Raw genomic sequence first — 60,948 nt, 5'->3', positions numbered from 1 at the left:
CACCCAATTGTATGAAAGTGACCCCATTAGGTGCAGCTTCTATCTCACGTTGGTCTTCTTTTCCTTTGATTTTTATGATCAGGCTTTCCAAAGCTTGTTTCATCCTCTTAGTCTTGGCCCTAGTCATAGGACCTTCAATTCCATGCAAAGGATCTTTAGATGGGCTGGTTGCGTCTCTATCATTGGTTGCGTCTCTATCAGCTCTTCTCTAGCATATACATATAAATACTAATGGACTTTCATAGGATCGAGCAATACAACTTGTTTAAATAAAGATGACAAAATTCTATTTCTAATTGCTCTCTCGAAATGAATCCTCGGATCAAGCTAATTTTATGAACCTGTAAAAACAGTAGAATATAGAATAATGAGCAAAACAGTCTAGTAAGCAATGAACAACTTCAGATAAATATATCAAGCAATAAAATAAATAATAATAATATATTAAAAATAAGAATGTAAAGTACATCAATTCAAAATCAAATTTAAACACTACTCAGTCATTTCAAAATTTAATTTCATTCATAAATCAATTTCTTTCGAAATATCAAGTTCATCTGCATAACCATAAACTGTGACTACATTTATCTCTTATAGTTAAGCCAGAATATAAGCACAATAATAATCAAAGTGCCAACATATAACTCCTACGGGCAGGGTATCAATATGCCAACGTATAACCATCACTAGTAGGGTATTGATGTACTAACGCATAACCTCTACTGGTAGGGTATCGATATACCTGTATATAATCCCACTGGTATGGTATCGATATGCTAGTATATAACCCCTACTAATAGGGTATCGATATATAGTCAGGCTGCAAAAATATCTCGAATCAAAATTTTATTTCCATCGAATCAGTTTCATATTTTAAATCAAAAAATACATAAAACCATCCGGTATCAAAATCAATCAATCATAATCCACAATAAAATCAATACCTTTGATCATGTATTAATTAATATTCTATAATAAGATATATTCAACAAATAAGTATTATGTTTTAAGTTCATAAATCAAAAATAATATGACTCAAAATTCAATGACATAAATATTATAAAATTTGCTGATAAATTTAGAAAAAAGGATTATATTACTTATCTTGCAAATGAAACCAACATATAGATTCAATTACTTTTGAAAATCCCTCTTATAGCCTAATATTCAAAATTTGTATTTTTATCAAAAGTTTGCCATGATTATTTTAAGATTAAAACTCCTAAATTCTAACACACTTTTAGGGCTGGCCAATCAGGAGTTCGCGACATCTCGGTCGGTTTGATCAAGATGAATTCCTCTTATCATGGTTAAATTAGGATATAGATGGTTCAGTAGAAAATAAGGTACGAAATCTAACAATGTGTGGCAAGGGTCAAGGTAGAGACCGGCGTATCGCCCCACGGCAAAAGGTCAATTCGATCAATTAACTTCATTTAATCAGAATCACATGAGGACTCCATAAAGATCGCTAAGCACTTAGATCCTAAGGACAAGACCTATTCGGATTGGGTTACAGAACATCAACTCGTTAAGTGGCGGAAAGAACACTCCCTCTCTCTCTCTACCTCCCTCCCTCTCTATAAATAGCCCACAGTCGAGTCGATTGGAAACCTTTCCGTTTGCTCCTGTCTCTCCCTCCCTCTCTCCCGCTTTCTTTCGCTCTGCCAAGAAACCCGAGTCTCTGCATCAATTCGAAGAAAGAAAAGAGAAAGAAGCTCTAATCTCCCCTTCCTCCTCTAATCTCTAGCTTCTTCTCCGTCGTTCAACAATCGGTGACCGCCGATATGGATCAGAGGATTCCAAGAAACGGGATGGGATCACCCCTGATGCGGCTTCGAGAGCACCAGTGGTCTTCCTCGTCCTCGAGCAGATTCGTTTATCCGGTAACCAAGATTAGCTCTTCTTTCCCCCTTCTTTCTTTTGCTCGTTCTTGAATTCTTGAACCCTTTTCCCCTAATATCTTCTTTCCGCTTCTCAAGGGAGATCGATTCATACCCACGAGGAGCCTGATGAATCTTGAGCTCGCACAAAGCTTGCTGTGGGAAAGGCTGCAGAAGAAAGACGATCGCCCGGCAATCTTGACCGCTAGGGTAATCCTTCATCTCCTCCTGTTCTTTCTTGATCTTTTTCTTTCTTTTTATATATTTTTTTTTGAATTGCTTTGTCCGAATTTTGTTGGCAGGATGAGTATAGGAGGAAGGTGAGAGAGCAGCTGACGCTGGATTCGGAAGGGAAGCCGTTCAGGATGCTGCCTTTTAGGGGAATCCCAAGAAGATGCAAGAACGTGCTTACTGTCGAAGAGATGTTGCAGGAGGAGCGGGAACGATCCAGAACCTTTAAGCCCTTCCGTCGCATTCCCACGGTAATGCCTGAATTTTCTTGCCGCGATCCCTTAACTCAGTAAAAGAAAGGGGAAAATTTTCATCTTTATGTTTGAGTAATTGGTTCTTTCTGTGTAGATAAAGGCTATATATCGATTTGGGCTATGCCCAGACAACCAACTTGTTATGGTAATATAATAACGAAATCATGAAATCAACTTCTTAATGATCGAGTTGGTGGTATTTTAAGAATCAGTAGTTTTCGTTAAGTTTCTCTAAGGAATTTAAGATTTATGAATGATTTATCTCATACCTTGCATCTCTGGAATAGTCAAAAAATATATTTCTTATTTTTGAGTTCTTGGACACAATGTGAATAGCTTTCCGACCTTTGGTGTCAATAACTCAGTTCTGTAATATCAAAAACTGTCGCTTAATTGATTCAAGTGTTTTTCTTTTTCAAGTGCCAACTGTAACCAAAAGAGTTCAATCCAGATAAACTAGATGTTTGAGAGAACTATCTAATTGTTTTGAGTGTAAGGTATCATTTCTTTTCTGTGAAGTGTAACGTATCGTTTCTAATTTACAAAGCTGAAATAATGAACCTGTGAAGCGTGGAACTTCACTTGTTTAGCCAAATTTGAGGACTATATGGGAAAGTATTATTATTAAAAAATGTGTAACAGAGTTGCCTAGACTATGTACTAAAAGTGCACATAAATCATCGTTTGCCATGTTTACTTCTTGGCTCCCACAATACGGGCACAAGCCACATTGTGTTGCACAAAATTTTGATACGACTCAGAAATGTGCCATCATTCACTCTATAGTTTAGTTCTTGGCCATGAGGGATATAAATATAGCCTTCCTTCGGTCAAAGAGTATAGATTGACAATCCATCCTAACATGTGAGAGTATGTCTTACTCTGTTGCAAACACATTATCAAGTAATTTCTCACAGTTACACATGTAATATGCTCCTGATGTCTCATACACTAGTCTTTACTACGGTCATTTTCTGATATTAGTATATTTTATATGTCAATAACTCAGTTCTGTAATATCAAAAACTTTGTCGCTAAATTGATTCAGGTGTTTTTCTTTTTCAAGTGCCGACTGTAACCAAAAGAGTTCAATCCAGATAAGCTAGATGTTTGAGAGAACCATCTAATTGTTTTGAGTGTAAGGTATCATTTCTTTTCTGCAAAGTGTAAGGTATCGTTCCTAATTTACAAAGCTGAAATAATGAACCTGTGAATGGATGTAGCGTGGAACTTCACTTGTTTAGCCAAATTTGAGGACTATATGGGGAAGTATTATTATTAAAAAAATAGTGTGCAACAGAGTTGCCTAGGCTATGTATTAAACGTGCACATAAATCATCATTTGCCATGTTTACTTCTTGGCTCTCACAATACAGGCACAAGCCACAATGTGTTGCACAAAATTTTGATACGACTTAGAAATATGCCATCATTCATTCTGTAGTTTAGTTCTTGGCCATGAGGCATATAAATATAGCCTTCCTTCGGTCAACGAGCATAGATTGACAATCCATCCTACCATGTGAGAGTATATCCTACTCTATTGCAAACAAATTATCAAGTAATTTCTCACAGTTACACATGTAATATGCCCCTGATGTCTCATACACTAGTCTTTACTATGGTCATTTTCTGATATTAGTATATTTTATATGTTTAAGCCCATACAGTGATATTTAAGTGTCTCTCTCCCTTGTTTGCTGTTCTAAGGGTAATATCATAGTTCATGATCAGTAGTTTTTGTTAAGTTTCTCTAAGGAATTTAAGATTTATTCATCTCTTACTTCTTTTTGAAAGCTTTTGGGCCATTTGAACATTATGAAAAACATGAAGGATTAGACTAATGGTATCGGAGTATCTTCTATATGAGTCGATTGTATTTATCTTTCTTTCTTAATGAGCTGGGGGTATTTTGATAATCTTTAGGTTTTATAAAGTTTGTCTAAGCAAATTTATGGAAATAAACTATACTAGTTGATGGCATTAATTCATCAATTTCTTCTTTGAAAGCTTTGGGGATCAATGTTATAGGAGTATCTACTATACGAGTAGATTGTGTTCATTTAAGAAAGAATGATTTTTTAGTGATTCTTACTGCATTCTTTTCCTTTCTGATGGTGGAGCAGACTGCTGACAGAATATTGGAGGCGCAAAACCTAATGGATGACTACTATTTAAACCTCTTGGACTGGGGGAAGAGCAACATCCTAGCTGTTGCATTGGGGCCCTCAATATACTTGTGGAATGCTGAGAATGGTGAGGTGAAGTTGCTTTTGGAAGCGAATGAAGAGGAGGATCACCCCACAAGCGTTGCATGGTCTGGAGATGGGAAAATATTGGCTGCTGGATTTGCAAGCTCCAGAATTGAGCTCTGGGATGTTGCAGCCTCGCGTCAGGTATGGAACAATGTTAATGTAAACTTGTGTCAGTTTTGCATGTCGGCACATAATACTTGATTTGTTCTAACAATAGATCAGATAGTTTTTAATATCACAATAACAAACAAGTGGATATTCTTGGTTCTTGGATTAGGAATTGCTGCAGGTAAACTCGAAGCAAATCCAAATCTTGTTTATTATGAGAATGTTTTGACTAGAAAAATAAAACACCATTGAGGGGACTTCTCTTAGCAATATATATTATATGTTTTAAACTCTAATGGGGGTTTTAGTTGCAAATATCTACAGTCCTGTTACCTTAATTTCCAAAATAGATGAAAATAGATCTAATCTTATGGTTTACCTTAGGTGAGAATCTTAGAAGGACACACGTCTAGAGTTGGAAGCCTTGCTTGGAATCGGAACATTTTGACATCAGGGAGCCTTGATGCCTCTATCATCAACCATGATGGTACATCACTCTTGCCCTTCATTACATTATACCTTATGCTTCCATAAAGCTGCACAAAGAGATGAAAAAAGAAGATATAACAGCTTTAGAATAACCTCCTTTTTTTCCAAATGCGACTTCTTTTGTAGTGAGATCAATTGGCAGATCAGCAACTCATTTTCAAGGGCACACCGATGAAGTGTGTGGTCTAAGATGGTCAGGAGCTGGAGATTTGCTGGCTAGTGGTGGCAATGACAATCTTGTTCATGTGTGGGACTCTTCAAGCATGGGATCCTCCAAATACCTACGCAAGTTTACTGATCACTGTGCGGCTGTAAGGGCCCTTGCTTGGTGCCCATTTCAGTCAAATATACTGGCATCTGGTGGTGGCACTGCTGATCGATGCATTAAGATTTGGAATGCTCGGACAGGGAAGTGTACAAAAAGCATCGACACAGGTGCACAGGTAAAGTCCATCTCTCTCTCTCTCTCTCTCTCTCTCTCCATGAATCATGGAATGAGCCTAATTTATGATGTTTTCCTTATGTTCCATTATTCAGTTCCATCTTCGAAGAATAACATGTAAGTAGGAACTTGTTACCATTTAATAGCATTCTCATGTCTCAAAGTATTTGATATTATCAAACAGGTTTGTGCATTAGAGTGGAACAGGCATCATAAGGAGATTTTGAGTGCCCATGGTTACAGTCAGTTTCAGCTTAGTTTGTGGTCATACCCTTCTATGTCCAAGATTGTGGATTTAAGAGGTCATGAAGCCAGAGTCCTGCATCTTACTCAGGTTTGGAAGCCACAAAAGCAGAGAATTGTCTATAATTGATTTTTTATTTTTAATATTACTGCATTGTCGTGCTAATGTTCTCGATCGTCTCCTTCCATTGTCGAAGCAGAGCCCTGATGGATCAACGGTGGTGTCAGCTGCAGCAGATGAATCAATTTGTTTCTGGAAGGTGTTTGGACCTCCTCCATCGGCCTCCTCAAGGATGTGCGATGAGGATTATACCGGCCACCTATCACTGAAAAGATTCGATATAAGATGAGAAAAATCTGTCTGTAAGCAAGGTGGTCATGCCTTGTCAGAGTTTCCAATCAATCTGAGTTGTCGTTACATGTCGGAAATTGGTGGTTTAATTAGATTATTTATGTAACGAGGATTTGATTCTTTTCCATGCATGTACATTGTCCTTTGTATATTGGGACTAGGGAGGTTGGTATCTTTTATTTCCTTCCCCCAGCATTGTATCATTTTGTGAAATATACATTCATTATTCTTTAAATTAAAGGCAATAATATTCTTGTATTAGCAAGAGGACGAATTGTCTTTTTTGTCTGCTCATTTCTGCTAGTTTCCCCTTTTATCCCCTCCTGTATTGCTAATATGTTGGAAATGGTCCTGGATATCCTCTATTGTTTTCTTATATGTGTGTGCGTGTGTGTGTGTTCTTTGCAGTAGAGGATCCAGTAGTTTGCTGCCAAATGGTGTGACATTTTTCTTGCATATGAGTAGACAAGAAGATGTATAGTCTATGTTCTTGATGCTTATAACTTTTGATACTTTAACATCTTGGACATTATAATGGTTATTGTTGTTCATATTGTTTTTATACATGGAATTTCTGGGACAGGGTAGTCTAAACCACAATACATATCCCATTATTGGTATGTCCTGGCCTTAGTTTAAGATATATATCATGCAGAAGTTCTCACACGCATTATTTAATGTTAGGAGTGGTTATTCTGTTTCCTTTTTGTTTTTAAGGCAACTCAGCTTGGAGGACCCAAGAAAGCATATTGCAATACTATAGGTTTTTGCAGTTTGTAAGTTTTGAAAGGTTTCCTAGATATATTGGTTTTATTAAATGTTGGGATGATTCTGTTTGAACCTATAAGATGTTGAAATAATGTTGCTACTTGTAAGATGATTGAGCAACTTTTGAAATGAGGGAGGATACGAGTTGAACCCTTAGAAATTTTGGTTCATAACAAGTGTGCAGGAGGAAGAGGTGAAGTTGGCTGTAAATTGGGAGTTCTTATTGGCAACTGGCAGCTTGTAAGCAGCCTTCCAATTTCATTTGTTTCCCTTGGCAGTTTACATTTGGGTCTGAGTTTGTCCTGGGGTTAACATTAGCATATGGTACTGAGGACTGATTTCTGGGCCTCAGGACAGGGGCGTTGAGCTAGATAGGCTTGCACTTAAGGAGCAAGTAGAATTGCTCTATAAACTCCTATCTTGAGAGTTAACTCTTAGAAGTCCAAGATAACTTGTAAAATCTGCTCCCTTTTGTTGTCTCTGGATATGTATTTCTCTTGAAATAAAATAATTAAATTTACTTTTGCCTTTTAGGTAGGTTAAAGGAAAATCCGTGATCACAATTTATGCATTTGTTTATGAGGCAAAACATAGACTATTAGATGAATGCATTTATCTAATCTGTTTTTGGTTTCCTTTTTTATTTGGCTGCTTGTTGCTTCCTCAGCTGTTTCAATGTCATATGGAGTTGCATAACTATAGTAATTTGTTATGGAGATGATAAGCAGAAACAAATATAAGACTTGTGTTACAAGGATGACCCTTTCCTGTTTGGTACCCTGCTTTTCTGTACTTTCTCTTTAAAGATCATTTTGAGTTTTTCAGCATCATGACAATGCATTACACTATTTGTTCATGAGGTGATGCGTTTGTCCAGTGCGGCAGAGACCCATACTGTAATTGATGGACAAGAAGTCGTAAACTTTGCATCAGCAAATTATCTTGATTTGATAGGGCATGAAAAGATAATTGTGAGTATTTTCATTTTCCCATCTTATTTTCTACGTTACAATTTATGCATTTTGTTAAAATGGACATGATGTTAAAGACAAGCTGTCCTCAGGATTCCTGTGTTAGTTCATTGGAGAAATATGGTGTTGGTTCTTGTGGTCCTTGTGGTTTCTATGGGACAATTGGTAAAACTTCTTTTCTGTCAGCAGTTATATTATGTTAGACCTTGTTTTGGAAAGAATTTGCATACTAACAATTTCCTAACTTCTGTATACTAATTTACTAATATGTAGATGTCCACCCTGATTGCGAGACCAGAATTGCAAAGTTCTTGGGAACCCCAGATTCAATCCTCTACTCTTATGGGATTTCAACGATTTTCAGTGTTATTCCAGCCTTTTGTAAGAAGGGAGATATCATTGTTGCGTGAGTGTGCCTGTTCTTGCTCTCTTAAATACAAACTCATCTTTTTTTTCCTCCTACTTCCTGAAGTATCTGATGAGGAATGCTGTAGAACTGAATTATATAGGTGATTAGACACTGTATGATTCTCTTGTAAATCTCATTATATGCCTTTTAGTTGCCATGTGCTATAACTTATTCATTGTTCTTCAAGCTAGCTATTCATCTTGAGCTTGCTTTTTCATGATTGTTGAATATTTAAATGTATCACTTATCAATAAAACCACTTTCATTACTAGTGAGGCATTTGCTTTTTGGAATATTATCAGCAGGAGAGAGTTATAGATGCGCAAATCCATGAGAATCTCTGCTAATTCATGCATAAATTAGCTTTTATGCATATTGCGACTAGAAGATTAAATATTTGTGGTACTTAGTCTCTTGCCTATACCATTATGGTAGCGTAACTTATTTGGCTTGGCTTTCTTGGAGTAGTTGAATGTTCCCTTGTAGTTAGCTGACATGTCTTGCCATCTTCTATACAATAGGATCCATAAAGTTTCAGAAGGCGCCAGTGATGTCGAAGAGTTAGGGGGGGCAGGGGAGGGGGAGAGTGGGAGTGAGAGAGGAATCGAACTCTCTCGAGTCTTGAATGTCGAACAGTTCGAAATTTCGACTGGTGGGGAGGGCTTTATAACTGAATTGACCTGATCAGCTGAACTATCCTAGGCCGGCGTCAAGAAAGTTCGATATGAGCCGAACCACCCGATGTGGTTCAGTTTGGCATTCCCTGGACTGATGTGTAGAACTGGTGCCAAGTTCCACTAGCGAGGTTTGGAATGAGTCCTAGTAGGCCAACTGATTGGTAGGAATACCTACCTTATTAGTTTTAAAATTTAAATTTTTGAGGCCTGAGAAAATCATAGGTCATGGATCCCATATAGGGTAGCGCCTCCTGTAAAGGTATATACAGTTCATTGATATTAGTTTATCTAATTTTAGTTGCTTTTGTGATTGAAGTGTTGGACTTTTCTCTTTGCATATATTAGATATTCTTAATCACAGATTAACATACATTAAATGCTGGTATTTTCTTTCCAGCGATGAAGGTGTCAATTGGGCAGTTCAAAATGGCCTCTACCTATCAAGTATTGTTGTTTATTTCAAACAAAACGATATGACATCACTGGAAAGCACTTTGGAGAAAATCCCTAGACAGAATTACAAGCGGGCAGAAAAGATGCGAGGCTACATTGTGGTGAAAGCTGTATATTAGGTTATTGATGACTACATGAATTGTTTTCGTAGATTTATGTATCTTTTAGCTTTTTCCTAAATAAACTAATAATACCGTCTTAGTTCCATGGAACTTGTCAAACTTCAGAATTCAAATAGTTCAGTTGATGTTAATTTCTTTCTCAAAAAATATCATTTTTAGCTTGAATACATTGGAAGTTACAACAAGTTTGAGCATGGATGATATAAGATTGTGAAATATGCTAGCCATATTTATACCAATAAAGAGTAACCAGAAAAGATATCTGTAGAAACGTTCTAGTTTGGCTTAGCACCTGCTCTTTATAATGTAACCCCCCTGCATGCCTAGACACTTGCTGGGCTTTCTAATGCTCGAGTTTATATTTAGTAATACAATGATATTTGCATGAACTTGAAATCATGTTCAACTATTATAATGCTTCTTTGCATTTATGGCCCATTTGAAAATCGATTAATCAACTTTATATTAATGTACGACAGTACTTTCTCAAAATGTTTTTCAGGTTTATCCCTTTCTGTCATTTTCAACTATTCATGCTTTGCAGCTTCATATTAAAATTCATTTTTTCCATGATTGCTTCCTTCAGTTTTCTTTTTGAAAAATTGTTCAGCTTTTTCTTGATTTGAAGGCTTGTTATAATTCTGGACTGGCAAATAGTTTCTCCGTATTACTGACTGAGTTCAAGTATGTTATACAAAAGGAATAATTTAAGATGAATCCTACTGGCATATACTTTCCTGTATTAAAAAATATATATAATTCAATAGTTTATCTGCTTAAATATGTGTATGAAGTTTCAATACTTATTCTGAAATTACTGAATTATAATCCTAAAATGTATAAGCACTAGTAATCTGTTTTTGCAGATTTGCCATTTATATTGAATGATGTGTCCTTATATCAAGTTTCATATCATGTGGATGATGAGCTGCTATATGTTCAATATAGTTCTATCTAGTGTCATAAGGCCATCATTGGACCATGATCATTGTTTTGGATTGCTAGGTCTAGCCAAAATCTTGATTTGGCCACCCTTTTTGTTATCCTTTATTAACTTGTGCTATTTTATTTCTTTGATATTATTAGGTCTAGAGATAGGAAAAGATAGAGGTAGGTAGCCATCATTTAGTTGTCACATTCATATCAAAGCTTTGTCATTGCAATTTGTTTACTTTGCTGATTTAAATTAATTGATCTATTTTATCAACAAGTTCTTGTGATCATTTGAGAACAATGAGAGAACATGTATCTGCTTTTGCTCGGTGTTTCTCATTCCAGTTGATGCATTATTGTATTCTATCCATTCCTGTACAAAAATTAAAATGTAGACTCTTCTTTGTCTTCATCTGTCTCTGTGTTAACATGACGTAATTACATATTTAGTTCTCTCTAAATTGTTTGTGAAGCTTGATGTACCTATTTACTTGGCAACTTAGCCATTTATTTCAGATTTCAACTCCATTTTTGCCTGAACATTATTTGTACTTCATAAGGTTTTCAAATTACCTGCGGAATTGCAGGAGTTGATTTGCCTTGAAGTAGGGTGTCACCGAATGTTCTGGAAGAGTTAGGTCTTCAAGGTTTACCTTTTATTTGTAGGTGATCATATTTGCTTTCCTATTCTTCAAAACTAAGTGATTATGTCATTACGATGAGCTCAGAGAGCAAAGCTACAAGTTTCAGGACTCCGCTACAAGGTGAAAGTGCGGAGTGAAGAAACCATAATGTTGTATCTCAATATATTAAGCATCATTAAATCAAAGTTGAAATTCTATGCTCTGCTGATGCTATGCTTGCCTCTACTGTTTCACTAAAAATCCTCAAAGATATCACTATTATCTTTTGCTCTCAGAATAACTGTATATTTAAACATAAAATATATGTTTGTGCAACTATGTGTATTTATAAATTTTTGTTAACAGTTTTGCTTAAAGCAATATTAAGGTGCTAAATCATTCTTAATATTGGCAGCAACATTATGGACATATTTTTAACAAAACTATCAGTGCTATAAAGCTAAAATACCAATAAAAGCAGCATACTCACATTATAAATCTTAATACTGGTGCTGGAATTGTTTTGACAAATACAATAATTTTGCCTTGACTATTTTCAATCAGTTATATGATTCTTTCTTAACAAATCATTTCAGATATGGGTAAATTTTTTTTCTGAGGAAGCTCTTCCAAATACCGCCAAGACTTCCATTCATATTATCATAGCTTCTTGCCTTCCCCTTTTGACCATTTGTTACAGATCTAATCCCCATTTCGTCATTGGGGCCTTCTTACATTTTTATTGAACAATCGAATGCCAACTCAATTAGCTTAAGATCTCTGTTATTACTGCATTGTGTCCATTTATCACCTTATTCTTCCTAGTTTTACCTCATAATCTTTCTTACTTCGACCCCAATAAACTTGTATGCTTGGACCTTCTTAATTTTCCTTATTGTGAATCATATAGAACTGTAGTCCTTACTGCATTTTGTAAACTCTTTCCTTATCTCACAGGTCACAAGCATATTATTTTTTATACTTGTCTCGAACTCTATTAGGTATATCTGTACCTATCTTTTTCTTTTCAAGATTACACATGATCACAATATAAGCTTTAGTCGTTGGTTTTGATTAGGGTTCTATAGTTATTTTCTAACTGAAGACACATCCATATAGTCTGTTTTAATTCAACTTATTCTAATATTTAAATTGATATATGGAGATTACTTGAGATACTTGTTTGAATATTAGCGAAAATAGTTACATAGGCGCATGTATCAATATTATATCATTAATATTAATGATAAAGTGCTAATATTTATGATGTCAAAATTATCAATGATAATGTTATATGGTTTCAATATATTAAATTAACAAGGACTATCATCTATACCATCCATAACTGTGGAGATCTATGGACTGATAGCACATAGAGATAATAAAAATGAATTCAAAATGGGAAACACCATTAATTAATAATAAACTCTTTAGGCCATGGATTGCTCAAACCCCTGGTCTGCTTGGACTCTGGTCACCTAGGCATTCAGTCATGTATTTGGCTATAACTAAATACCTGCCTGCTTTCCAGGTGTCTTTGGCATAGCCAAGGATGCAGAGCCTTCCTAAGATGTCTGTACATGACTAAATTAATACTGAAAAAGAAGCTTTTGCGATTGTTAGCTATTCCATTTGCTCTTTGGATCCAATTTTTGTATAACTTGAAGGAAAGGGTGTGAATCAGTTTTAGAATGGTCATTGTACTCGCTCTAGCCTGCATGTTAGACCAACTTGTACTATTACTAAAGCTTGAGATGTTTATACATCAAAAAGTTGATTGTGCTTCTGATTGAATGCAGAATTCTGGTCAAGTAGCTCCACTGGATGAGATTATCAGATTGAAAGAGAAACACCGCTTTCGAGTTATATTGAACGAGAGCAATTCATTTGGTGTGCTGGGAAACTCTGGCCGAGGACTTTCCGAGCACTGTGGGGTTCCGGTAGCTCTTGAAATCCTTCATTGGACTGGTCTCTCTCTCTCTCTCTAACAATTTCTTTAGCATTGCTTGATCTGTTGCATTACTGCAGATTGAAAAGATTGATATAATAACTGCTGGTTTGGGGAATGCCTTGGCAACTGATGGAGGTTTTTGCACCGGAAGTGTTAGAGTTGTTGATCACCAAGTAAGTATATAATTAGCTTATGTTTTTGAATTTTTACTGAAATAATATATCTTAGTATATAGGTTTTGTGCTCATTGTGTTTTAAATAATGACTGAACTACTATTGATTGGTAATTTTTATCCTTTCAGTGTCTGAGTTGCTCTGGCTATGTCTTTTCTGCATCGTTGCCTCCCTATCTTGCTACTGCTGCAATTGGTGCAGTCAATTACTTAGAAGAGAATCCAACCATCCTTGCATCACTGAGGAACAATATTGCTTCATTACGAAAAGGTGTGTATTGAAAAAGTTAGCAAACACATAAGATAGACTTTACTGTATCTTGCAAGATCTAGTAAAATGTAGTAGCTAGTCTAGAATTGTTCAGTAGATGTCTTATGAATGATTTATCTCATACCATGCATCTATGGAATAGTCAAAAAATATATTTCTTATTTTTGAGTTCTTGGACACAATGTAAATACCTTTCCGATCTTTGGTGTCAATAACTCAATTCTGTAATATCAAAAACTTTGTCGCTTAATTGATTCTGGTGTTTTTCTTTTTCAAGTGCCAACTGTAACCAAAAGAGTTCAATCCAGATAAGCTAGATGTTTGAGAGAACTATCTAATTGTCTTGAGTGTAAGGTATCATTTCTTTTCTGCGAAGTGTAAGCTATCGTTTCTAATTTACAAAGCTGAAATAATGAACCTGTGAATGGATGTAGCGTGGAACTTCACTTGTTTAGCCAAATTTGAGGACTATATGAGGAAGTATTATTATTAAAAAAACAGTGTGTAACAGAGTTGCCTAGACTATGTATTAAGCGTGCACAAAAATCATCATTTTCCATGTTTACTTCTTGGCTCCCACAATACGAGCACAAGCCACAATGTGTTGCACAAAATTTTGATACGACTCAGAAATATGCCATCATTCACTTTGTAGTTTAGTTCTTGGCCATGAGGCATATAAATATAGCCTTCTGTCAATGAGTATAGATTGACCATCTATCCTAACATGTGAGAGTATGTCTTACTCTGTTGCAAACACATTATCAAGTAATTTCTCACAGTTATACATGTAATATGCTCCTGATGTCTCATACACTAGTCTTTACTATGGTCATTTTCTGATATTAGTATATTTTATATGTTTAAGCCCATACAGTGATATTTAAGTCTCTCTCTCCCTTGTTTGCTGTTCTAAGGGTGATATCATAGTTCATGATCTTTTGCATATGTATCATCCATGCCTTTTTGCTGAATATGTTGGAAGCGGTCCTGGATATCCAACTCTGGTCCTCTTATTGTAGTGCAATAGAAATTGGATTACGCATATGTTATGATTTTATTCTTAAACATCTATATGATTAATGTAGTTGGAACCTGCTTTCGTGACTTGCTTGATCCAAGACTAAATTTTAACATATTGATGGATTTTATTTTATTTCTATTGGGCAAATGCAGGTTTGTCAGATGTGCCAGGGCTGACTATGGCAAGCAGTCCCCTTTCTCCTTTTGTCTTTTTAAAACTAAAGAAATCTACAGGTTCCCCAAAGAATGACTTGCAGCAGCTTCTTGATAAAATTGTTGATAGGGTAAGTAGATGGTGAGCTGACTCTACTCATAAGATAAAACTGGGATCATCATTGTGTGATCAGGCTGTTCATTTCAAAAATAATGTAATTGATGTTCCTTGTTGTTTAGGTCCTGAAGAAGGATTCAGTTTTCATTGTGACCACAAAGAGGTCCGCCCTGGACAAGTGCCCCTTGCTTGTAGGCATCAGATTGTTTGTTTCTGCAGGCCATTCTGAGTCTTATCTGTTGAAAGCATCCGAGTCACTGAAGAGGGTTGCGGCGTCAGTACCATCTGAGCTCATTTGAGGAAGTTTTTCGGCTAGTGAAGAAATGGAAGTAACACAAAATATCAAGGGCTAGAATAGCTTTTGTTAAATCAATAATCAAGTTTTTATTGGCCTCGACATTATACAAGTCTAATTTCGGCATGTATACAAGTCTAATCTTCAATGGCTTGATGGAAAGAGTTGCTGTAGAAGATAGTGCTGTATGCTTTTCCAATACATTCATGGATCAACTCTAAGTCTCACTCTTGGTCAATATTTTTGACCAGCTGTATTGGTGTGAGAACGTGTTTACTCTTGGATATTGATCGGCATCACTTTTATATTTTCTATTTTTCAAAAAAAAATTTATTTTTCTTTCTAATTTATAAAAGTATAAATACTTTTGGTATGATCGGTTATATTTTAAAAATAAACATATCAAGGGTTATTGGCACAGCGGTAGTTGTAGTGAAGATGGTGATAATATTGGTAGTAGATAGGATTGTGGTATTGCAAAAATGATAAAGATGGCAGTGGTAGTGTGCTAGAGGTGACAATTCGATGGAGGTGATAGCTAAGGCGGCGGTGTGGTAGAGGCAATGATGATAATGATAGTAACCATGATGGTAATAGTGATGGAAGTACTAATGATGTGGCGGAGATTGCGGTGATGATAGCAATGACAGTGATGGTGGTAGAGAGGATGATGGGGGTGGAAGCAGTAGTGATAATGATAGCGGTGGTAACAATGGTAGCTAAGGTGGCAGTGGTGGCGGTGGCGGCGGTAGTAAAAATCATCAGTTTTTTGTTTTTGAAAATATTAAATGATAAGCTACTTTTATTTTTTTCTATAAATAATGAAAGGGATTTTAAAAAATAGAAAAAATATTTGCACTAAACATATTTTTTATCTTGATTTGTATAATTTTACTTTAAAAATAAAAAATATGAAATAAGAGCAATGCTAAACAAGCTCTAGATGTTTGCTTTTGAAATCAAAGAGATTACAATCCTTGCTTGTGCTGGTGGTAAGCATTAGGAACTTACTATAAGCAACTCTCAAAGGTTGTAGGTCGTGAAGATAATATTTTGAGATTGCTAAGCTTATGGTGCCTACGCAAGATGGATAGTCATGATGAGTGGTGAAAGGATGATAATTTGCACATCACTATGCACATAAGGTGGGAAAGTGGAAAATAAAAAAGATACATTATAGCTTTAGCTCAAATGATTTTCATAAGATGTGTGCATTCCTAATGATGATTTTTCAAGAGGTCCTAGATTAATGTGTCCTTTAATATTTTGCTAGAGTATTAAGGAGCATATTGAGAATCGACCAATAAGCTAAAAAATTCGACTGGTAGGTTGAAGTTATACTCAACCAGTAGGCCAAATACTTAGCCAACAGGTCCAAGTTGTACTCAGCCAGTAGATTGAAGCTGTATTGATTTAACAAGACAAGATACATGGCTAGCAAGTTGAGCACTACTAGAAGGATGCCACCCCGAAACCACGTATTAGAGAGGCAAATTGATACACCATGAGTGCAAGTTAATACATCAACTATAGGCTGATATACCATGAGATGCAAGCTGATACACCAAGTAGGTAGGCCGAAGCTAGGGATAGCAATGGATCAGCTATGGGTCGATAGGCCATTATCTATATCCAACGTACTTGCCTCGGGGTGGGACAGTGCAGGGCAAATAGAAATGGGGAGGATGAGACGAATTGGATCGAGCAAAGCTGGTGCAAACTAAATATAAAAAAGAATATAAAAATAAATTTTAGTACTTCACATAATATTAAACAAACTAAGGGTCGAAGACATAGAACATAACAAACTAAATTTTTAATAATAATAGATACATAATAAACAAAAATATTGTTTTTTAAAAAGTCAAATGTTCTTTAAACTGAGAAAAGTAATCAAGTGAAAAATAAATAATTAAGTATTTTGACATGTAACCTTTCACATATTCCATATTCCTCATAAGTGGAGCGACTAGGGCAAAGAGTAGGAAGGAGATTCGTGAAAGGTTATATATATCTGGGTGGGGTTCAAAATAGGTTCTACCATTACCCGCACTCACCCTATATCTGCTACGAGTCGGGGAAAATCCACCTCATTAGGGTTAGATCAGGTTGGATACCCAATAGAGTGGAGTAAATTGCTACCCCTAGCTGAAACATTAGAGTGCAGACCAAGTGACTAGTGTATAGATCAAGAGGCCAAGAGCTATTGGCCTAAGACGAGACCTTGAATAGAGTAGAATTCAAGGAGGTAGCTAGCTAATAATAACCCCTACCTAGAACATGGAGGAAAAATAGCACTAGTCAGAAACTCAGAATACACAAGTAGTGAAAGTGAGATAATTATCATGCATAATAATAATAATCTACATGGCGCAAACTAGCAAAAACAAATATCAAAACTGAGTAGTGACATCTATCTTACCACTATCCAAAATATAAGAGGAGTGGTATCATTATCCAAAATATAAGAGCAGTGGATGGAAGATAACTATCATACATGAAAATAATCACTCACGTGACACAAATTAGCAAGGACAAGTATCAAAATTAAGTAGTAATACCTAGCACAACAATTAATGGGAGCTACTTATAAGTATCAAACTACAATCCTCCAAAGAGGCCCTTTAGCCATCAACGAATTAATTTCCAATTTCTTTATAAATATATCTTTAAGTTATCTCTAGTACTTTTAATTTGCAGTTCATAATTCGTAGCTCTTTTCCTAGAAAAGGCGGTAACCCAATAACAAAAGTTTTTGATGGTCAAGGCAGGAACCTAATTTGTATGGTTTGATGCAAATAATACCATTGAATGAAAATCTTTTGTTTTAGTGTATTCACAGATGATTGTAACTAGATGACTTGGGTTTATTTCGAAAGGAAATCTAAGTATCTTATGCGCTTTGGAAGCTAAAAATTTGGGGAGAATGGAAATGGCCATTTGTTCAAAACTCTTCAAAGCAATAGTGGAGTAAAATTTATTTTTAATGATTTTGAATTCTTTTTGAAACTAATAGCATTTGCAAGGAACTGACAACTAGCTATTCACCTCAAGAAAATGATATAGTAGAGAGAAAAATAGAAGTTTGGTGGAGATGGCAAAAACCATATTGAAAACTAAAAGGCTTTACCAAATTTGCGACCAACACAAAACAATAACCTATAACTTGAACAAGCATCCTACTTCATCATTGGAAGATATCACCCTGCATAAAGCGTGGACAGGATGGAATCCAAAGGTAAATCATTTCACAATTTTGGTTGTCTTGCATATCATGAACCTCCATCTGTTGAGACATTTTTCTATTGTTTTTGGTTCATAAGGCACGAGGTGCGAGTCGTCACTCTCTTCTTTATTCTTTCATGTGAGAGTTTGTACATACTAATCGACATACAGATATATAGATCTTTGATCTTGGGCTACCACCATATTGCTTTCATCACTGCAAAATCCACATTTCTTTTAACAATCAGAGTAAGCAGTACAAAACTGTATGAATAGCTAGCCAGAAGTGAAAACAGACACATAATGATTCAACAATTTACTTCTTCATTATTAAATACCTTTCAGAGAAGACTCCATTTGCTGATGCCCCTGATGTTTTACTTGGCTCATTGTTTTTTAGTTTTCAGTAGTCATAGAAACTTTATATTGCATGATTTAGTTTCATGATCTTATCCGAAACCGAGGTCATTATTCACTATGAAGCCATATCAGTCTTAAAAATGGCTACATGATTTGCGTAAATCTAACATTATCATGCCATAACAGGGAACAAAATTGTTTCCAACAGTGATAATACAAGGAACTTTTAAACATGAAGTTGGAAAGTTTATGAGACAAAAGGAATAAAAAGTGTTTTGGCATTTTAGGAAATGTTTCTTTGATTAAGCTTGACCACTAAACAAAATCCAATAGTGTTATATAACCTACCACAAAATTTTGACTTCTCGACATACAAAGGATGCACACTGTTGGAAAACTATTGTTATACTCCTATAATTTATGAGAACAGATGCGTAATACCTAAAATTTGATCGATGGTATCTGAAAAAAAAGATGCATTCGATAAACTTAGTGCATTGCAGACATAAGTGGTCAAATAGGTTTGATAATTAGGATTCCTCTATTTACTGGAAGAGAGATTACAAAATTACACAATATCATGACCTAAGGATAAGAAGAGAAGATGCAGATGCTAAACACAATGGCTTGAGTAATCTTTGCTTCATGACCAAGATGCTGAGTTGATGAAAACTTTTGTTACTGAATAAAATACGAACATCAGCAGACCTTTTGATTAATTTGTTGCTGCAATGAGAACATCCTCCAAGCTCCCAATTCTAGCGGGAAATAAATTAGATATTTCACTTTTATCTGCTGCAAAAGTTACATCTGATTAATCAGCAGGCTATCGGATTAACAGGCTTTTGAAAAGGCAAAGAAATCTTCCCAATTGCTGAAGCATGAATCTCAGCATTAAATGTAAGTATTTAGAAACAATCAGGATGGGAGTGAACTTTAAGTGGCAAATGTGTTGTTCCTTGCCTGTTATAGATGCATTCCCTTCAAGCAGATCACACAGTGCTTCAACAAACTTCTTGCACCAGCAATACCTGCAATAAATTTCACATACTAAAATTCTCATGCTAGATCATTCCGTGGCCTTGATAAGGGGGAAATTAGATTATTCCTGCAATATTTACCAAATAAAACTAATGATTTTGTGAAAAAATTAAGAAAAAATTGTAGGGGAAAAAGAATCTCACTTTTATCTAGCAGGAAATAAATTAGATATTTCACTTTTATCTGCTGCAAAAGTTGCACCTGATTAATCAGCAGGCTATGGGAGTAACAGGCCTAAATATTAGTACTATTTTTTATACCTTTCTAGAATGGCAAAGAAATCTTCCCAATTGCTGAATCATGAATGTCAGCATTAAATGTAAGCAATTAGAAACAATCAGGATGGGAGTGAACTTTAAGCAGCAAATGTGTTGTTCCTTGCCTGTTATAGATGCATTACCTTTAAGCAGATCACCCGTCCCGACTAGTTTGAGCCGTATCAGACCGGTCCGGCTTGTAACCAGTACGGCGGAGCCGTAAAAACCGGTACGGGTCGAACCCAGCCAGAGCCGGAGAAGACGAAGAGAAGGAGAAAAAGAGAGCGGGGAAGAAAGGGACAGAGGAGAAGCCTCCGCCGCCCGCAGAGGGCCGCGGGAGGCCGGCAGAGCCCAGGGGGCGGGGGGGCGACGGGGGACCCGGTCGCGGCCTCGGCCTCTGTCGCGCCCCCGCGGGCTCCCCCGCCCCTCCGCGACCATTCGCGGGCGGCCTCTCCTCTTCTCCCTTCCCCGCTCGCTCTGTCGTTCTCTTCTTCTTGCCCGGCTCCGGCGAAAAAGGTGTTCCAGTTCGGTACCGGTTTAAACCGGTCCGAATTGGAACCGTACCCATTCAGTAGGCGATCGGTATGTCTACCGGTACCGGTATGGCAAATCTTGATTACAACCATATCATCACATGCAAAGCTGGTCTCATGAAGTTCTCATCAAATTAACCTTTAAATATTAACGCAGATCTTGATTATCTTGAAATGCATTTATGTCACTGTGCAAGAATTACTAGCATATACGAGAGTGACGAAAGTATTCATATTCTTCATGAGCTCACTAACCAAAATTAAAGATTAAACAAGTGGAACATAGAAATAATTTAAATCAATTTTAGATAAAAGAAAACAGCTTGTAGACCCTAACCACTCATATTCAAACTTTTGCATAAGGTATGGAAGTTTAGAGAAGACATAATTAGATACAATGATTTGAAGATATTGTAAGTTTGAGATATAAGAAATTGTTCTTTTTGGTGACATAAGAAAAATAAATTCTCAAAGATCCATTTTGCTGGCAAAATAAGTTCTCAAAGATCCATTTTGTTTGCCATTAGCCTGGACAAATGGCTGGGGATGTGAGTGGGATAGCCTAGCTAGAAATGTGATATTGTGCCAACCTTTGACTGGTGCAAGCATGCAATAGCACTAAAATTCTTGCCTCTCATTTTTCAAAAGCTTTTGAACACGATCTAGCAACGGGATGTATAAAAAAATCAATCGATTGCAGTTTAATATATGAATTATATAATGTAACTATTTTTCATGATTTGATGGATTAGATGGAATGATTTGCTAGACCATCCCCAAACACTTTTTATAATCACCGAGAAGTTGATCTCAAAACTGTATTTGAGTTTGCCTTCTGAGCACAGCTCCCATTGAACATCTATTTGACATGAAGTGAAGACATTCAACCTTAAGAAGGAAAACAAGAAGAGGTTTGTTTGTTTGAGAGAAAATATAAATTTCTAATTTTTTAAAGATTTAGAATATTGCCATTAGCAAACTATTAGGGTTGCAGTTGGTTCAAGAATTGCCTAGCCTTCAACTTATATATTTACTATTTTTGCATTTTGACTCTTTTGTAATAATCAATATAAAACTATAATCTAACTTATAATCATCTCTCTTATATTTAGCAAGTTGTTTGCAAGTAGAGAGATGATGGGATCAATGTAGGGGGACAACATTAATGATCCTTTTTTGGCTTTTTTTGCTTTGAACTTTTTTTTTTGGGTGTGTGTGTAGGTTCAAACTACAAATACAAACTGTACATGGGAATATGATATAAGATATGACTGTTTGATTTGAACTCTATGGTTTGTTTGTTCATCCTCCAATGGTTTGCATGCAATGTAAAGAATCGATGATCCATTTACTTTTGCAAATGAAATTTATTTCAATGAAGCATTTTGATTATGAAATGATGTTCCTAGTATCACAATTTTGTAAATACATCCACTATTATGACAGCTTCTCAAATATTATGAAAATATAGTATTTATACCACAGAATTGCAATTACTATTACAAGAATTTAACAGAAGCATATCTTCAATTTCAAATATAACCTTTTATTAGCTATCAAAGTCCGCATTACTATATATCACGTAAATTTTTGAAAGCATTTAAAAAGTACCAGTAAATAATGAATTTTTGGTAATTGCATAATATCGGAAAAAATGGGAGGTATTTGTTGCAATTTAACTAAAATAGTGTCATTTTGTAGAAAAGACGGCAAGTTAGAAATTACCAATATATGAAAATGATGATAATACCTATTGAAATACATATTTAATGGTGTATATAAATGCTGCTAATACACGAACTTCTGCTGACATATCCTAATACACCGCACGTGGTTTATTATTGGTATATGTAATATCCTAAAAAATTAGAAAAAAAATATCATGGTGAGGGGTCAATGAGGAGTTCACTCAAAGTGTAGAATCATGGTTCAACTGGTCATAGTCAAATGGCTTATTGAGTCGCCATGTAGAGCATCAGAAGCTTCACAATATCATGGTGGAAAAAAAAATTGGATTTTAAATTACAATATGGAAGGGTGGCCTTCAGTAGAGTGGCCCACAAAAACTTGAGAAGTCTGCTACCAAGTTCAAAGAGAGTGGTCTTCAGTAGAGAGGACTTGTTTTTTTCTACTATCGTACCCAAAGAAATAAGGGGGAAAAAAAAGCTTTCTCAAAACCACCAGTAATTTCGTCACAGTGATTGTGCATGATTACCCTTTCACTGCTAATGTTCCTTATCACTAAATATTAGGTAGCAAAAAGGTAGTGATGGCTAAGAAAATTTTAGGGCCTTGGTAGCAGTTGAGAAGAAGCACTGGCTTTTCTCCTTTCTTTATTTTCCTTAGAAAGAGGAGGTGGGGTTTAAAAATTAGTAGCAGTGAAGTATGTTACATTGTATTTAAGATTAAACATCTCTCTACCAAATGCTTTGGCTGCAGATATTATATAGACTAGACTCCTTTCGAAAGGATTTGGAGCCAGATCCAATCAACTTCCTCACCGTCCAATTTGCATAATCCCACAGCGATCGAGTGCTTCCCCTTTAATGTTAACATTAGCTGTTTGGGAAGCAAAATAAAAATAAAAAAAAACGACATTTAATGAAACAAGATGGGAGGCCACACGCACTCTCATACCTCAACCTCTTCCTTTCAAATTAGCTACCCCCTCTATCTCTCCAAAGCCCTCTCTCTCCATTTGAACCACCCCACCTCTCTCTCTCTCCCCCCTCGTTGAACCATCCTACATCTTTCTCTTGTTGGAACCCCAAACCCTCCACCTCTCTCTCTCTCTGTTGAACCCTTCCACCTCTCTCCTGCCGAAATCTAGAGGTGCAAATGGGTCGGGTCAGACCGGGTCATAAGTGACCCCGACCCAACCAGATTCCTTGTTCGGGTCCTAAAGTTAGACCAAGATCCAATCTAATTGAAAATTGGGTTGAATCGATCAGGTCTATTGCTAAAATTTCTGACCCAATAGGTCATTCGGGTCATGTCCAAGTCGGATCCCAACCCAAAATTACGTAATTTGTTTTGATAACTTAATTTGTTCTACAATCTATTAGCCATAATTAGGAAAGAGGAAAAATTATTTTAGTATATAAGACTAAAATGAGGATGTGTACCGCATGTGGTTATACAAAACTCTTCAATATGCAGATATATTGCACATTCTGGCTTTCCTTAGGCTTCTTATCCTGTTGATAATCATTATCTTATTATTAATATAGCTAGTGTTGGCATGTACGGGCATGAAATTATTAGGTTTTATTACTTCTCTTTTTGCGGAGTTACTTTGTTCTCCATGTTCTGGTGTTTGGTATTCATTATTTAGTTATTTTTGTACCAAATTCTCAGACTACATTAGGTGACTTTAAAATTAATTGAGATCATATGTTTTTATTCTAAATGATGATTCCAATACTCCATCATTCTTGCACAGGACATAGCATCCAAAATAACATCCTTTTCACAACAGGGATTGCGTGCTGTCTGTATACCCTCGGCTAATGGTGCTGTCTCTATAGTGAACCTTCGCCAGCGAGCAATAGGGATAATGTGATTGGATGCATATGCAATAGGTTTAATTTGTCAAGAAGCAAAATTGCGTTATTCAGATATCGTGTTATTGAAAAAGACAGGTCATAGTTTCCATATGGACTCTAGTTTCTTGTGTTTGAGCTGAATATAAGGCAGTTATATATAATCTATCAGCTAACTAAGGGATATCAATGAACTTAACTGGTAGTACCAACTTGCGTCATATGGGACATGGAAGGATGGAAAAATGATTTTACTGACAATTGTTTATCAAATCGACATGTTTGGCTTCCACCTGTACAGCCCGCAGGCCCAAATAGTTTTGCAGGTTCGAGTCGGAGCGGGTCGTAGGATTGGAAACCCAAAATTATCTAAATTTCAAATGGATCGGATCAGGTCAAGTCGGGTCGGGCCGGAATTTAGAAAATCCAGATCTAGCCCCAAAAATGGAACGAGTCTAATTTTAGAATCCAACCCAACCCTACGAGTCCTTTAAAATAGGTCGGATCGGGTTTAATTAGATCGGGTCGGATTGGGTCACCGGTCGACCTAACCATTTGCACCCTTACTGAAATCCAACCCCTTAACCTTTTTTTTTCTTGCCAGAAAACCACCCCCACCTCTCACTCTCCATTTACCTTCATTTCTCTTTCGCTCTCACCGTAAGGAACCTGAACCCCCCACCTCTCTCTTTATTAATCCTTCTCACTTCTCTCTCTCGCATGAATCTCAACCCCTCCACCTCCCTCTTTCTCTCATTGGAATGCCAGCACCCTCAGCTCTCTCTCTCTCTCTCTCTCTCTCTCTCTGGAAGGAACCCCAACCCTCCGTCTCTTTCTCTCTCTCTCTTTGTTGAACCCTCCTATCTCTCTCTCACCATAACCATAAGAAACCCCAATCCCCCACCTCTCCCTCTTTGTTGAACCCTCCTACCTCTTTCTCTCACCATAAGGAACCCCAATTCCCCACCTTTCTCTCTTTGTTGAACCCTCCTACTTCTCTCTCTCATTGGAAGGAACCCCAAGTCCCCCCCCCCCCCACACACACACACACCACGACCTCTCTCTTGTCAGAAGGAACCCTAACCCCCCACATCTCTCTCTTACACACTTGAAGGAACCCCAACCCTCTCACCTCTCTCTCTTGCCGGATGGAACCCTAACTTTAACCCCCCCTCCCCCCCCCCCCCAAATCAAACATTAAGGGAGTCAACCGAAGGCTCCAAATTTTTTCAATAGGAGCCTACTCTCTCTCTCTCTCTCTCTCTCTCTCTCTCTCTCTCTCTCTCTCTCTATATATATATATATATATATATATATATATAAAGAACCTCATAGCTTTATGTATGGTAGCAAACTAATAGTTTCAATAAAATATGTTTGGAACCACTTATCATGTATATCGTCTTTAATATACAAAAACATCAATTAGGAAAATTAAATGTCATTTTCAAAATCTGAATTGTATGTTGGAATAGCATTCCTTTTCTTTTCCATTATGGTTCAACAAATGTTCTTTGTCCATATCCAGAAGTCCAAAGGCAATTACATTGTCAAGCTATTAGAATAAGCTATTAGTATATTTAATGGCACCATATATATATATATAAATGGTCAAGGACAAAAATAAAAAGATAGGAAATATTATTATACCCCGACCTAATAACCCGAGCCAGGCATGTGGAAGACAGCTACACATCCATAGCATTTAATCCCACGAGACATGCAAGGCCTACCTTTTTCATATTAATATATCATCCCAATACTAAGGTAGTGGTATTAAGCAGCAATTAATATTCTAACATAATTAAGCAAAGAGAAGTTTTACGATCTCAAATTATAAGAAAAGTTCATACAAAAACTTAATTAAAATATTTTAGTTCAAATGGGCTAACAACTAATTAACTAAGTCCTAAATCCTTTCTGCTGAGCCTTCAGTCCCATCTATTCTTATGCATCTGAAAAAAAAAAAAAAAAAAGAAGAAATAGCGAGGTTTACGGGCTTAGTAAGTTATCAATACTTTTAGATGGATCAAACATAATATGCAGCTTTTCCAAATATGAACAATCTGACAATTTCAAGGTATAGAGGACATTAGATAAGCATTATCAACATAATTTGTTTTTCAAAATATGCCATACTTTTGATCAATGATGATTCCAAATTATTATCTATAAGTTATAAACTCACTTGCAGCCCTTGGAGACTACGACCACGATCAGCATTGCGACAAGGCTTGAAAGAGACCAACTTCTGAATATAGAATGCACTATCTAGACTAGCAGGCTTAAACTTGAATCATAGCTAGACTAGATAGTGTTTATAATATCCATATCAAACCGATTTTCTCGTACCTAAAATATGCATTCTCATTTCAATAATAGTACTGTCATGCCCTCAACCCGACATCACGAGCCAAGGTCATGTCAACCACTGCATATTTATAGGTAACATTTTCCATAAGCAGGAAATGCATTTCAACATGATATCATAAGCAAGCAACAGAATAAATTTAAATAATTGACATTCAAACTTTAATTTAAATAGCTAAATCAAAATTAAATATCTTACAAACCAATACTATTCTAAAGTCTTATATCAATATTAATAAAAACCTAATCTAAATAAAGATGACAAAATTCTATCTCTAATTGCTCTCTCGAAATGAATCCTTGGATCAAGCTAATTTTCTGAATCTGTAAAAACAGTAGAATATAGAATAATGAGCAAAATAGTCTAATAAGCAATGAACAACTTCAGATAAATATATCAAGCAATAAAATAAATAATAATAATATATTAAAAATAAGAATGCAAAGTACATCAATTCAAAACCAAATTTAAACACTATCCAGTCATTTCAAAATTTAATGCATTCATAAATCAATTTCTTTCGAAACATCAAGTTCATCTGTATAACCATGAACTGTGATTACATTTATCTCTTATGGCTAGGCCAGAATATAAGCTCAATAATAATTAAAGTACCAACATATAACTCCCACGGGCAGGGTATCAATATGCCAACGTATAACCGTCACTAGTAGGGTATTAATGTACTAACGCATAACCTCTACTAGTAGGGTATCAATATACTAGCATATAATCCCACTGGTATGGTACCGATATACCAGCGCATAACCTCTACTGATAGGGTATCGATATATAGTCAAGCTGCAAAAATAGCTCGAATCAAAACTTTATTTCCATCGAATCAATTTCATATTCCAAATCAAAAAATACATAAAACCATCCGGTATCAAAATCAATCAATCATAATCCATAATAAAATCATTACCTTTGATCATGTATTAATTAATATTCTATAATAAGATATATTCAACAAATAAATACTATGCTTCAAATTCATAAATCAAAAATAATACGACTCAAAATTCAATGACATAAATATTATAAAATTTGCTGATAAATTTACAAAAAAAATGATTACATTATTTATCTTGCAAGTGAAACCAACATATAGATTCAATTACTTTTGAAAATCTCTCTTAGAGCCTAATATTCAAAAGCTGTACTTTTATCAAAAGTTTGCCATGATTATTTTTAAGATTAAAACTCCTAAATTCTAACACTCTTTTAGGGCTGGCCAGTTGGGAGTTCGCAACACCTCGGTCGATTTGATCAAGATGAATTTATCTTATCATGGTTGAACTAGAGTATAGATGGTTCAGTAGAAAATAAGGTACCAAATCTAACAATGTCCGGCAAGGGCCAAGGTAGAGACTGGCATATCGCCCCGCGGCAAAAAGTCAATTCGATCAATTAACTTCATTGAATCAGAATCACGTAAGATATAAGGACTCTATAAAGATCGCCAAGGACTAGATCCTAAGATTCTCGACAAAGGCTCGGGTAGCGCCAATATGCTGTTCGACTAACAAGACAGTTCAAAGCCCCTTAATTGAGGTCAACTCATGATCAAAACAAAAGGGCTCGAGACCCTCCACTGGGCACATAAAAACATAGAGAGAGAGAGAGAGAGAGAGAATAAGAAATAGGATTTTTCTACATTTTTTTTTCCTTTCTTATTCTTTTCTTCTTGAAAGCCCCTCTCTAGAACATAGGAAGCTAGTTGTGGTTGTGATTGTCAGTTGGAGGACCAACGGTCGGGCCACCATGAACGATAGCCAGTGACAGCCGACAACTAGTGGCGATAGGCGTCTGGCAAAATTGAAGAAACAGTGCGAAAATAGTGGATTTAAACCTCAACCTTGATCTGAGCTTAGGTCCTCTCACTAGCGGCTGGTGCTCCGATGACGACCATGGGCTGATGCAAGGGACCGGCTAGACTCTTCAGCAACAACATCGGTGGCAAGGATGGTCTAAAAAAGAATAAGAGAAAGGATAATAGTGTTCTTGGCTCGATTTCCGGCAATTCCTCGACGGAATCCAATCGGTAGTGGCTCAATAGAGAAGGCTACAGAAGAAAATAGATAGGGTTGGGGTTCTTCATACTTCGTCTCTAATGAGGTTTTGCAGCCAGCATGGTGATGTCTTTTGGAAGAAGAAGAGAAAGGAAGTGAAATGGGTGCAGTTTCCAACGGTGGAGGCTTAAGACCAATGGTAAGGCTCATGAAGGGGGAGTGGGGGTCCTTAAATCGTTGGTGGAAGCTAGGATTTCTAGCCGCTTTCAGAGATCAGGATGGAGGAGTCTGTCAACTCCAACAAGTAAAGCAGGGCTTTGCCCTCTTTTTTTTCTATTTTGGCCCATTAGGCTGTTTTGGGCCGGTGAAGTGGTCTAGGCCCAGCCCTCAAATGGACTGGGTGTTACAAGTATTATCCAGCATTTCTCATCTTATTTCAAATGCTATATCGATATTACAATAGGATTCTTATTTCATTTCAATTATCATGCCATGTTAAATTAGGAGTGATCATCACATTCCAAATTCTGCAATTATGCAAATAAATTCTTATTTTCACAATCATTGTAGAAGGAGACATGATTTTTAAATTAATCTTTTTATGGAAGCATCATAATATTTATAAATCATGCATAATTTTCAAAATTTCCAAATTCATATATTTAAATATTTTTCCTTTCAATCATTGGTTCAAAAATTAAGCAATATGCATTCCAATTTTAAATACATGGCATGCTTCACAAAACTATTGGAAGTGGAGGAAACTTGTAGTTTTAGCTCTACAATCCCTTGAGATTCACCTAATAGGAAGATCATCTAGAGCCCAAAATATTTTAAGTGACTTATTAGACTTCTATAGAACGCCATATAACTTGAAATATCCCATTGACCTTCTCAGGCTCCACAACTGAGGATTTTACTGAGACATAGGTGGTGATTCTAGATCAACGAACTAGTGACTCTGCCTCAAGGATAGGGTCCAACCTACGTCTACCCCACCCAACCTAGCCTAACGTCTACAACTTACCATTAATACAAGTATTTCGCAGCAAGGTGGAGTTTTTTTTATTACCTAAATGTGAAGGGGACCATTCCAATCATGCCTCTTAGCTATTAGGTTCTAGTTTCCGCTTGATCAAATTAAGATTCTTGGGTTAGATCCAATTTTGCAATTAAAAGAAAATTAAGCTAAATTGAGAGGATTATGCTCAGTCTGAGTCTAATCAAAAGCCTGATCTACTTTGTCCGAGCCGGCCAATAGGGAAAGGAGAGAGATACTAGGTTTAGATCCAATCAGGTTATGGGTTTGATCTACCTGGAAAGGGTCGACGAACAAAGGAAAGAGAGGAAATCAGGGGGGGGAATTCGTTATCTGGTCCATAGGTCACCTAGAAAGGCAAGAAAGGGGAGGGAAAATTCGTGTGGATGGGAAAGGAAAATGCAAGAGAAAAGGAAGAAGAAAAAGAAGAGGAAAAGAAGAAGATGGAGGAGGAGAAAGGAGGGGGGGCCTATGATGGTGCTGGTGGCTTGGCCATGCGCGGTGATGGGTCAGCAACCGGTTGGCAGCGGCCGATGACGGCGGCGGCCAACGGAAGTGGTCAAATAGGTGGAACAGGATCTCCAATCCATGGCAGCTCGAGTTCGAGTTTGCTCCTCAAAGACCCTCATGGAGAGGGTGAGATAAGGGAGAGGGAGGCCAAGGTTCTGTGGCTTGCAATAGAAAACAGAGCAAGGGGGCAAAGCAAGCGGCAGCACCCTAAGCTACCTCGGTGGCGGTCTTCTCAGCTAAAGGGTGTGGGAGAGGGTGAGGGGGCTTACAGGGGTGGCAGAGACAGTGGAGCTTGACCAAAGGTGGCAGATTCTAATTTCTAGCAAGAAAAAGGACATGGAACAGGGAGGCAAGGGAGTCAGAAAAAGGGCTTCTGGACTGCAGCGGTCGGCAAGAAGGCTCTGCAGCCACCGAAGAGGAGCAAAAGATCATCATCACGATCCTTTGTTTCAATCCCATTTTTTCCACACAAAAAAAAAAAAATAATAATAATAATAGAAGTCAGCAACTTGCCAACTTCAGTTCAAAACTGGTCCAACTGGACCGATTCTCACAAACATAATTCTTTGCACCATCATCCCCCTCTACATGACCTTCAAAATTAAAGGGGGCAAAAATTAGTAATTAACCTCATCAAACCAGGAGCTACATGTGAAACTCAATAGAACCTATTCGAAGTGCAAAAGTGCAAGGTAATGCAATACATAATAATGCTTACTCAAATGATACATACGCCATTTTGAGGTCCTCATTCAGATGACTTCAATATGATTCATCAGGGATGCTCACTCAACAATACCATTTATCATTTTCTAGGAACTCCAGCTCCTCACTCCACTAGTGTCTGCTTGCTCCAATTATCATAAGTTATAGTTACATGTAAGGATTGTTTTCGTCATTGTTCATTCCACATAAATGTATCATGGAGAGGACCTTAGTAACTTATTTGGCTTCCGCCATTATGCTTAATATTAGTATCCACATATCGCATTTTAAAACCTCTTCTTAAGTATGTCCAAAGAGCTAAGAACATAAGCTTCAAGAAGAAAACAACAACAAAAAGGTAAGACAATTTGGAAGAGAAATTGCCCTCAATATCCAAGCTGCCAAAGTCCAAGAAACATTTATCTTTTTTAGAGAAAAAAAGAGAGATAACTAGAGCTGCAAGATGTAAAGAAAACCTCACCACACATCAAACGCTGCCATCATCATCCACCCAGTTCCAGAAATGCCTCCGAACAAAGACCGCCTTCTCCCGGGCCTCGACGGCTTCCCCCGTCTCTTCCGTCGAGAATTCGCCCTCCTGCGGCAGCCCCTCTACCTCGGCCTCCACCGAGTGCAGCACATACCGCGCCGGCAGGCCCGGATACGACGCCGACGCCCTCTCCTCCACCTTTATCTCATAAGACCCCGGCAAAATTTTCACCGCCTCTTTCCCAAGCTCCTCCATGACGGCCCGGGCGGCAGCGTCCTCGATGGATTCCCCAGGGCGCATCTTCTCCGACAACGGGCGGCGGCGGGGCCTGATGGTGCCGTCGGAGAGGAGCTGGTGGGATTCGATGAGGAGGGCGCCGCGGGGGTTACGGACACGGACGGTGGCGACGTGGACGGCGCGGAGGGCGAGGGAAGAGGATCCCTCCTCGTCCGAGGGGAAGAGGGAGGTCTCGCCGTGGGAAATCTCGAGCCAGAGGTTGTGGAGGGTCTTGGTGCCGGGGGCGACGCCCCAGGAAGCGAGGGCGTCGGAGGGGAGGCGGGGTTTGAGCCATTCGGAGAGAGAATCCGGCGACGAGAAGGCGAGGGGGGCGGCGGGGCGGCGCATCGCAGAGGTTTCGAGGCAGCGGCTGCGGCGGCGGCGGCGGAAGCGAAGAAGTGGGTGGAGGAGATGAGGGGGTTCGAGGAGGAACAGGAAGGAGAGAGCAGCGGCGGCAGCGGCGGCGGCAGCGGAGTAGAATATGAGATTTGGGGGAGGAGGAGGGAAGGAAGTCGTGATGGCGGTGGTAGGGCTAGGAGGTGGGGGCATGAGGCTGCTGCTTGACGGTCTTTCTATTTGGGGGGACGGAGCACTGCCATCGCCCAAAGCATTATTTTCTTTTATTGCGGTCGAGAGTGTGCGAGCAGTTGGTGGAGTTGGTTTTGACCCTGTAGGTCCCTACCGAAAGAGAGGTTGATAGGCTAGTATGGCTGCCGACGGGACGGTCACAGTTGTAAGCTAGAGATCTTCATGCTCTGATCAGTAGGGAGCCAGCTCAATAGATTGAGGGTGGTTGGATATGGAGGCTGCGGATTCATTCCCCGTATGGCGCTCTTCATCTGAAAGATGGCTTGGGGCTGTCTTCTAACCAGGAGCTTATTAGCTCGGCATGGCATGAGGGTATCTCAGTGTTGTGAGGAATGTGTAGAGATGGAGGAGACCCACCAAGCATGTTCTTCTGCAGTGCCCTAGGGTCCGAGAGATTTGGAGGAGGTCATCGATACCACTACCTGACTCGGCGGTATCGGTGTAGGACTTGATTCCTTTGCTGAGGGACTCCATGGCGGAGTCATAGATCTGCTGAGGTAGGAATTTTTATGGCATACTTGTCTTACTGCATTTGGTTGGACATGAATGCCGGCGCTGTTTGAAGAGAGGAGGTCGCTCCCGTGGATGATGGTGGATAGAGCGACGCTACATGTGAAGGAGGTCACTGCGGCTGCCGCTGTGTTTACTTCTGGGATGGCTAGGGAACATCTGGGGTATTCCTCATGCTGGTTCAACGCTCCGATTCGCCCTTGTTTTTTGGGTACCTCCACTTCTTGGTTATCTCAAAGTAAACTTCGACGACAGTAGATCAATGGATGGTGTGACTGGAGGGTTGGATTTGTGATCAAAGACCACCGTGGTAGAATGATAGCGGGTAGGAGAGCCGCTCACGCCAGGACTTACAGTGGTTGGGGCAGAAGCTGCGGGTAGGCCTGAAGGGTATATCCTATGCGAGGCAGGTACTTGGCGTTCTAGCGGGTGTACCTCGAGGGAAACTCATCTGTTGATGATCGATTGATCCAAAGTGCGACTAGTGTATGGCGATGATCATCCCCTTATTCGGAAGACTCGCAGGATGGCTCAGTTGATGGGTGACTTTCAAGCAGTTACACGTGTTCAGGAGGCGAATCGGGGCAGCAGACTGAGTCGCCTCCTTTGTCGTCCGGCATTTCGGGGATTTTTTTTGGGACGTCCGTATCAGACGCTCCTCCTTCTTTGTATTTTTTACTTTTCTGTGATCTAGCATATTGTACTCACGATAGAGCTATATAAAATGAGTAGCCACTTTTACGGAAAAAAACTTAATTAATTAGGATTTGAGTTGCTTTGAAAGTCGTGCAATATTCCTTTGGGGTTCCGCACAACCTAAGGGAAACCGTCTTTTTTCCCGCCTGTCAGAGGTTATCATGAAGGATTTTAGCATGTTATAATGCGCAGCGGAAGTTAGGAATTTTAAAAATTTCTTGATAAAGTTCCTTAACAATAAAACCCTTATAAGCCAAGATCACCTTAATGAAAGCAATCAAATAAGTATAATATAAATGCAGAAATAGAAGAATACCTCTAACGGCTAATCCAATATGCAGAATTTCCACTAGGTGCCCAAGTGTTCACCCTCCAACTTGATCAAGATCTAACAGTCTAGATTGAATGATTTATAAATCTAATCCAATTAGACTCAAACCAAGCCAATTAGGTGCCAAACTCTTGGCTAACCCGTATTAGAATATGATCTAATCAAATTAGATCAATTAAGAATCCGATTCGATCCAATTCGAATTTAGGAGCTAAGGTTTGCAAACACCTGCTAGGATGTTTATCTTGCAAACATGATCTAATCCAATTAGACCCTTGATAAGTTTTCTTGGTGTGTGACCCATTGGGTTCCATACTTAGCCAGCAATAGGTGTGAGTGCGAGTTGACCCAACTTGATTAGAACTCTTCTAATCGATTTTAAGTCCAAACTGCGCGAACCCGAACTTAACAATTAGAATCCTTTCTAATTGGTGATCGAATTAACTCTTTAATTTGATCAAACCTATAAAACAAGATTGACGTCTAGCAACGTGTCATGTCTACCCGGAAATATGGAATTTGGTGGAAATACCAAAAATACCCTTCAGTGGCAAGTTACCATGCAATTCAATCCTTTAATCAAACTGCATCCCAAATATGCATATGAGTATGAATATATGTCAAACTCAATTTCATATTCATATTTTTCTCAATCTTTTAATGATAATTCAAATAATGAAACATTAGAAACTCTTTCTAATTTTCATTCTACTTTGATCAAAGGTTTCCTGAATTATCATATGATTAGAATAAATAGGATGCTATCTTCTCTTACTAGAAGTGATTAATTCCTTGTTGACCTACTCATAATCTTCGTACACAATTCACCATATCCAGAAGACCTCGTACATAACTTATTGTCATTGAATGAGGTGTAAACCAAAATATGGGTTCATGTGCACAAGATACCATGGTGATCTCAGGTCATAGGATCAGTTGCGACAACTCCCACTAAGAGAATCATCTTTTGACATGTAAGTAAGACTTCATAAGATTTCTCTTTGTAGGTCAATTCAGTGAACTCATTCCTCTAATGAGCACCCACATCTTGTATTAGTGTCTCCACACAAATGATTGTGAGATCAATCATCCTCCTGCATCGAGGCATACATAAGACATGCCAGTCTTTCCGGTAATCATTGATCCCCGACTCAAGTACCAATGACTGGGAATATTAAGATTAGGATTTTAGGATTTTAAGTCTCACTAGTATGATCTCATCATAGTCTTAAAACCATTGCCCTAAACTAAGGAGTTTATCATAAATATAATCAACAGCATATGATAAAACATAACGCCTTTATTCATATGTTAAATATCAGTAATATTTGGACAAATCAAAAGAAAAAACCTTTTCGCAATACATATTGCGATTGGCTTGTAGGGCATCTACTCTTTCAATCTCCCACTTGCACTAAACCATCGCTCTATATTTTATCCCCATACAATCGAGGTGCCGATCGAACTGCTGTTGTGGTAGAGCTTTTAGTGAACGGGTCTGCTAAGTTGTTCTTTGTGTCTACTTCGTCAATGACTATGTCTTGTCTCTCGACGATCTCTCGAACGAGGTGGAAGCGTCTTAGAATGTGCTTGGGATTTGTGATGAGATCTTGGTTCCTTGCTTGAGCAACAGCTCCAGTGTTGTCACAATAAACTGAACTGTCCAGCAATCTCAGGAACTACTCCCAACTCAGCGATGACTTCTTCATCCAGACAGCTTCCTTAGCCGGCTTCACTTACAGCGATGTATTCTGCCTCAGTAGTTGAGTCAGCTACAGTTTGCTGCTGGAACCTTCCAGCTCACTGCCACCATTTAGGGGTTAAAGACATACCTGAAGTGGACTTGCTGATCATTGGATCTGAATTGAAAACTAGATCAGAAAATCCTTCTAGTTTCAACTCAGATCTCCAATAAACTTAGAAAAATATCTTTAGTCCTTCTTAAGTACTTAAGAATATTTTTCACAACTATCCAATGATTTTCTCCTGGATCAGCCTGGAATCTGCTTGTTATGCCTAAGGCATAAGCAACATCAGGCCTAGTACATAGCATATGCATACATAATTGATCCTTACTGCCGAAGGCATAGGGAATAGAATTCATTCTATTCCTCTCTTCAGATGTCTTAGGAGACATCTTCTTAGAGAGACGTATGCCATGACTCATAGGTAAGTAACCTCTTTTAACTTCCCTTCCATGCTGAATCTTTTTAGCACACGATCTATTACTTAGACTGGGACAAGGCCTAGCATCCTTTTAGATCTATCCCTATAGATCTTTATCCAAGTATATAGGATGCTTCTCCCCAAGTCTTTCATGGAAAAGCTTTTTGATAGCCAAGTCTTGACCGATTGTAACATTGGAATATCATTTCCAATGATTAGTATGTCATCTACATACAATATTAAGAAGACAACGGCACTCCCACTAGTCTTCTTGTACACACATGTTCATCCACATTTTTGATAAAACCAAACTCTTTGACTGTTGTATCAAAACGGATGTTCCAACTCCTCGATGCTTGCTTTAATCCATAAATGGATCTCTTAAGCTTGCATACTTGATTTGCTCTCCCACTTGAGACAAATCCTTCTGGCTGTGTCATGTAAACCTCTTCCTCAGATAACCATTAAGGAAGGCGGTTTTGACATCCATCTGCCAAATTTCATAATCATAGTATGCAGCTATTGCAAGCAAAATCCGAATAGATTTAAGCATGGCAACTGGTGAAAAAAGTTTCATCATAGTCAATTCCTTGCTTTTGCCTGAAACCTTTTGCCACCAATCTAGCCTTGTAGGTTTCTACTTGGCCATCTGCTCCAATCTTCTTCTTATAGACCCATTTGCAACCAATAGGGTAACACCTTCTGGTGCATCAACCAAAGTCCATACTTGGTTGGTATACATAGAGTCTATTTCGGATTTCATAGCTTCTAACCATTTGTTAGAGTCATTACTTCATGATAGCTTCCGAATAGGTCAGAGGATCATCATTTCGATGATGTGGGCTTCATCATTCTCAATGATAAACCCATACCTCTTAGGTGCATTTCGCACTCTATCTGACCTTTGGAGAGGAGATGTGTGTTGTGGTTGTACTTCATCAATGGGTACATTTGGTTGAAGAATTTCTGTGTTTCTATTTGCAGGTCTTGAACTTCATTAAGTTCAATTCTTCTTCACTGCCCTTTTCTAAGATAAACTCTTTTTCTAAGAAGTGGCATGTCTACTAACAAATACCTTTTGTTCAGTAGGGGATAGAAGAGATATCCAATACTTTCTTTGGAATAACCTATAAATGTACATTTACTGATCTAGCACTTAGCTTATGTCCAAAATTTCTTTTGACATATGCTTGGCAGCCCCATATTTAAAATATTAAGATTGGCTTTCTACCTCTCCATATCTCATATGGAGTACAGATACAGATTTTGAAGGTATCCGTTTAGCACATATGTAGCAGTTTCTAAGCATAACCCCAGAAGGAAATAGGAAGATCTGTAAAGCACATCATGGATCTTACCATATCTATAGAGTACGATCCTCCGTCAGCTACACCATTTAGTTGTGGCGTATACGGAGGTGTCCATTCAGAGAGAATGCCCTTTCTTTAAGATGATTTAAAAATTCACTAGAAAGGTATTCACCTCCTCGATCAGATCGAAGGATTTAATACACTTCCGGTTTGTTTTTCAACCATACTTTGATACTCTTTAAACTTATCAAAGGCTTCGTATTTATGTTTCATAAGATACACAAATCCGAACCTTGATAAATCATCAGTGAATTGATGAAGTAAGAGTATCCACTCTAGCTGGGTTGTCATAGGACCACATACATCTGTATGTATAAGTCCTAAACTCACTTGCCCTTCTCCAGTCCAGTGAATGGAGACTGGTCATTTTTTCCCATAGACAAATTCACAAGTTCCTATGATTCATAATCATAAGGATCAAAGAACTCTTCTTTGTATAACTTGTAATTCTTGATTCACTTATGTGACCAAGTCGGCAATGCCAAAGGAGGGTATTATTCACTTCCTCTCTCTCTTTTATGCTTTTATTAATAGAAAGACATTGCATTAAGTAATAAAACTAGAAGACCATTTTCCATAAGCCATTGCAAAGATGCTATTAGAAAAATAAATAGAGCAACCATTGCCCTTTCCATTAATTTCAAAACCTTTCTTAACAACAAAGAATGGAAATTACATTTCTAATAATTTGGGCATATAATAACAATCTTCTAATTGTAGAGCTTCCCAAAGGCAATTCCAAGTTGTAGGTTCCAACAGCTTCAGCCTGGATGGACCTCCTCTAGCGCCATACAGCTCGAAGTCACCTTTCTTCAAAATTTTAATTTTCTGTAGTCCATGGCAAAGATGCAAATGTGAAACCACAGCCGGTATCCAATACCCATGAATTGAATTTGAAGAACTTAATGACAATTGGCATGTAACATAAACATACCTTGATGCAACCTTGCATCGGTCTCCTATGCAAGAAAACTCTTGCAATTCCTTTTCCAGTGGCCAGCTTTGCCGCAATGAAAACAGGTACTGATCCGGAGTTTTCTTTCCTTTTTCTTTTTGATGCTACTCTTGGGGTTCAATCGTTCTTAGAACCCTTATTTCCCGATTCCTCATAGAGGTGCTATTTATAAGAAGGAGTGGACCTTTATCCTTCTTAATATGCCCTTCAGCTGTTTTGAGCATATTTAACAGCTCGGCAGGGAGGTGTTCAGCTTGTTCATGTGAAAGTTCACAACAAACTGAGAGAATGAATCAGGCAGTGATTGCAGGATCAAATCCTGACTGAGCTCACTATCCATAGCAAAACCTAATTGACTTAATTGGTGATCAAGTCATAACCATAAGAACATGGTTTTGCACTGGAGTTCCTTCATTCATTCTAGCACGGAACAACTGCTTAGATATCTCATACCTAGCAGTCCTGCTTTGTTCTCCATACAACTCTTTTAAATTGAGAAGTATGGATTGAGTATCCATGCCTTCATGTTGCCTCTGTAATCATTGTTCATAGAGGCAAGTATGATACATTTGACAGTCACACTGTCATTTTTCCACATCTTATGTGTGGCAACCTCCTCTTCTGTAGCATCATCCCCTAGATCTCCAAGATCAGGGTTTCAAGTATATAGGAAATTTTCTCCTGAGTGAGTACTATCTTTAAATTCCTCAACCAGTCCACATAGTTGGTCCGGTCAACTTGTTGGCATCTAAGATGCCTCTTAGTGAAAGTGAAGAAACCATTTAATATTCTACATATGCAAAACAAAACTATATAAGCAGACCAATCATGATACATGTTTGCAACTAGATAAGGACTTTAATCTAATTTGTCTCCTACTATTTTATCGAATATCATAGCCCTCTCCTATGATAAACGTGAAAATATAATTTTTCTTAGTAGGGTTGAGATCCTAATTCATCATAAAAAGCCTTGTGTTTATACAACAAACTCTTATGAGTCAAAGTAGGAAACTCTTCCAATTGCATCTCATGCAATTCTCAACTTTATTTGTCCTCTTAAAATACTTATTGCCTTGTGTTAGCACAACAAACAATAATATTTTAGTTAAGTCAAACCCTTCATTTCCATATAGTCATATTCGAATAATATTGCCCTTGTGGTTGCACAACAAGGCAATATATTAAAATATGCCATAAGCATCTTATGCACCAAGACAGTATAACATCAGTCCCCATTGCAAGTCTTGTGTTAGCACAACAAACTAGCATGGATCTTGACATAATAATATCGAGGCATGAAGGAAGGCTATCAATAGTGTTATATCAATATTAAGCTTATCCATAATAGGCAATCAAACAATTGGCCAGGTAAGCAGGTGGGAGGCTCCCCTTACTCAGAGAGTAAGGTCCTAATAAGTAACCACCTTTAGTGCTTCCTTAGACACCAATTAGATTAATTGTTCTAGAATGGGTTAGCTCAAAGTTTTTCAACACTATGACTTAATATAATTTTATTGAGGGCTTACTAGTCTCTAGCACATTCTTTAATTGTAACATACATTAACATGTCTAAAATAAACTATTATGCATCATGGCTATCTCATAGCATGTATAAATCATAAGCAATTAATTAACATGCTTCAACATATTTTCATATGAAAAATTTCATATCATGATATTTTTTACATAACATATCATATATTAATCATACATTTCAGCATTTCTCTAAGCATATGACATACTATCTCATAGTAAATTAATAATCATACATCATACATAATTATTTGATTGAACCAATTAAGGATGGCTCTGATACCACTTGAAGGATTTAGCATGTTATAATGCGCAGCGGAAGTTAGGAATTTTAAAAATTTCTTGATAAAGTTCCTTAACATAAAACCCTTATAAGCCAAGATCACCTAATGAAAGCAATCAAATAATATAATATAATGCAGAAATAGAAGAATACCTCTAACGCTAATCCAATATGCAGAATTTCCACTAGGTGCCCAAGTGTTCACCCTCCAACGTTGATCAAGATCTAACAGTCTAGATTGAATGATTTATTAAATCTAATCCAATTAGACTCAAACCAAGCCAATTAGGTGCCAACTCTTGGCTAACCCGTATTAGAATATGATCTAATCAAATAGATCAATTAAGAATCCGATTCGAATCCAATTCGAATCAGATTCGAATCCAATTCGAATTAGGAGCTAAGGTTTGCAACACCTGCTAGGATGTTTATCTTGCAAACATGATCTAATCCAATTAGACCCTTGATAAGTTTTCTTGTGTGTGACCCATTGGGTTCCATACTTAGCCAGCAATAGGTGTGAGTGCGAGTTGACCCAACTTGATTAGAACTCTTCTAATCGATTTAAGTCCAAACTGCGCGAACCCGAACTTAACAATTAGAATCCTTTCTAATTGGTGATCGAATTAACTCTTTAATTTGATCAAACCTATAAAACAAGATTGACGTCTAGCAACGTGTCATGTCTACCCGGAAATATGGAATTTGGTGGAAATACCAAAAATACCCTTCAGTGGCAAGTTACCATGCAATTCAATCCTTTAATCAAACTGCATCCCAAATATGCATATGAGTATGAATATATGTCAAACTCAATTTCATATTCATATTTTTCTCAATCTTTTAATGATAATTCAAATAATGAAACATTAGAAACTCTTTCTAATTTTCATTCTACTTTGATCAAAGGTTTCCTGAATTATCATATGATTAGAATAAATAGGATGCTATCTTCTCTTACTAGAAGTGATTAATTCTTGTTGACCTACTCATAATCTTCGTACACAATTCACCATATCCAGAAGACCTCGTACATAACTTATTGTCATGAATGAGTGTAAACCAAAATATGGGTTCATGTGCACAAGATACCATGGTGATCTCAGGTCATAGGATCAGTTGCACAACTCCCACTAAGAGAATCATCTTTTGACATGTAAGTAAGACTTCATAAGATTTCTCTTTGTAGGTCAATTCAGTGAACTCATTCCTCTAATGAGCACCCACATCTTTGTATTAGTGTCTCCACACAAATGATTGTGAGATCAATCATCCTCTGCATCGAGCATACATAAGACATGCCAGTCTTTCCGGTAATCATTGATCCCCGACTCAATGTACCAATGACTGGGAATATTTAAGATTAGGATTTTAGGATTTTAAGTCTCACTAGTATGATCTCATCATAGTCTTAAAACCATTGCCCTAAACTAAGGAGTTTATCATAAATATAATCAACAGCATATGATAAAACATAACGCCTTTATTCATATTTAAATATCATGTACATGATTTGGACAAATCAAAAGAAAAAACCTTTCGCAATACATATTGCGATTGGCTTGTAGGGCATCTACTCTTTCATATCACAGGCTCAACTCCTACTTCCACCTAATTGGTGTTTCTATGCTATTGAGATGCAAGGATTAAAGGGTGGTATTTTGCTATGTAGCAACGAGAAAATGTGAAAATTGATGCTTTTAATAGTTGTTCGCATCAAATAATTTCGTTATTACAAAGCCAAGGAAAGCACAATGGATTCCATTGGCCGTTCGTTGGACAGAGGTGAATTCTATATCTATTATTGATCAAGGATTGCCTACATTAATTGTTGGAGATTTTAATTGTGTTGATGATTCTTCTGAAAAGATGGGCGGTAAGCCTTTCACTAATAAGATCGGTGTCAGGAAATTTTATTCTTTACCTCCCTAATGGCTTATTTGATCTTTGTTATTTGGCGTATTTGGGCGTACATTTACTTTGTGTAATATCATAGCGGTCAAGCATAGGTATGGGAGAGAATTGATAGGACTTTTGCTACTATTAGCAAGACTCAGAATTTTCCTGAGATTACTAGGTGCACTATCTTTTTTGTATTACTTCTAATCATTGATCTATTCTTTGTAATAACCCAGCCCTTGAAGCCAGATGGGAAGTTAGGCCTGTTCCACTTGACCGGTCCAGAAAGATAAATCAACCTGAAACCAAAAGGGTCATTGTCCACTTGTGATCCTATACATAGCACCCAATATTTAAATGGAAGATATATTCACCTCTTACCAATTCAAGTTTTAAATTCAGAATTCAAATTTCAGATGCTTGCTTAACCATAATTTGCTTTGTTTGTATTAATGCCCTTACCTCAGTTTTCGCCATCCTCTATTACTTGCAGTATTCTAATGTTGCGGCCATATCCATTGATCCATATAATTGCATGGCATCTGGTGTGTCATAACATCTAGGCAAGATCTTGGTTGCTTTTTAAAAGGAAATACACTACTCTCCCACCTGAGGCTACTTCATACGCAAATCACCGAAGCCTACAACAATTGGTCATAATGTGTGTTTCCTGCTAAGTAATCTAAACTAATGGAAAAGCTAGTGAAACCATATATCTATCTAGGGTCTACCTTTTGAATTTAGTTTCTCCATTGTTAGGGTTGAAACCAAATCAGATATGGATTTGATACCAATATATCTATATTCATATTTATTTTGTTTGATGAAAATAGATATAAATTCATATCTATATTTGTTTTTAAAAAATATGGATACAAATTAGATACTGAAAATATAGATATAAATATGGATATAAGTTGAGTAATTAAACTTTGTAACTAAATGGATATTACTAAATGGATGCTAAATAAAGTGAATAGCAATGCGGTTATATATATTCATTAAAAGTTCACAAGTGTTATATAAAATTAAATAGAGCTGCAAATAGAATCAAATATTCAGATACAAATTGGGTAGTTATTTATCCATTTCTATATCCATTTTTGTATGATTATGGATACGAATGTGGATATGGGGTCGGATACAAAATTTTTATCCATATCTGAAGAAATTCGAATATAAAAAATAGATCCATATAGATACTAAACTTTCATCCCTAATCCCATTATCCAACACAAATAAAATAAGTAACCTTTGGCATAATTGGAGAAGTTATCTAAAATAAAAACATTGGGTATCAATAACATAGATTGTCACGCCCCACACCCCGAGATCGCGAGCCGGGGGTTACAGCAACCGTTGCATATGCATAGAAAACTCTTTCCACAAATATGAAGGCATTCCAACATGATATCATAAATATGTAGCGGAACAATTTGACTAATAATATGCAAAACTTTATTCTTTAACTAACTCCAAACTACAATCTCTCACCAATTCAACATTAGTCTAAGGTAATGCATCAGTTTAAATAAAATCTAATCTAAAGATAACTGGCTGCCACAGTTCTTCTAACCGCTCTTCCATATTAAAAATCCCAGTAGGCTAGTTCTCTGAATATATAAAAATAAAAAGTCGTATAAATGAGACTAAACAGGCCCAGTAAGCACATGAACACTCTAGTTAGATAATCAAGCATCAAATAGATAATAATATGCAGAAAATAAGCATATATGCAGTACTAATATTAATCAAATCTTTCTCAAAATATTAAAATTATGTTCATAGATTCAAATGCTTTCAAAATTTAATTTATTTTATTGATCCTAAGCTATATGACCACATTTTTTCTATGGCAAGCTCATAACACCGACTAATCTTCTTGCGGTGAGCCGTGCATCATCTTGCAGCAAAGTCTTTCAGGACTGCTGGTCTGCTGGTGGTTTGTCACTAATTATTTTAGACATGACCTCCAGGACAATCACGTGTCAACGTATTAGCCCCCATTGGCGGGATCTTCAACATAACCAGGTCGAAAATTCAACTAGTTCCCAGATTTTATATTTCAATCTCTAAAATAATGCAAATGTCAAAAATCATATTAATCATATATATAATAGCATCATATATCGTCATAATATTTCAAAATAATATTTTCCGTAAATTCATTCATCATGAATAATACCACTCAAAAGTTATGAATATAATAATTTATAATTGCTAATAAATTTAGAAAAAGTAAAATATTACTTACAATAAATTCAATTTTAAAATCCAAATATCATTCATAAATTTATTTGTTCAAATCATCAAATTTAACTCGACCGCCAAAACTATGACCATACTTTCTATGGCTAGGATCATAACACTGACTAATCTTTTTGCAATGAGCTTGTTACATCATCTTGCAACAAAATTCTTCAAGACTGTTAGTCTGTTGTGGGATGTCACTAATCATCTTAGACACCATTCAGGACAAATTATGTGCCAACATATTAGCCTCCATTGGCGGGGTTCTCAATATAGTCCGACTGCAAGTCCAAATTTATTTCGATTCAAAACTCGTTTTCTCAAAATATGTTCAGTATTCCAAATCGAAAAATTTGATATCGAAATCAATCAAACATAATCCATATCCAAACTAATACATTCAATCAAGAATCAAACAATATTCTAGAAAAAGGCATATAACACTATGCATCAAATTTATAAATAAAGAATGATTCGACTCAAAAAATACATAGAATTTGCCAATAAATCTAGAAAAATATTATATTACTTGCCTTATAAATGCAATCCAACTAATAGATCCTATTAATTCCAAAAATCCTTCTTAGAGGCCTAATATTTTAAAATTATACTTTTTATTAGAATTTCATCATAATTTATAAAAATAAAATTCTAAATTCCAACATCCTCATAGGGCTGACCAAGCGAGAGTGGTCGACACTTCGGTCAGTCCGATCAAAGTAAAATACATCAAATCATTCTCGGATTAGGGCATAGATAATTTAACAAAAATCAGGGGTGATCAAATCTAACAATATTTAGCAGAAGCTAGAGTGGGTTTGACATGTCGCCTGACGACCTTAGATCAAGATCCTTCATCAGGGTCAATTCAAAATCATTGTGAAGAGTTCCTATTGAATTTAACTTTTTTAGAGAGAGAGAGAAAGGATGGAGAAGAGAGAGAATCTCAGTTCAAGTTCAATTAGGGGTTTGGGTTTGGTTGTTAATGGCATGGTCAACCTAAATCAATTAACATGTTTGGCTATGAATCAAAAGAAAAAACTTCATAGAGAGAGATAATAGAAAGAATAAGAGAGAGAAAGTATGGAAAACAGAGAGAAAGAGGGAGAAAGAAAGTTTCTCTCTCTAACCAAGAAAGAGGAAGGAAGAGAATGGCTGCAGGTGATGCCTGGGCTCAGAGACCAATAGCCGGCAACAGACGGCCGGTGGTCGGTGTTGCTGGAAATTGGACCCGGGGGTGACCGTGAGCGAGAGGGGAGGAGCTCCGCTGCTGGAACAGTGGTGCGGCGCGCCGGCTGGTGGCGTCCTCCTGGAGATCCTGCAAGAAAGCCGGTGGCCGGGATCTCCGGCGCCGGCCCTCCGATGCTTAAGTCAGAGGGGGGCTAGTATATGAGTGGAATAAAAGAGGAGAATGTTTGTTCCTGTGTGTGTCCGTTTTTTCTTTTCCCCCCAGGTTTCCTTTTATAGAAGGATATTATGTTACCTGAGAGGTGACAGGGTAAATTGTCTTTTTTGTGATAATTGGGCACGATCATGCTCATTAATGGCGTTGTGGAGAATAAGACCGGATCAACCGGAGTCAGCGAACTGTCATGGTTGATCGGACCTGTTGGAGTGGTTGAACCGCCGGCCGTGGTGGGCCTGGGGTCGTAGATAGCAAGTGCATTGATTGCTGAGTGAACCAGTGATCAGAGAGAGCCATACGCTTTGATGGTCCAGTGATCCGGAGATCATCTTGAGCCGTATTCATTTAATGGTTGAGTGCATCGGAGGTCCGCAGGGGTCACACGCATTAATGATAGGGCGTGCCGAAGGCCTGCGGAGGTCACGTGCCTTAATGGCTTGAGGACAGTAACAGAGTACGGTGGAGTTGGGTATCTGGTTGTCAGATCCTCTAGAGGATTAGGCGAGAGTTGGATATTTGGAAAGGCATGGGCTCGGCACAGGTGCCGAGCCGAGCCAGTTGCTCAGCGGGGTGCCTTCAGCTTGAGCGTTGTGAGGTCGGGCGCCTTTCTGGTCGGCGCTCCCTGGCCAGGCGCCTCTCTGGTCGGCGCTCCCTGGTCGAGCGCCTTTCTGGCATGACTTGGGTTTTCCCCCCAACACTACCCCCGACTTCCGAGTTCCAGCTGGCCACCAGCTTGAGCGCGGGAAGTAGTTTTAGTCGGGCTATTATGAGTTAAGGAAATTTCAAATTATCGCGCGTTTCGAATTATCGCGCGCTTCGAGGTGCTTTTAATAGGCGGCGTCTCTTCTTTTCCGAAACGTCTCATTATTAGGGTGCCTTCTCCGAAGCGTCCTCGCGTCGTGGGCTCATGATAGGGCCGCACGATCCAACGAGGCGCTTCTGTGTTCGAGGCATCAGCCCGAATTGAATGTGGCGCTCCGTCTTTCGGGCCAACACGCGTCGTGATCTGAATGGGGAGCAGCATTTTTTCTCGCTGATCTGGGCCGTTGGAGGGATCTATATAAATCCTCACCTGGCCTCCAGCTACTTTCCTATTGTCTTCTTCCTCCAGCTTTTCTCAGTCCGAAGCTTCTTATCTCCGGCATCCTTCAAAGGTCCCCCTTTTTTTTATCCTCTCAGAACCCTTCTTTCCTCTTCCTAATGGGTCTCGGTCCAAGTGATGTCGAGTCCACCATGAGTGAGTTGGAGGTCGAGATGGCCGAGGAATGGTTCTTTCCTCGACGAGGGTTCCGTCTGGAGCCCGCCGGGTTGGGGGATCGGGTAACGAATCCCCCGGTAGGCCGGATCGGAGTGTACCTGGAGGCACTCTGGGCCGGCCTACAATTTCCTCTTCACGGGTTCGTGAACGAGTTGCTTACGGAGTACCAGTTGGTCCCGGCGCAACTCGCTTCGAAAGCCTGGAGGACAGTAGTCGGTTTCCTGTCGCTATGTTTGGCGTTCGGGATTCCGACTTCTGTAAACGTTTTCCGGCGACTCTTCGTGTTGAAGTTGAACCCGGGAGACCGAGAGTGGCTCTACATTGCCCTTCGGGCGGGTCGGCCACTCTTCCAGGGCGCTCCTTCGTCCATTCACGAGTGGAAGAAGAAATTCTTCTTTCTAGGCTCTGAACGGACATGGGGGTTTGACCCTAGGTGGAGGCCGACCCGACTCAGGTCCATCAATAAAGTCCCCAAGCTTTCTACGCGCGAGCAGGAGATCTTCGACACCGTTCGCAGCCTTGGGGACGGTATTCTACTGAGCGGCCTCATAAGTGAGGACGCTCTAGTGAATGTTGGCCTGAGCTCGGCGCGTCCTCAGGATAAGGGTAACAACAGAAAGTTGCTTTTTACTCTGCTATTATTCCGTGTTCTAATCCTGCTCGCCCTTACAGATATCGCAAAAATGGTGACCAAGAGCGAGGTCCTGTATGCCCGATTTCAGAAGAGGGCGGCCGAGCTCGCGGGGGAGCCGACCGAGCCGAAGAAGAAGGCGAAGGTCTCGGCGACCGCGGCGGCCGAGACGGGCGCTCCCAGCACCGCGCACTCTGAAGCTGGTCGGAGGGAGGGCCCAGGTTCCAGGGGCACGAGCTCCGGTGGGGCTACGATAGCGCTTCCGTGTCCGGCGCCAATTTCACAAATTCCTGGTCGGCAGGAAGCCCCGAGCGCCGACCAGGGGGGAGGAGTTCTTCGGCGGGTTTGGCGCTTGCGCGCCCCGCCCCAACTTTGCGGCAGTCAGATCGGCCGCCTGTCCGACCCCAATTCCCCAGTCCCGAGCCGGGGAATAGTCAAGAAGCTGCGGGGTCGGCTCCGCCCAGGCCAGCCGAGGCCGGCCTTCCGGGCTCGTCGGGCCCCCGGGAGCGGGTGCCTTACGCTCCCGGGTGGACGGTTTTCGAGGGCGACTCGGCCCTCAACAACCCCCAGGTAGCGCGCGAGTTTCTTCGGGTCGCGCTGCTCCCGGCCGACCAGGCCAAGATCCGGTCCATGAATTATGGCGCCTTCATAGATTCTGCCCTTTGCTCTGCCGTCCGGGTAAGTTTATCTCTCCGTTCGTGCAACTATATTTGTGCAAGTTTATTTTAAATTGGATTTGTTTCTCACGTCCCTCTTTTTACAGCATCTGCACGAGACGGAGACGCTGATGCACATTATCCAAGACTATCGGGAGCGAGCCCGAAGGCATCAGCGGGGGCACGAGGAGGCCGAGGCGAGGCGCCTGGTGTCCGAGGCTGAGCGCCTGGAGCTCCAGACGAGAGTGGGGGCGGCCGAGGACGAGATTCGGGCTCTGACCGCCGAGCTCGAAGAGGAGAAGGGCGCGCACACTCTAGTCAAATCTGAAGTGCGCGCCGTGGAGGCTCGTCTGGCCGAAGCCGAGTCGACGCTCGCCATCCGCGAGCAGGAGGTGGGGGAAGCTCACCTCAAGGCCCAAGTGCTCGAAGCCCGTTTGCTCGACGCGCAATCTTTGCTCGTCGATCGCGATCAGGAAATAAAAAATTTGGAGCGGAAGGCCGCCTACCACGAGGCTCGGGAGAAGGAGGCTCGGGAGCAGGCCCAGGACGCCGTTAAACTCTTCCATGAATCGGAAGAGTTTCGCGACTTACTGGAAGAGGAAGGCGTAAACGGGCTCATCCAGGGCTTCAAGGACTTCCGCAACCAACTACGGCGACTTCTTCCAGACTTCGACCTTAACCTGCTTCAACCAGGAGCGGGGGTCGAGGAGTCGGAGGTGGAGACGGAAGCTCCGGCAGCTGACCGGGCTGCCCAGGAGGGCCCGGCCGAGGCGCCCGAGGCTGCTCCCGAGATTGCCGAGGCTGCTCCCGAGGCCGCCGAGGCTGAGGTAGGAACCTCGATCGCAGAGGAACCGGCCGTTCCTGAAGTCGCCGAGGACAGTAGAGCTGAGCCTTAAAAGTTTTTTCGTTCTCTTTACTTTTGTAAATTGGGGTGGCCTCCATATTGTTAAGGCCGAGCCCAAACTCTGTACTTAGCCTACGGGCTCCTTTAAATGAATAAATATTTTTTCGTAACTTGCAATTGGTTTGTGTTTTCGATTTTCGGTAGACCTAAGTTTCTTCACTTGGGTCCGCTTTAGGTTCCAAGGACTTGGGCTCTGCAGCCCCAACTTCGTCTGCTACATAGTTAGACCTGCATTTAGGCTCGGCGTATTTATCCAGTCCGAGCTCAGGTCCGAGTTTCCGCTGCTCGGACTTTCGACCAGCAATATCGCGATGCTTACGTCTAAGAGAATATGCTTGGGCTCGGCAAGCCTTCTCGAGCTTAGCTCAGAATTCGGCCGAGCCCTAGGACCAAAGGTCACTAAACTCGAATTTTATTCGGACTTAACTCGGACTTTAGGTTACCGAGGCGGATTGTTGGACTTCTTTCGACAACCGAGTTGGATGTCCCGAAGCTCGGGATGAGGATTCATCGAGCTGCTGGTACAAACTAGGCCATGGCTCGCGGTCGAACAGTGCATGTGGGATGGGTGAGGCCGAGCAATGATTAGCCCGACCAGGTACCTCGACGCTGGTCGGGGTTTCATTCAGGTAATTAATTAATCAGGAATGAAGTAAATGAAATAATGTGAAGACATTAATCGAATGGGTACCTGGTACCATGGGCGTCTTACGCCGAGGCTGTGAACTTTGCTCGGCGATTTCGAGGACGCTCTTCTTGCTCGGAGTCCGTTCTTTAGGGACGCCGGCATAATAGAAGCCAATCTGCCATCAGAGATTGTCGCCAATCACGAATGTTTCACTGATCACGAACAGGAGATCGAGCCGAGCTTGATGATCGATGGAGATCGAGCCGAGCTCGATGTTTGATGGAGATCGCATCTCGAACTCACGAACTCACGAACCCACGAACCCACGAACTCACGATCATCTTCAGGGAGACCACGTAGGTGCTCCGTCATCCCGAAGTATCGGGGCATCCCAACCGTGGTCGAGGTATTCGATGGAGATCGAGCCGAGCTCGATGTTCGATGGAGAGCGAGCCGAGCTCGATGTTCGATGGAGATCGAGCCGAGCTCGATGTTCGATGGAGATCGAGCCGAGCTCGATGTTCGATGGAGATCGAGCCGAGCTCGATGTTTGACGCTCCAAGATTTTGTCAAGGCGTCTGGCTCCGCTTTATGCTGATTGACGAGCCGGGCCAGGTCTGGTACCATGAGACAATCATTAGGAGAATTGGCGAATTTGAACAAGTCCACATAAGCTGTTGTAAAATGAGATTTATGATTAAAAAATGGGGAACCTCTCGGGGTTCTACGGGTAGTACACGCGGAGATTTTCAGAACTCCAGCTTCGTGAAATGGGAGTCCCATCGAGAGACTCTAGCTTGTAAGTTCCGGGCCGCCGGACGCGTGTGATTCGGTAAGGTCCCTTCCAGTTTGGAGCCAGTTTTCCTTGTTCGGTCGGTCGGGAGGCCTCGGCTCTTCTAAGGACGAGGTCCCCTGTTTTGAAGGATTTAACTTTGACTCTGGCGTTGTAGTACTGCGCTGTCTTTTGCTGGTACCTTGCCATGCGAACTTGGGCATCCTCCCTTGTCTCCTCGATTAGGTCCAGGTTGTTTCTGAGCTGTGAGGAGTTGGAGCTGGCATCATAGTGTTCTACCCTCGGAGAAGGGAGTCTGATCTCCAACGGGATGACAGCTTCCATTCCATATGTTAAATTGAAGGGAGTCTCGCCGGTGGGGACACGAAATGTGGTCCGGTAAGCCCACAGGACATTGTATAGGTCTTCGACCCACTGTCCTTTGGATTTGTCGAGCCTGGCTTTGAGTCCCTGCAAAATAGTACGATTTGTTACCTCGGCTTCTCCGTTTGTCTGAGGGTGCGCGACCGAGGTAAAGCGGTGGTCGATGCCAAGCTCGGAGCAGAATTCTCTAAAGCGGAGGTTGTCGAACTGGCGGTCGTTGTCCGATATGAAGATGCGGGGGAGCCCAAATCTGCAGATTATTGACTTTCAGACAAAATTCCGCATCTTCTGCTCGGTGATCCGGGCGAGTGGCTCGGCTTCCACCCACTTGGTAAAATAGTCGATGGAGACGACTAGGAATTTTCTTTGCCCGGTCGCCAGAGGGAATGGTCCCAGGATGTCGATTCCCCACTGGGCAAAAGGCCAAGGGGAGCTGATGGAGGTTAACGAAGCCGAGGGTCGGCGTTGGACATTGGCGTTTCTCTGGCATCGGTCGCATCTTCGGACGAGGTCCAAAGCATCCTTTTGGAGTGTCGGCCAGTAATACCCTTGGCGCAAAATCTTATGGGCCAATGCTCGTCCCCCCAGATGATTTCCACAAATTCCTTCATGGACCTCACGCATTGCATAATCAGCCTCTGTCGGGCGGAGACATCTGAGGAGGAAAGAGGTGAAAGATCTTCGATAAAGCTTTCCCTCGTGCAATATGTACCAGGCGGCGGAACGCTTTACTCGGCGAGCCTCACGTTCATTGCTGGGGAGGACTTCGTTTTGCAAATAGCTGATGAGCTCGTCCATCCAGCTTGGCTCGAACTCAATGCAAAGGGCCTGCTCGAGCTCCTCCGTGCTGGATTTTTGGAGATACTCCAGTGCCGCCGTTCTGGGAAGCTCGCTCATGCGAGAGGACGCCAGCTTTGACAGCTGGTCGGCTCTAAGGTTCTCTGACCTGGCGACATGTTGGATGTGGAAAGAATTCAAGGTCGAGGTGAGGTCTCGTACCTTCCGAAGATACTCCTGCATTGTGGGGTCTCTGGCTTCGAAGTCACCCAGGATTTGGTTGACGACGAGCTGAGAATCGCTGAAGGCCCTCAGGTCCTTCACTCCTAGCTCTCTGGCTAGCTTGAGCCTGGCGATGAGTGCTTCGTATTCTGCCATGTTGTTGGAAGCAGGAAACTCGAGGCGTAAGGCTTGTTCGGCAACCACCCCATCTGGGCTGGTGAGGATGAGACCCGCTCCGCTACCCTCCGAGTTTGAAGAGCCATCGACGTGCAAAGTCCATGCCAAACTCGGGGTCTGCTCTATTGGCATAGGCTCAGGTTTGGGCTCGGCCTCGTCCGGTATGGTGCACTCGACTATAAAGTCGGCGAGTGCCTGCGCTTTGATCGCCGGTCTGGGTCGGTACTCGAGGTCAAATTCTCCGAGCTCGACGGCCCACCTGGTAATCCGGCCTGCGCGGTCTGATCTTTGCAGGATCTGCTTTACTGGCTGGTCGGTCAGCACGGCCATCGTGTGGGCTTGGAAATAAGGTCGGAGCCTCCGAGCTGAGATGACCAAGGCATAAACAGTCTTCTCCAGCTTGGAGTATCGGGTCTCAGCATCCCTCAAGACCCGGCTGGTGTAATATACTGGCTTTTGGAGCTTGCCCTCCTCCCGAACCAGGACCGAGCTCACTGCTACAGGGAAAACAGCTAAGTACAGGTAGAGGAGTTCACCCTGCCGGGGCTTTGTGAGCAGGGGAGGGGAAGCGAGAAGGTGCTTGAGCTCTTCAAAAGATTGCTGGCACTCGGCCGACCATAGGAAGTTCTTTGGCTTCTTAAGAGTCGCAAAAAATGGAAGGCAGCGCTCGGCCGATCGGGAGATGAATCTTCCGAGAGCTGCGACTCGGCCCGTAAGCCGTTGTACCTCCTTGACTGTCCTCAGAGGCGTCATCTCTTGGAGCGCTCGGATCTTTTCGGGATTGGCCTCGATTTCCCGCTGCGTAATGATGAAGCCAAGGAATTTGCCCGAGGTGACTCCGAACGCACATTTGGCTGGGTTGAGCTTCATTTGGTACCTTCAGAGTGTGGAGAATGCTTCATCAAGGTCAGTCACATGGTCTTGTGCCACCTTGCTTTTCACCAGCATGTCATCAACATAGACCTCCATGTTTCGGCCTATCTGGTCTTTGAAGATCCGGCTGACCAGCCTCTGATAAGTTGCTCCGGCATTCTTTAAGCCGAATGGCATTACTTTGTAGCAGTAGGTACCCCCGTCGGTGATGAAGGCCATCTTTTCTTCATCTTCTGGTGCCATACGGATCTGGTTGTATCCGGAGAAGGCGTCCATGAATGCCAACAGCTCATGCCCCGAAGTGGAGTCCACGAGCTGGTCGATGCTGGAGAGTGGGAAGCTGTCCTTTGGGCAGGCTTTATTCAAGTCGGTGTAGTCCACGCACATGCGCCATTTTCCGCTAGCCTTTTTGACGAGGACCACATTGGCGAGCCACTCTGGGTAGGATATCTCTCGAATGAAGCTAGCCTTAAGGAGTTTATCAACCTCCTCGGCTGCTGCTCGTTGTCGTTCAGGAGCGGTACCTCGCTTCTTTTGTCGCACAGGCTTGCAGGTTGGCTTTACTTGGAGCCGGTGGACCATGACCTCTGGATCTATCCCCGGCATATCCGCAGGCGACCATACGAAGACATCCATGTTGTTCCGCAAGAAGTTGACGAGGCGATCCCTTTCGCGATCATTGAGGCCGGAGCCAACCTGCACGGTTAGCTCGAGAAGGTTTTCGTGTAAAGGAACTTGGATTAGTAGCTCACCGGGCTCTACCCGATTCTTCTGAGGGCCGACCCGTGCCTCCAGGGTTTTAGCTGAAGGCTAGTCTGTTGCTGGGATCGACACTTCGGCCGGTAGCTTCGCCTCATGGGTCGCCATGTAGCATCGTCTTGCTACCGCCTGGTCCCCATGAACTTCGCCAACTCCTTGGCTGGTGGGGAATCGCATGAGCAGGTGGCGAGTTGAGACCACGGCTCGAAGGGCGTTGAGACCTGGTCTTCCAAGGATGGCGTTATAAGCCGAGGGCAGGCGTATCACAAGGAAGGTCATTCTCACGGTACTTTTCCGGGGGGCGAGCCCGATCGTGACCAGGAGATCGACCTCGCCCTCTACTGGGACCGAATCCCCAGTAAATCCGACCAACAGAGCATTCATCCTCCGTAGTTGCTTTTCTGTCATCCCCATTTTACAATAGGCATCAAAATACAAAATGTTCGCCGAGCTTCCATTATCGATTAAGATGCGTTTTACATCGAATCTATTCACAACCATAGAGATGACCACAGCATTATCATGGGGAGTTTCGACTCCCTCCAAGTCATCATCTGAGAATGAGATGGCTTCCGAGACGCGTAGGCGCTTCGAAGAGGTCATCTCCCCTGAAGCTTCTCCGACCGAGGCTCCGCCTCGGATGGTGTTGATGGTGCCGGCGATGGGCCTGTTGGCGTTTGAATCTTCAGGTTGTGCAGCTCTCTCCGCCAACCTCTTTTCTTCACGCCAGCCTCGCACAAATTGATCGAGCATCCCTCGGCGGATGAGCGCTTCGATCTCGTTCCGGAGCTGAAAACAGTCCTCCGTATCATGGCCATGATCCCGATGGAAACGGCAGTACTTCCGGGGATCACGCCGGGCTCCGGGATCTCGTCTTGGAGGCGGGGGCCGGAAATAATCCCGACCCTCAATCTCCATGAGGATTTCGGCCCGAGGAGCAGTAAGGGGAGTGTAGTTTTCATACCTCCCTTCGGGTGCACGAGCCCGTGGTGGAAACCTCGGGCGGAGTGGTGACCTCTGCTGAGGCGGTCCCCGTAATCGGGGTGGACTCTTCGGACAGGGCGGATTCTTGGCTCGGCGCGGGGACAGGCTTCTGGGCTGGCCACGCTCCTCGCGGCGTCTTTTCTGTTTCTTGGAAGTCTGCTCGGCCCCGCTCCGCCTAACGGCCACGGCTTCCTCGGCCTTCGCGTACTTCTGCACCCGAACAAGCATTTCAGTGAGGTCCGCAGGAAAATTCTTCTCGATGGAGAAGAGGAACCTGTAAGACCGGGCTCCAGTCTTTAGTGCCGACATGGCAATTGACTGGTCAAGCTTCCGAACTTTCCATGTCGCGGCGGTAAACCGGTCCAAATATTCTTTGGGGGACTCTCCCTCCTTTTGTTTTATATCAAGGAGGGAGTCCGATGTCCGCCGCTGGGGCTGGCTGGCGGCAAAATTGCTATCGAGCTGTCTGCCGAGCTGTTCGAAGGAGGAGACAGTACTCGGCTTCAGCCCGGTAACCAAAGCCGGGCTGGTCCTCGGAGCGTTGCTGGAAAGGCTTTGCACAGCATGGCCTCCGAGGCTCCCTGTAGGGCCATTAAGGCCCGACAACTTTCCAGGTGGTCAAGGGGGTCGGTCCTGCCGTTGTAAGGCTCCACCTGGGGCATCTTGAACCGTGGCGGGACTGGCTCGTCTTCAATTTGCTGGGAGAAGGGGGACTTCGTGGTGAACTCGAAGTCACCGTCACGTCCCGATTTTCTTCCGTGGAGTGCCTGAATCTGGCGCTCCAGCTTCTCGACCTTCTTGTCGAGCTCATCATTCTGGGGGATCGCCGCAGCGGTCCGCTCCAGTGCAGGTTGCCCTGGAACTGACTCAGCCTCCGAGGGTTGTGGCCAGCCACCAGGGCCTCTAATTGGATGTTCTCTCCAGAGGGAGGCCTGAACTTGAGAGTCCTGACCTCGAAGGGGGAGTCCGCTTGTAGGAGGCACCGGCTGAACTGGGGCCGGAGGGAGCGGTGCCGTCGGGATGCCCCTGGGTTGCAAGCTTTGGACAGCGGTGGCCAAGGCCTGCACTTGTTGCACCAGGGCATCGAACTGCTCCGGCCGAACTTGAGTTGACTCGGCCGGAGGTGGCGAGTTCTGGACAGAGTGTCCAGGACTGGGTGGAGGACGTCAAGAGGCATTGGAAGCCCCCTTACTTCTCAGTTTCATGGCCGCAACTCGGACCCTTCCTCTAGCACCAACTGTTGCTGAAAATTGGACCCGGGGGCGACCGTGAGCCGAGAGGGGAGGAGCTCCGCTGCTGGAACAGTGGGTGACGGCGCGCCGGCTGATGGCGTCCTTCTGGAAGATCCTGCAAGAAAGCCGGTGGCCGGGATCTCCGGCGCCGGCCCTCCGATGCTTAAGTTAGAGGGGGGCTAGTATATGAGTGGAATAAAAGAGGAGAATGTTTGTTCCTGTGTGTGTCCGTTTTTTCTTTTCCCCCCAGGTTTTCTTTTATAGAAGGATATTATGTTACCTGAGAGGTGACAGGGTAAATTGTCTTTTTTGTGATAATTGGGCACGATCATGCTCATTAATGGCGTTGTGGAGAATAAGACCGGATCAGACCGGAGTCAGCGAACTGTCATGGTTGATCGGACCTGTTGGAGTGGTTGAACCGCCGGCCGTGGTGGGCCTGGGGTTCGTAGATAGCAAGTGCATTGATTGCTGAGTGAACCAGTGATCAGAGAGAGCCATACGTTTTGATGGTCCAGTGATCCGGAGATCATCTTGAGCCGTGTTCATTTAATGGTTGAGTGCATCGGAGGTCCGCAGGGGTCACACGCATTAATGATAGGGCGTGCCGAAGGCCTGCGGAGGTCACGTGCCTTAATGGCTTGAGGACACTAACAGAGTACGGTGGAGTTGGGTATCTGGTTGTCAGATCCTCTAGAGGATTAGGCGAGAGTTGGATATTTGGGAAGGCATGGGCTCGGCACGGGTGCCGAGCCGAGCCAGTTGCTCAGCGGGGTGCCTTCAGCATGAGCGTTGTGAGGTCGGGCGCCTTTCTGGTCGGCGCTCCCTGGCCGGGCGCCTCTCTGGTCGGCGCTCCCTGGTCGCGCGCCTTTCTGGTCGGCGCTCCCTGGTCGAGTGCCTTTCTGGTCGGCGCTCCCTGGTCGAGCGCCTTTCTGGCATGACTTGGGTTTTCCCCCCAACAGTCGGCGTCGACCAGCGCCCGACATGGACCGGCGGCCGGCAACGACTGGCGGCCGACAACATTAAAAGCAAAAATTAGGTTTTCCGGCCCCTTGAACTATGAAGCCAACGCATCCTGGTGGCCAGAACTCCAACCACATCTTCCAACCACCATGAGGATTCAAGGTAAGCCTCCGACGACAAGCAACGGCGATGGAGGCAGTTGGAATCAGAAGAAAACAAGGTCGGTTTTCGAAAATAGGAAAAGTAGAGCATCCCCTTTTTGCCCGAAATCTGGAGATCATCAGCCGACATCGAGGCTCCACATAATCTGAAAGAAAGAGAGGGTGGCTCAAGGCGGACTGGGTCTTTACCTAGTTCCTGGCGACGGTTGGCCATGGCAACGACATGGACACGGTCGACGGCCGCGAAAGAAATCAAAGAGGAATTCGATGACGGTTGGGTTCTCCGATGAAGTGGAAGAGGGATGAGGAGCTTGGCCGCGACCAGAATCCGAGCTTGGCCGTGACCGGAATCCGACTTGGAGGCGGATTCCGTCCGACCATCTTGGGAAGGAAGAAGACTCCTATCGGAAGTCTTCTTCTCTCCAGGCACATGCGTGTTATATGCCTTTTTTTTGGAGGGGGGCCAAAGTGACTGGCCGATCAAGTGGACCGGGTCCAATTTGCTGGGTTTTATATAGATTCATAACTTTTATCTAGAAAGATGTCAAAGAAAGATCAACTAATTGAAGAGGTATAAAGATAGGCATGTATAGAAAGGAAATTGGATAATTAGTCTTATTATTTATTATTATTCTGCTTAAATTTGTAAGATATGTTTCTTTTTGATTGTTGTTGATAAGAGAAGCCTAATAGAGGAAAAGTATCCAAAGAAATATACTGGATTTGTACTTACTACCAAAAGGTAGTATTCATTAGCTATGCAAAAATTAACTATTCTGTACAGTTTATGGATATGTTTTCTTTTTGTACATCCCAATTATATTGTCTGTAATCATATTCGTAAATAACTGCTATAATTAGCGCAGTCTCTTGATCCCCTTGTTCTGCCCCTCTAGAAAAATAATGTGGTTGCCCATTAACTCAATGTTTTCTTCTACATTTTCATGATTTACAGCAACTGTCTAATTGTCTAACATAAAATAAATAAATATGTCAGCAATAGAATTTTCTTGATGTGATTACCCGGAAAATTTGTCTCATTCCATGTTTGCCACAACTTATAATTAAAATATAATGAAAACATGTAATGTAATATTCAAAGATTCTAAATATCATGGCGTCATCGGATTTGACGTTGTTCCAATACTATTTCTTTGCGTTGGACTTCCACTATATTTTTCGCAACCGTCATAGCTCAAAATTTAGCATCTATGCCCACAAATTTTTGTCATAAAGGTTTGCATTTTGAATTTAATATATAGACTTACTTCAAATCACAGATTTTCCGAAGAGAAGAATATCTTGAGTCAAGATATACAATTCGTAACCCAAATTTTACTATCACAAGATTGCAAAATAAGAGTCAATGGAACTCCATATGCTGATAAGGAAAAAATATTGGGAGCCGCTTGACATGCTTTTCACATGGATTTTCTGGTCTCTTCAAGAGTCACCCTAGGTGTTGCCCAAGATGACAACCCAAGAGGGGGGATGAATTGGGTTTGGATTAATTCTCGACCAATTAAAAACTATGATTAGTAATTAACTAAATCTGTTGCAAGTAAATTAGTTAAGTTACTAGATGAAGTGAATGAAGAGAGAGAGAGGACAGCAGCCAATACAAACACAAACCAGTTTATAGTGGTTCGGAGCTAATCCTTGCTCCTACGTCCACTCCCCAAGCTTCACTTGGGAGTTCACTATAATCTCTTGGATTACAGCCGGTTGTTTTACAAGTTCACAACCCAACTTGTTGTTTTCGCGAGATCACAACGAACTCGGACGGTTTTCATAGGCTCACCGACTAGAACCACCCAATTGTTTTTCCAGGATCACAATCAAACCCTTACACCGTTGGTTTTAACTTCGGCTCACCAACTAACCTTACAACCCTTGATTCAATCTCCTGATTGAATCAAGTAAAAAAAAGTGTTTGGGATTTCACTTAGAAAGCTTCTAAACAAGCAGATGTGATAAACAATAAATGCAAAGTAAAGGTTAGAAGCCCTCAAACAGATTTTGGAATGGGAAGTTGGGGCTTCTCGATTTCTGGGTCTCCTCTGGAAAGTACTGGAGATTTGAGGACAGTAGGAGAGCCTTGAAAGCGAAGGAAGTGCTTGTCGGATGGAGTTGAATGCACCTCTTCCTTCTTTTGCTTGTATTTACTCTTGAGAACTTTTGATAGGTGGAAAATCCTTTTTACTTGAATGGAATAGCTCTCTTGATGTCTATTATTGTTTACTTTGGCTATTTAAATAGTCTCTTTTGAAAAATAGCCGTTAGACATGTTGGCAGCGACCTGCACCGGAACCCACTCACACCGGTACAGCCACCAACGTCGGACAAGTAAAGAGAGAAGCAAACGGATAAGCACTCTCTCGCTCCCTCGACACCGGACTCAAGGATCACCGCTTCGCTTCCACTACGAAGGGCAAAAGATTACCCCGTGGTATCAATAGGGTAAAACACTTGAGCACCGCAGCGGATTATCAAACCAAAGGAAGAAGAAATAGGAAGAAAATAGCAAAGTAAACACAAAGATGTAACGAGGTTCGGCTACAAGTAGCCTACGTCCTCCACCACTCCAAATCTCAATTAGGATGAACAGATTACAGAGATAGCACACACCCGAACGATCACACGCGATCGCTCTACAAGAGATTCACACAGAATCCCTTTGCACAAGAAGTAGGATCCCAATCCTCTTCTTCTCTATAACCCTAGCCGCACAAAAACAAGAGTCTCTCTCAAAATATCCTTGAATCTCACTACTCCTAGGGCTCTCATGAGTCCTATATATAGTCTCAAGACCTTCAGATGATCATAGCCGTCGAAACGCTACCAAAAAACACCAAAAGAAAATCGTCCGTACGATTTTCCGCGAGCCCGAGTCGACTCGGCTGTGGTTCGAGTCGACTCTGGCACGTCTGGACAAAACTGGCACGATCTAGGGTCGACTCGACTGTAGCTCGAGTCGACTCGACGATGCTTCGAGTCGACTCGACTGTAGCTCGAGTCGACTCTGACAGTCCAGACAGAAACATGGTTTTCTCGATCTTCTGGCCTTTCTCCTCCCGGGTCGACTCGACTGTTCCCGAGTCGACTCGACTGTTCCCGAGTCGACTCGACTATAGCTCGAGTCGACTCCGACAGTCCGCCAGACAGAATTATGCAGAATTGATTCTCCTTCAATTCTCTTGATCACCAATGGTCTCCACATACCCCAACAATCTCCCACTTGGAGACCTTGGGTATATCCTCTTGTTACTTGGCTCTCCTCTGTGCTCCCACTGAAACTGAATCATCCTAGTGAGATAGGTACGATGCCTCCTCAACGTCTTTAAGTATGAAGACCAGCAGAAGCTGAACAACTCCTCAGCTTCTCCACCGTGACGACCTTCGTCAACATATCTGCAGGATTCTAACTTGTATGAATCTTCTCCAACTTGACGAGTCCCTGCTCGAGCAATGACCTCACAAAGTGGTACCGTATGTCAATATGCTTCGTCCTTGAATGGAAAGCTGAATTCTTTGCCAGATGAATTGCACTTTGACTATCTGAATATAACATGCAATCCTTCTGCTCCTTCCCAAGCTCCTTCATCAAGCCCTGAAGCCATATTAGTTCTTTGCACGCCTCTGTGGCTGCCACATACTCCGACTCCGTAGTCGACAATGCAACAACTGGTTGCAACCTGAAAATCCAACTGACGGCTCTACTGCCCAAGGTGAACAAGTACCCTGTCGTGCTCCTCCTGCCGTCCAAGTCCCCTGCCATTTCTGAGTCCACAAAGCCCTGTAACCGGATCTCAGAACCTCCATAGCACAATGACATGTACTCCGTGCCTCTCAGATACCTCAGTATCCATTTGACCGCACGCCAATGCTCCAAGCCTGGGCAGCTCATAAAGCGACTCACAACTCCCACTGCTTGAGCAATGTCAGGTCTCGTACAGACCATAGCGTACATCAAGCTCCCCACCGCCGATGCATACGGGATTTTTGACATATTGAGCTCCTC

The 60,948-nt window shown here is 41.1% G+C and overlaps 2 protein-coding genes and 1 pseudogene across 6 annotated transcripts; 2 read left to right on the top strand and 1 right to left on the bottom strand.

Moving 5' to 3' along the window:
* The first annotated feature begins 1,595 nt into the window (after positions 1-1,595).
* On the top strand, positions 1,596-6,551 carry LOC103697077 (cell division cycle 20.2, cofactor of APC complex-like). The gene is made up of 8 exons (XM_008778853.4): positions 1,596-1,886; positions 1,983-2,093; positions 2,186-2,365; positions 4,495-4,764; positions 5,116-5,218; positions 5,347-5,663; positions 5,847-5,996; positions 6,106-6,551. The coding sequence occupies exons 1-8, from the start codon at positions 1,788-1,790 to the stop codon at positions 6,253-6,255; spliced, it is 1,380 nt and encodes a 459-aa protein (XP_008777075.1). The 5' UTR covers positions 1,596-1,787; the 3' UTR covers positions 6,256-6,551.
* A 90-nt stretch (positions 6,552-6,641) lies between these two features.
* Positions 6,642-16,086, top strand: LOC103697081 (annotated as a pseudogene).
* A 2,273-nt stretch (positions 16,087-18,359) lies between these two features.
* LOC103697079 lies at positions 18,360-32,187 on the bottom strand. Of its 5 annotated transcripts, none has more exons than XR_001878919.3 (4): positions 31,274-32,185; positions 19,746-19,890; positions 19,491-19,574; positions 18,360-18,639 (listed from the first exon to the last, which is right to left on the bottom strand). XR_001878919.3 is itself a non-coding variant. In XM_026801120.2 (2 exons), exon 1 carries the CDS (start codon positions 32,105-32,107, stop codon positions 31,280-31,282), a length of 828 nt encoding a protein of 275 aa, XP_026656921.1. In that variant the 5' UTR covers positions 32,108-32,187; the 3' UTR covers positions 25,510-26,110; positions 31,274-31,279. The 5 variants fall into 5 exon arrangements, 2 of the variants coding, with proteins under 2 accessions (XP_026656921.1, XP_008777078.1); XR_001878920.3 differs by having other exon boundaries at positions 19,491-19,577; positions 19,746-19,813; XR_001878921.3 differs by having other exon boundaries at positions 19,746-19,813.
* Positions 32,188-60,948: the final 28,761 nt, after the last annotated feature.

Source organism: Phoenix dactylifera, unplaced genomic scaffold (assembly GCF_009389715.1).
Source record: "Phoenix dactylifera cultivar Barhee BC4 unplaced genomic scaffold, palm_55x_up_171113_PBpolish2nd_filt_p 000090F, whole genome shotgun sequence".
NCBI classification, from domain to species: Eukaryota; Viridiplantae; Streptophyta; class Magnoliopsida; order Arecales; family Arecaceae; genus Phoenix; species Phoenix dactylifera.
Note: the sequence above shows the minus strand (reverse complement) of the source record. Positions and strands in the feature narration are given on the sequence as shown.

Coding starts and splice junctions, on each gene's coding strand:
- LOC103697077 (XM_008778853.4), top strand. CDS start 1,788: ATGGATCAGAGGATTCCAAGAAACGGGATGGGATCACCCCTGATGCGG. Junction 1,887..1,982: donor CGAGCAGATTCGTTTATCCG/GTAACCAAGATT, acceptor CCGCTTCTCAAG/GGAGATCGATTCATACCCAC. Junction 5,997..6,105: donor GAGTCCTGCATCTTACTCAG/GTTTGGAAGCCA, acceptor TTGTCGAAGCAG/AGCCCTGATGGATCAACGGT.
- LOC103697079 (XM_026801120.2), bottom strand. CDS start 32,107: ATGCCCCCACCTCCTAGCCCTACCACCGCCATCACGACTTCCTTCCCT.